General features: G+C 50.3%; 4 protein-coding genes across 9 annotated transcripts; 2 read left to right on the top strand and 2 right to left on the bottom strand.

Annotated features, from left to right (window-relative positions):
• Window positions 1-232: 232 nt before the first annotated feature.
• Window positions 233-6,977, top strand: LOC118930713 (G patch domain-containing protein 4). 3 transcript variants are annotated; one of them, XM_036922547.2, is made up of 8 exons: window positions 233-364; window positions 2,525-2,660; window positions 3,087-3,160; window positions 3,262-3,354; window positions 3,454-3,540; window positions 5,048-5,139; window positions 5,383-5,433; window positions 5,669-6,977. In XM_036922547.2, exons 2-8 carry the CDS (start codon window positions 2,582-2,584, stop codon window positions 6,504-6,506), a joined length of 1,314 nt encoding a protein of 437 aa, XP_036778442.2. In that variant the 5' UTR covers window positions 233-364; window positions 2,525-2,581; the 3' UTR covers window positions 6,507-6,977. The 3 variants fall into 3 exon arrangements, with proteins under 3 accessions (XP_036778442.2, XP_057351058.1, XP_057351059.1); XM_057495075.1 differs by having other exon boundaries at window positions 308-421; XM_057495076.1 differs by lacking the exon at window positions 233-364 and adding an exon at window positions 477-932.
• A 315-nt stretch (window positions 6,978-7,292) lies between these two features.
• Window positions 7,293-9,750, bottom strand: NAXE (NAD(P)HX epimerase). 3 transcript variants are annotated; one of them, XM_036922546.2, is made up of 6 exons: window positions 9,503-9,750; window positions 9,302-9,410; window positions 9,047-9,157; window positions 8,851-8,964; window positions 7,912-8,109; window positions 7,293-7,608 (listed from the first exon to the last, which is right to left on the bottom strand). In XM_036922546.2, exons 1-6 carry the CDS (start codon window positions 9,682-9,684, stop codon window positions 7,549-7,551), a joined length of 774 nt encoding a protein of 257 aa, XP_036778441.1. In that variant the 5' UTR covers window positions 9,685-9,750; the 3' UTR covers window positions 7,293-7,548. The 3 variants fall into 3 exon arrangements, with proteins under 3 accessions (XP_036778441.1, XP_057351060.1, XP_036778440.1); XM_057495077.1 differs by having other exon boundaries at window positions 7,962-8,109; window positions 9,302-9,406; window positions 9,503-9,747; XM_036922545.2 differs by having other exon boundaries at window positions 7,962-8,109; window positions 9,503-9,746.
• Window positions 9,751-14,288: 4,538 nt separating this feature from the next.
• On the bottom strand, window positions 14,289-19,704 carry TTC24 (tetratricopeptide repeat domain 24). Its single transcript, XM_036922898.2, has 9 exons — window positions 19,625-19,704; window positions 17,707-18,410; window positions 17,302-17,505; window positions 16,572-16,700; window positions 16,279-16,391; window positions 15,845-15,943; window positions 14,763-14,857; window positions 14,557-14,612; window positions 14,289-14,305 (listed from the first exon to the last, which is right to left on the bottom strand). The coding sequence occupies exons 2-9, from the start codon at window positions 18,404-18,406 to the stop codon at window positions 14,289-14,291; spliced, it is 1,413 nt and encodes a 470-aa protein (XP_036778793.2). The 5' UTR covers window positions 18,407-18,410; window positions 19,625-19,704.
• Window positions 19,705-23,033: 3,329 nt separating this feature from the next.
• Window positions 23,034-60,534, top strand: IQGAP3 (IQ motif containing GTPase activating protein 3). Of its 2 annotated transcripts, none has more exons than XM_036922542.2 (38): window positions 23,034-23,114; window positions 25,296-25,383; window positions 29,303-29,459; window positions 30,116-30,193; window positions 31,386-31,462; window positions 32,205-32,272; window positions 32,363-32,476; window positions 32,725-32,903; window positions 33,360-33,435; window positions 34,011-34,174; window positions 34,676-34,763; window positions 36,383-36,546; window positions 37,978-38,135; window positions 39,545-39,666; window positions 39,749-39,912; window positions 41,230-41,320; window positions 42,179-42,346; window positions 42,431-42,570; window positions 42,679-42,849; window positions 45,847-45,930; window positions 46,095-46,166; window positions 46,262-46,331; window positions 48,148-48,356; window positions 49,231-49,383; window positions 49,683-49,846; window positions 50,146-50,370; window positions 51,200-51,340; window positions 52,762-52,846; window positions 53,278-53,510; window positions 53,854-53,986; window positions 54,100-54,202; window positions 54,863-54,989; window positions 56,051-56,138; window positions 57,021-57,233; window positions 57,687-57,853; window positions 58,158-58,259; window positions 58,711-58,819; window positions 59,464-60,534. In XM_036922542.2, the coding sequence occupies exons 1-38, from the start codon at window positions 23,078-23,080 to the stop codon at window positions 59,575-59,577; spliced, it is 4,896 nt and encodes a 1,631-aa protein (XP_036778437.2). In that variant the 5' UTR covers window positions 23,034-23,077; the 3' UTR covers window positions 59,578-60,534. The 2 variants fall into 2 exon arrangements, with proteins under 2 accessions (XP_036778437.2, XP_036778439.2); XM_036922544.2 differs by having other exon boundaries at window positions 58,738-58,819.
• Window positions 60,535-68,084: the final 7,550 nt, after the last annotated feature.

Consider the following 68,084-nt stretch of genomic DNA (forward strand, 5'->3'; position numbering starts at 1 on the left):
CCTAGTTTTTCTTCCTCTTATTTGTGACCAGGACTAGCCCAGTGTCGTACCCAAAGCTGTTCTTGGCATCCTGAGAGGACAAGAGAGGGCTGAAGACCCTTGTACACTCCGGGAGAGAAAGGGAAAAGCAAGTACACCTCCGGAACTTCTGGAAATGGGCTCGCTCTGGGCGCGAGTTTCTGTGGCAACCATGTAGGCCAATGGAAACCTACGCAGTTTCTGCTGGGAGGACCAGGGTTTTAGTTTCGGCGGGCATCTCTATGGTTTAGACATCCTAGAAGGACCGAAACGACACTTCCGGGAAGATGGCGGCGCACCAGTCGGAACTGGCACATGTTTCCGCGAAGAGAACCTCACGGTGACGGTAAGAGGCTGCTGTGCCCTGAATGGTGGCAGCCAGATTCCGGGTTCAGCGGCAAACGTGAGAGCACGGGAGTAGTTTTACTCAAGTGAAGCTGCAGCGGGAGGGCTAGAATTTAGACAAGAGGCAGAGACCCAGGGAGAGGGTAGCCGGCTCTTTAGAACCGCTGTTAAGAGTGACCCTGGGCCACTTCTCCAGGAAACTCCGATTGGAGAGACGTTTCCACAAAGTGTGCGCTCAGCGTTCACAAAGACTGCAGCACTCAGCTTAGGACCTAGTTGCTTCTGTCCACGGTTGTCCATTGTTAACCCGTTAGAAGTCATGCCATTCCCAACCTATGTTGTTCAGTTCAACAAATAACGACTAAACGCATTCTCGATTCCTGGCGTCTCATTGAGTGCCTTGGGACTGGGGAATAAAGCCCGTTTCTGACTTACGGGACGTATAGTTTCTAATTACTAAGACAAGGGATAAGGAAGCAGAAAGCACAAAGAACTATAAGAGACTGAGGAATGTAGTGATTAAGAACCAGTTCTGAAATGTCTGCGATCCTGGATCCACTACTTGCCAGGTATTTGATTTGGGCAAACCTCTCAGTGCCATTTTTTCATTTGCACATTGCAGTAGTAACACCTTCTAATAGGGCTGTTGGGAAGATTACATGAGATAATCTGTGTGAAACAATTAGCAACAGGCTGGCATTGAGTAAATGCATGTAAGATATTATTATTGAAATTTGAGGGCTGATAAATCAAAGATAACTTCTGAGGCAGTTTTGAGGTGGCCTTAAAGGCCTCAGTATTTGAATTTTGCTGCTCCTTACAATGTCTAGAAGCAAGATAGGACCATTTTTTACTCAATGCTTTTCTGTTGGGATTCTCATGATATCAGTGAAGTTTTCAGGTAAGCATTCTTCACAGTAGAAATGTGAACAGAAATGTGAATTCACTGTTCTTCATATTAAACAGTCATTATTCTTAAGCCTAATATTAGGAGGGATGACTTAAATGATATGTCTAATTTTTTTTTTTTTAGGCATACTTACTATACCTTCTTGAACTCAAAAGTTTTCTCCTTCAAAGCTGTCACTTGGAAAGCTCCGGGATTACTCCAGTAGTGGCATTAGCTTTAAAAATAGTCTGCAGTGCAGCAATAGTAGTCTTAGTTTTGAATGTCTTGTGTGTTAAGCCATCTTAACCATTTCAGAGGCAAATTTGGTAATAGGTTGGGTGATGCCACTCTGGGGTCCAAAAGGAGGAGCATCTGAGTGACTATAAAGAACTGCAGCTAGCTGGTGAGATGGCAGAAGAGAGGTTGCTTTGGAGTCAGGCAGCCTGGGCTCATATTCCAGTTCTGTCTCTTAGCTGTGTAACGCCCGGCAAGAAACCCAGGCTTTGTTTTCCTCGTTTGTAAAATAAGGATAATACCTAACTGTCACAGAACTGCCCAGATTAAATGAGGCAATATATCAATATGTATAATCTACTTGGTATGCACTAAAAGCTCAGTAAGAGTGCCCTTCCTAAGCTGGAGTGTTCCAGAAGGGCTGCTGCAACAAGCTTGAAAGACAGTGGCAATGGGGGAGAGGTGTGTAGCCCCCATACCTAGAGGACAGCATAAATGCTGGGGAACGGGTATAGAATATAAGCTGTTAAGTACTATTATCTCATAACTCCCATTAACAAGCACTTCACCACTTTGTTTTTACATGGTAATAAGTTGTGGGGGACGTTATCACATAGTGGTAAAAAGTGAGGACTCTGCAGACAAGCTGCCAAGTTTGAGTTCTACACACATCAGATGTGTGACCTTGAACAAGTCACCTAGCCTCATAGGGCCTTAATTCCTCATTTATAAAACAGGGGTAGTAATATATTCCTGAATGTAAAGTTCAGGCAATCTTCTGGGAAGATTGGATGAAATAATCCATGTTAAGTTTTAGCACAGCCTGTCTTGTGGTGAGCCCCCCATAAGTTTAGGTATTATTAACATGAGTCCACCTTGACTTATTGACATGTCGATGTTGACCTCTCTGTGATCAGACAGGGAGACCCCCAAGGACTAGGCCTGCCTTCTGCATCTCCCCCTTGCTCAGGAAAGAATTATCATAAGGGCAGTCAGGATGGAGTTAATGTTCGGGCTCTTTTTCCCTTTCCCTTAAAGGGGTGATCGTGACCTTGTCTCTGGGGAGGACCAAAGGACAGTGACTCTTTTCTCACCATGAGCGTCACCCCGGAGGTCAAGAGTCGTGGGATGAAGTTTGCTGAGGAGCAGCTGCTAAAGCATGGATGGAGTCATGGTGATCCCCGTGGGGCCCCTTCCACACCCCCCTCAACAATCTGCCCCTATGTAGTCCATTCAGTTGGAGAAGGAAAAGCTAGTTTAAAGGGAAAGTTGCAGGAAGAAATTTTCTGACTTCCAGAAAAGGGAAGAATGCAAGAAATTTGACAATGGATAGTGAGAAAGAAGGGACTGGGAGGTTTGGGAGAGGGAGGAAAAGACATGACCTGTGTCCTAAATTACAAAGGAAAAGGTAGTTCAGGCCGAAAGGTAGGGAGACCCATGGAGAGGTCTAGGGAGAATGGAACTGGGAGGGCTTCTGAGAGGTACGGAATATGCCCAGTGCTACGTGTGTGCAGTGGCAAGGAGTGGCATTGTTGGGGGTGCCTTATGAGAGCCCGGGGCAAGCAGCAGAATAAGCCAAGTCACTTACTCTCCTTTGCAGGCAAAGGCCTGGGCCGGAAGGAGAACGGCATCACCCAGGCCCTCAGGGTGACGCTGAAGCAGGACACTCATGGGGTAAGACCGGTCAGGCTGAGAGAGTCGGTGTGGATGGGAGAGAGGCCCGTTGAGGACTGGGTGGGGCAGGTCCTCAGAGTTCATACGTCTTCCTCTGGCAGGTGGGCCATGACCCTGCCAAGGAGTTCACAAACCACTGGTGGAGTGAGCTCTTCAACAAGACTGCAGCCAACTTGGTGGTGGAAACTAGGCAGGTATGAGCCCTAACAGTGGGCACATGACACATGAGGGCCTGGGACATGTGGTTGTAGGGAAATGTGGCATATCACCCACTCACTGGTAATTCCTCACAGGATGGAGTACAGATAAGGCACCTTTCTAAGGAGACCATCCGTCATAAACATCCCAAGCCCAACTTGCTGTATCAGAAGTTTGTGAAGGTGAGAGAGTCCATTCTATTTTCCATCCCTGATCCCCCTTGGGGCCTAAGTAGTCGCCTTGTATGCCTTACCTATGCTCGGGACAGTCCTAATAACATAGTGGGATCCTGCGACCAACGACCCTTGCTGTTGCTCACTTAGACTGCCCAGACCCACAGCAAGAATTGAGGTCTTCAGGTTGCATGGATCCTTGCCATCTGCTGAGGGGCAGCATAGGTAGTGGGAGGTGGGGTGCCTTCAGGAGTTGCCAGAGCAGGGTGGGAGGGGATGTTCGAGTCCAAGGACCTAGAAGCCAGAGGAGACCTGACCGGTTATCTGACCCATCCTCTTTATTTTGCAGATGTGGCCAAAAGGTGGGGGGCGGGGGGAGTGGCTTGCTGAAGACAGCCCGTAGCTGGTTAGTGACGGCAGACAGTAGAGCTCAGGTCTGCAGACTCCTGCTTTCTAGCATACCAGCAGAAGGCACTACCCATCAGTGATCATTTATTAGGTGCTAAGTGCTTTGCATGCTATCTAGTAGCTCTTTCCCGTTCTCATCTCTGTGGCCATCTTCCGCCCTCATTCAGGCCATCATTTTCTAATTTCTCTCACAGCCTCCTAACCAGACTCGCTGCCTCTAATCTCACTCCCCACCCCAATCAGTTCATCCTCCACAAAGCATCCAGAATGTTCTGACTTTATTGTGTCACTGGCTCCTCCTTGACCCTGGATGATACAGTCCAGATTTATCACACTGGTTCATGTGGCCCTTCCTGCCCTGTCCCTGCCGCTTCTCTAGAATCGTCCCTTGCCAGTTCTCTCAGGATCTCTACACTTCAGCCAGATGGGTTTGGATTCTTTGGAAGACACATGTTCTTTCACCTTCACATATTTGCAGATGCTAGTCCCTCTGCCTGGGACATTCTGCTTCCCTTCTCCCTTTATCTGCTGATTACCTTTATCTCCCTTTACCTTCCAGAGCTCAGCTCCCCAGACCCTGAAGTCTGAGTTGGGTGCCCCTCCACTTATCTTATGCAACACTTCCATCATAACTGCCTGTGTTCTGCTGTACTCCTTTCTCTCCACTGTGTAGATTCCATCAGGCTGGATCCATCTCATTCTTTTTCCACTCTGTATCCCCAGCCCCTTGACCCACAGTAGGTTCTCAGTTAATCTGGTTAAGTAAGTATTGTGCACAGGGAAAGGTGGGGGTGACCACCAGGGGTCACTTGCCCTACTGTGAAAACCTGGTGACAGTCCTTCCCCCCTCTTGTTCTGCCTACTAGCCAGCTTGAGCCAGGGAGACCAGGATTGCCACTGTCACCCACACCCCTGCCTCCCAAACTGCAGCCTACCTCCTGCCCTAGTTAAAGTATGCAGTTTGGCACAACTTTGTGGGTCTGCAAGGAGCAATGTTGGGTCCTGGCAAATGTGTGCCTATGGCTGTGATTTCTGGGGGGGCTTCCAGAGGGAAGAGGTATGGCACTGGTGTTAAGTGGGCCCTGTCCACCCCTGTGTTCCCTTCTAGACGACCACACTGACTCCAGGTGGGGAGAAGCCAGACAAGGACGTGGAGAGCTACAGTGATGATGACAACCAGGGGCCCAGGCCTCCAAAGATGTGAGACTTCATTTAGCGCTGGGGTGTGTGGGAGTTGATGGCTTCAAATCTAAGAAAGGACTATGTCTAATTCTTGACTAGGTCTCTTTTGGGGTGGAACTGTGTTATACTAATCTTTGTATCCCCTGCACCTAGAAGTGCCAGGTCCTGAATAGGAACTTAGTGTTGATGGAATGTTTTACATGGGGAGACAGGCCTTCCCACCAGATCTCTTTGTGATTCCTCATCTCCCCCGCACTGCAGTCTGACCGATGAGATGCTGCTCCAAGCCTGTGAGGGGCGAACTGCACACAAGTGAGTGAGACAAATGCCTTGGGATCCCTTCTTTTCTCCCCATCACAGGCCCACCGTTGAGGATGGCCTGTGCCACTTCTGTACTCTTTCCATCTCATGCAAATGAGTCCTACCCTCTGCCCATGTCCGAAGCTGCCTGAAGATAGGCAGTTCCTCCCTGCCAATGTTCCCTACAGTCTCAAGGGTTAGGCCCATTCTCCGATACCTCGCTCTGACTTAGGCCCATCTATTTCAGGGCTGCCCGTCTGGGGATCACAATGAAGGCTAAGCTTGCTCGGTTGGAGGCCCAGGAGCAGGCCTTCCTGGCTCATCTCAAAGGCCAGGACCCTGGGACCCCTCAACTGCAGTCTGAGAGCAGGCCCCACCAAAAAAAGAAAAAGAAAAAGAAGAATAGGAAGCAGGAAGAGGAAGCAGCAGCAACTGAAAGGAATGCAGAAGAGACCCCAGAGCATACCAACCGGAGCACCAGGAAGAGGAAGAAAGGACGGCATCAGGAAGAAAAGGCTGCAGGTGAGAGAGAGGAAACAGCATCGGGGAGTGAGGCAGGAGAGGCCCCAGGAACAAGTGGGCTCGGGGAACCGAAGAGCAGAGAACAAATTGATCGGTTCTTCAGGAAAAGGACGCGGCAGCAGCATGAGGAGGCGGTGGCAGTGAGGACCTCAGGGAGAGGAGGAGCGGAGGCTGTAGGTGGGGTCAGGGCAGGGGAGGTAGAGAGCAGAGCATACACTGACCCACGCAACAGAAGCAGGAAGAGGCGGCAGCCTGAGGACGACATGAACATACAGGAGGAAGCAGGCGAGGAGGCTGTTGTAGACGGTGGGACCAGGGAAGCAGAGAGCAGAGCATGCAGTGACAGGAAAAGCAAGAGCAAGAGGAGACAGCAGCATCAAGAGGAAGAGGATGCCTTGGGTGCAAGGGATGAAGGAGATGAGGAGGTGGGCAGGACTAAGGAAGCAGAGCTCAGAGCACACACTGGCTTAAGCAGCAGAGGTAAGAAGAGGCAGCAGCAGCTAGGGGAAAGAGCTGGAGTTGGCACTGACCAGAGAGCCGAGAAGAGACGGAAGAGAGACTGAAGGTGTCAGGGTGGGGCTCGATCAGTTCCTTTTTAGGAGCTGAAGCCGGAGACCTGTGTCAGTGCAGGTCTTCTGCACCCTCTCAGGTGAGGAGTGCCTCCCAAGGAGGAAGCGGAGCTCTGAACCCTAGTCTCCTGAGAGGATAGCCGTAGCACCGTGCCTTAGCTGAGGGAACGGGTGCGGTGGTCTCCTTCACAGCTTCGGACCCAGAGACCACGAACTCCAGTGCCTGTAGGAGCCAGACAGCCACAGACAGAGTGCTGGGGACTGTGGGAACAGGAATGCAGAAACCCTTTGAAGAGGCATCCTTGCTGTAAGCTGAAAACGGATGCTTATGTGAAAGTACAGATTTCTAGGTATTGTGAAGGCTAAGGAAAACATACAAATTTAGATCTAAGGACTGAATTCCCACAGGTTGCCAGTCTGTAATACTATACCAAACGATTAAATAAATACCAACTTTGGCTCCTAGCCTAAATGTAAGTCCTGACTTGCACTCCATTTCCAGCCAGTAACTTCCTGAGTGTAAGTTTCCTTGGATGTTTTTGAAGAAATTCCTTCTGTGAGCCTCCTGTAGTCTTGCTACACTGTTAAGTGGAAGGAGCAAGCTAAGAGGACAACCCTGTGCATCCCGAATGGTTAAGAATCACGTGTGTGTAAAGGACAGTACACCTCACTGGGGAGCCTTTTTCAGCATCAGAGAGTCAATATTCATTGCCCCCCACAAATGCCACCATACTCTTGCCTGTTCTGTTCCCCCAGAGAGATGGCACTGTAACTCCAGGGTTGCTCCGGCTCCTGCCACCCATTAACCTTTATTGCTGAAAGAACTCTCAGTATTCCACAGTTCTGGGAGAGGCACTAAATCTTTGGTGGGAAGAAGGCCCACCCACGTTCCCTCACTGCAGGCGATAGACACACTCAGTGGCAGGGTAGGATGGCAGATTCAGCTGGTACTTCTTTTCCAGAGCAGGTGGCACGAAACGACCTCCCAGGTAGTGGTAGCGACCGGTAAACTGGGTTGCAGATTTTTTGGGTGCCGTCAGGGAGATGAGCAAGTCTGGCTGGATCCCTCCAGAGCTTCCCTTCTCCACATCCCATCCTGAAAAGTGGGCCATGTTCAGGAAGAACAGCACAGGCCAGGTGTCTGCTCCCCTACTACACTTTGCTCTCCCTCATCCTAAGGGAGTGAGAAGCCCCTGCACTCCCACCTGAGAACTCATCCTTGAAGCTCCACGTACCCCTGGGCTTTGGGCATTTGGAGCCAACCTGTACAGGGTCCTCCTGAACTCCTTGCTCCCTGGCCCTGTTGTGGGATCCACAAAGCTCTGTTCTCCCGCTGGAGACCTGACTTGCTTCAGACTTGGTCTGAGCCCTGAGTCAAGCGTCAGGACTCAGTACTTGCCTCAAGACACGGCAGGTTCCCCGTCCCCCTGCCCTCCTTGGTCCCAGCACCTGAGGGAATGTCGATACTGGCAATGGGCACAGTGAGTCCATTCAGGACACTCAGGATGCTGCGGAATGGCTCACGAACGTCACCCTTGAAGCTGAAGCCAAAGATGGCATCCACCACCAGCTCATACAGTTCATCGATCAGCATGGGCTGTGGTGGAGCAGGAAAAGGAAAGGGTGTCAGAGCCAGCAGCTGCACAAAGGGTCCTTAACGGGAGCGGGCAGTCCTCAGCACCCACAGACCATTCACAGAGGCACAAACATTTTATCTCATTGAGAGGCCCAGAGTTAAGTGCAGGTTGGTCACTGATTCAGGCGAAGCCAAGTCCAGACACGTTCTCTGTTCTGAGTGCCTGTCTGCCACTGGGGAGGCTACAGTGTGGGACAGCCTGAGACTGGGAGTCAGGAGGGCAGCCTCTGGTCTCGGCTCCACTGTGATCTGGTTCTGTGACTTTGGACAAACTGCTTGCCTTCTCTGCACCTCAGACTCTTTGTCTGTAAAATGTGTTAAGAAATTTCCAAATAAAACCAAGTTCTCAAGTTCCCCTCCCCTAAATCATCTACAGAAAGGGTTTAGGATGAGGCTGTCACTTCAGCCCCTGAAATGGTACAGAGAACGTGTTAACTGCATGCTAGGGTGGGAGGAACTGACTGCAGAGTAAAGGAGTGACCCGGGGATGGATGGCCTTGGCGACTCAGAGCCACTGCACGGAGGAGGGTCTTAACACTGCTTCTACCAAACAGCCCTGTTCAGGCACCTTCTCAGCCAGGCACCATGCCTACCCCCTAAGAACTTACCATCTAGGAAGGAAAATAAGCAAATGAGATCGGCCTGGAAACAGGGCAGGAGAGTAGAACACTGGCAGTATGGTACCGAGCGGGAGCCACCTACCTCTGGGGGCATTTCACCAAGGAAAGGGATGTCCATTTTCTGACACTGAGTCACCAGTGCAGTGAAGAGTGGTTTGTTAGGCCTTTTGGGATAATAGATGGTTGGTTGGTAGCCCTAAGGGAAAGGAAAGGGGTAATTCAAGCCTAGATCCTAGAAATCTCACCCTCTCGCCCACAGCCCTTCCCCACATACTTACAAAGAGTTTGAGGTGTCGTGCACAAACCAGGCCATCTCCTCCATTATTCCCGGGCCCACAAATGACCAGGACAGTAGGGGGGTTCCTGGACATGGACGTGGGAGGATATGCCTGGAGGCAGAGTCAGAGGGTGTTCAGAAGGTCTTTGGGCAGAAATGGCGCAGGTTTCGCCGCACTGTCCTTCCCACTCCATCGTGGATGGGCCAGCAGGCTTAAACATGACTCGTCCCCAAGGTCTGGAGGTGCGCCACTGACCTTGGCAATGGCTGTGGCACAGCTCAGCCCAGCCAGCTCCATGAGTTGGTCCACGCTGAACTGGTACTCGTTAAAGAGCTCCTCGTCCACGGCTTGGGCCTCCTCCTGGCTGAGGACACCCACAGCCTGAGCAGGCGCCCCCCGGGGAGAGAGCCGTCCAACCCCGTCCAGCGGCCCGTGCCCGCCCGGAGCCTCGCCTACCTCAGGTACTTCACCGCTGTGCACGCCATGACCTCTGGGTCCCCGCGGCCACCCGAGTTCAGCCGCTGCGGCCCCCACCAGGGGGGACCCGCGAGGCAGGCGCCGGCCGGGGCTCTGAGGCGGGGCAGGCGCGAGCCCGCAACCAGCAACCCGAGCCCCAGCAGCGCCCGCAGCCCGGACATGCAGCCCGCAGAGCGCGCGCCCCCGGCCCGGCTTGCTCCGGCGCATGCCCGGCGCTTCGCCCCGCCCCCAAGTGAGGCGGGGCCCGCACGCCCCTCCCGGAAGTGGTCGCTGGCGGGCTGCGTGCGTCCCGGCTGTCGCCGGGCCAGGGCGCTCCGGTGCGCCCCCGGGCTGGGGGTTCCGGCGGGGGTTCCGGCGGGGGTTCCGGCCCACCCGGCCCGGCCTCGCTGTGTGCTAGCTCCATCCCTGCCTGGGCCCCAGCCTTTTCCTCGGAGCATTTACGTATTGCCTCACATTTCCAGACAGGCCGTGGTGTTTTGCTCTCAATCGGCCTTTGAAAATAATTCTTCGTGTTTTTGTCACCCTTTCAAGAAGCTGTGTATAGCATAGCCGTTAGCCCGGGTTCCTGGCCCTACTACTTACTAGCTAAGCGAACTTGGGCACTCCTGGTTTAAATTTCCTCTCTATAAAATGGGGATAATGTTCTTATTTACAGTACTAGCTTTTTATGTAACTTAGGACCCCTCTGCCCAGTAGTATGTTTGCTTCCCCTACCTTTGTCACCAAGATAGCACGCTGTACTTCCTTAATCGTACATACTAACCTATCCACTTTTATCAAGATAATAGCTATGGAAATTGAAAATTACAATTCTTTAATAGGTTGAGTATGCCACGGTTAGAAACGCAGTTGAAAACAGTCTTCATGTCATGATGACATTTTAAGGAAAACCTAAAGAGGAAGATTAAATTTTTTACCTGAGAACTTGTAAGAATGCGAAGACACGATTGCATGATTAAGGAAGAAATTTTTGGAATACCAAGCCAGTTACCATTAAGGCATTAAGGTAAAGAGAATTATCCAAGTGGAATGACAGTCTTGTTTTTCTGCTAGTTTATTCTTTTCTGTATCACGAATTGCATTCCTGGTGAGTTCACTGAGAAAGTCAAGAACCCCACCTGTTTTTAACTATTCCTTTATTGTTCTCCTTTCTAATTATAAGAGGTTTGTCATCTCCTATGGAATGTTGGCTTCCAGTTGTGCTTGTTTTGGAAACTGAATTTATCAGGCTGCTTGTGGTGGAAGATTGTTTTCATTAGACTGTGTGGTCATAAATTGAGTTTATTCATCTAAATTTTAGTGTAGCGTGTACATAACAACTGGATAATCTTATTCAAGACCTCATAACTTTATTTTATAAAATCACCAATATATAAGTAGCTTCACTTTTATGTATCAGTCAAGACTGCATATGAGGTAGGCCTATTTGAGAAAATTAATTTGATGATTCTGAAGATTCATTTCTAAACACAATGTGAAGCATGCTTCTTTGACATAGATAATATTTTGAATACTTGTATGTACCAAGTGCTAAAATGAATCGTCTCATTTATCCTCACAGCAATCCTGTTATTATTCCCATTTTATGAGAAAAAGGAAGCTCAAAGATACTGAATGCCATACCCAATGATACTGCAATAGCTGTCAGTGGAGCTAGGGTCCAAGCAGCCTGACCTAGAGGCTACATTGTAAAGCATAATTCTATGCTGAATTGCCCTCCCCAAGTGCAGAAGTATGTAATTAAAGGGCTGTGTGCTGACTTCATTCTGATGCAATTGTAGCTGTAAAATAATGACACAAGCTATATCCCACCAGACACCACCAGAATTTATACAACAAGCAAATGACAGCTATCCCCAGGAAGGTGATGCCCAAGACCTAGTACACCTTGTTGCTGCCTTTCAGATTTTGAAGTGTTCTTTGGGAAGTGCCTTCAAAACCTCAGTTTAGAGAGGGCATGTGGATCAAGCACCTACTGAATTCTAGATGTTTTACATACATTATCTAAATCCTGTCAGTTGTAGGATGTACTTTTATCCTCATGTTACAGATGAGGAAATTGAGTAGCAAAGAGAAGTTGAGTAATTTCCCAATACAGCTATTAAATGGTAGAGCCAGTGATGGTTGATAGTGGGTTGGCCTGACTTGGTAGCAATACTCCCGTGTGGCAGACTTGTCCCTCAAAATCCATTTTCCTTTCTTCCTTCAGTAACAGAACCCGAGTTTTATCTGGCCAGATGGCTGCCCAGCTAAATGTTACATTTTCCAGTGTCCCTTGCAGCAGGTAGGCATGCACATGTGATGACCAGTGAGATATGAGAAATAGTATACTGCCAGGTCACACCCTTAAAAAATAAATGTTTCCCTCCACTCCTTTTCTTCTTACTGGCTGGAATGAAGGTGTTATGCTGGAGCTGGAGCTGCCATTTTGGACCATGAGAAGGAAATCATGTGTTGAGGGTTGTAGAGTATCCTGCCTGACTCCCCAAGCTCCATGGAGCCACTATGTCAGCCCTGGCTGCTTATATGAGAAAGGAATAAAGTTTTCTCTGTTTAAAGGCACTGTTATATTGGCCTTTGTTACAGCTGATTAACCTGCATCAAGACATCTTGAATACCTGACAAGATAATAAGGTTCATGTAGACAAGGAAGATTAACAGCAATGCCCCCAGCACCTGCTTCTGTGCTTGGCATGTAGCAGATCCTCTACAAATATTTTAATGAGTCTTCAAAATCTCACCGTGAAGTAGTTCTTAAAACAAAAAATACATTAATTTGCCATTTGTCAAAGTGTGGCCAGGGTCTTTTCTTTGATAGGGCCAGTAATCATTGTTCTCCATGTTTATTGCATAAATCTCAGTTATGTATAACATGCAATTTCCAGTTTGCTTCCTTAAGGTACAACAAATAACTAATGGTATGTTTGAAGTAATCTTGAGTACAAAACTCATCTAAATTATTATTTTCCCCCAATGTAATAATTTTCTTGCTTAATCTACTCAACAGTTTTTAAAGGGACTCACCTTAATCAGGTCTTCTAAGGATTCAACTTAATTTTCATTGAAACAGTGCTTGTTTTCACACTTTCAATTAATCAATTTACATAATATTTCATTAAATTGCAAATTACAATAACACATACAACCGGCATACACATCTGATATCAAGCAACCAACTCTTGGTAAGCAATGGCTTAACTGGGGGAGTGGAACCACATAGCATCTTAGAATTACAAACCTCACTGCCTAGGTTTGAATCCAGCTTCTCCATTTGGTAGATTTGGTAGGTGCTATATTTCTTGAAGGCAGTGGATGCATTGGGTGGTTAAGATGAATCTTCTGTAGCATTATATCCCCCTCGAGTCAGTAACTCCAAAGCCTCTTTTTCAAAAATTTTTATTGTTACTTTTTTAATTGACATACAGTTGATTTACATGATTTCCAAAGCCTCTCGACCAAGATGTCTTAGGCTTTAGAACTGGCAAGGGCCATAGCTGTCATGAGGTTTGGACCCAGACAGAAAAGGGGGAAATTCACCATCTGCTTTTCTCTTCTTTTTTTTTTTGCCGATTCAGTCCAAAAACCCTAAGGAGCAAACACAGTGCTTGTCCAGCAAAGCCCTTGTCCAGCTGGCTCAGGAGCACACTTCATGACCATCTCGTGTTCTGTGTCCACACAGCACTGGACAACTAGGGAGAGCCCTGGTCTCTAGAAACCCTCAGGTGTGTATGTTGAGCAGGTGCCACAGAGGCCAGGGCTGTGGCCAGCAGGGCAGGGTCACGTGACTGTGCAGAACCCAGACCCGGTGGGTCTCCTCTGAGGGTTCCTGCTGGGGGTTTCCCTGGGCTCTTTGGAGGACCTGAAGGAGGCAGGAAGGTGCCTGCCAGTGGGAGTGATGGAGAAAGAACAGAAGGTAGCCTGCTCCGGCTCCAGCCTCTGCTTCCCTGCCTGGCCCTTATACCTCTGCTGGTGGGTTCCAGGGTGGGAGGCAGGAGGCTTAAGCTGCATTTCCCCCCTTTCAGCAGGACGCTCCCTTTCTCTGAAGCCTACAGTCAGGCCAGGCAGCAGGCAGGGGCCACCCCGGGCCTCCAGAACTGGGTGAGGGTTGTTCACCGTGCTACAGGGCAAAGACAAAGAGGCTCAGAGCACTATATCCCCAAGCACCCAACCACGTCTTCCCCAATTTTAACAGATCATGTTCCATTAAAATCTTCCAAGCCACCTCCTCTCCAACTTCTTTTATCCATTCTACAGGTCTTCTCCCCTCTCCCGACGACCCACCTGTTGGCTTGGGGGCCATGGGGTACCAGAATACCAGGGTGCTCCATTCTGAGGGGCCCTTGGCCTCCAAGTGGGAGATGGGCCCTGGGTCCTGGACCTGGATGGAGAGGGACAGACACATTGCTGGCCTCTCTTCAACAAGAACCATCACAGTGGAAAAGAGAAAGCTTGGGAGGAGAACAAAGAGGGTGGGTGTCAAAGGATGCGTTAGTCACTGTACAGAGGGTGCACCAAGGACGATGCTCTGGATGGGGGTTGGTGCCTGGCAAACCTGGGCCATAGGAATGTTTCACTGGTGCCTGGAAGAAAACACACTTAAAAGAAGACATCAGTGAATTCAAGTCAAGTAGCAAGGAACTCTGCCCTCAGAGTTCAAGATCTTTGGGGAAGAGACTAGTGAACTGCAGGCTAGGGTAAGAAAAGTGCCCAGGCCCTGGCATGCAGTGGGCTTTCAATAAACCATGATGCTCCAAGGTGCCAAGTTCTAGGAGTCAGGGAGCCCTGGAAGCAGGGAAGAAGAGGGGATTCCAGACAGGGTTCAGGGGAGATGGGCCACGGCCTGGAGAGATGGGCAGAAATGGGGGGAGAGCTGGTCAGGGCTGGGAAACTGGAGGTTATGAGGGGGAAGGCCTCAGCTTTAGAGCTGGGTGGGGAACAACAGGTTTGGGGGACAGGGCAGTAAGGGGGTCAGGGAGAGTGCCCCCATCCTGGGGGAGGGGAGGCACAGCTGGGGGCGGCCTGCTCCCACTCACGCTCTAGTCTCGGTGCGTGGCCCTCCTCTAACTCTTCTTCCCACCCATGTGAAGATCTGTAGGGGCAGGAAAAGGGGCAGAGTGGTGCCCCAGCCAGGTCCCTCCTCCCTCAGGTGCCCCTGAGGCCCCACCCCGCTGCCTGCCCACCTCCCAACACCCTCCAGAGGCCACATGCACCAGGGGAGCTCTGCCTCCACCCCCCTCACCTGTGCTGCCCTTCCACTGTGCCCCTTCCCACCCTGGCTGGGGTCACTGTGCAGCAGGTCCCACCTGGAGCCTGGGGCCTCTCTGGAGCCGACCTCTGGGAACAAAGGGGAATAAAGGGAATCCGTTTGAGAAAAGCAGCCTTCCCAGCTATGGATGTGTGCAAGAGTGTGTGTGCCCTCCACACTCAGTGGCCCCAGAGAGAGAAGTGCTAGAGACAGACCAGGGCATGCCCCATGACTGAGAATAAATTCCAGGGTGAGGCCCTTTGTTCTGTTAAGACCCCTGCTAGTGCCTCTCAAGTTAGAACTTGGGCTCACAGACTAACAGACCTGCCCAGAGCCTGACCACCACCCCATCCTGCCTGGCACCTCCAGGGGAAAAGTTACAGCAAGTTGCCAGCCGACTTCGGAAGCAACCCGGGTGTTCTGACCCCCAATCCAGTCCTCTGCCTGTACCAGACTAATTTTATTTTGCTTGTAAATTATAAATACAGTATTCTAGTCTTTAAAATAAGAAGGGGAATAAAACCTATTCAATAAATGGAATAAATATTAAGATACATATTTCAGTTTCCGGGGTGGGAGGTTGCCTGAGGGCATCTCAAGGTGTGAGGGAGGAGGCAGTAGGACAGACATCGACCTGTTGAGAGAGGCTGGGAGGTGGGGGCCGGGGGAGCCAGAGGAGAGGCGACAGAGAAATGACCCCCCGTAGAATGGGAGAGGAGAGAGGAGCTGCCTTGGAGCACTGCCCCCACCGTGTGGCCATTTCGGGAATTGCAGCCACTGTTTCCTCCTGGGTGGGGCCCAGTATCCTTGATTGCATCCCTTGGCCTTCACCCACTGGCTAGTTACCACTCAGCCAAAGCCATGGCACAGCCCTAGTGGTAGAGACGTGCCACATCTTCTGCCCACTTCCCCAGGTGGCCTCAGGAAAGTGACATATGGCCCATATAGGGGCCCCCAGGGCAGATGACAGCAGCTGATTGATCTCAGGGCCCTTGGGGACCTAAGCTGTTTATGCCACCCCCTTCTCTGGGTAATCTCTGCCCACTCCCAGCATCTTGTCTCAGGTGTCATCTCACCAGAGTGTGAGTAGGGACCAGCCCACCGTGGGCCACATGGGTCCTCATGGCGTCCGCCAGCTTGGCCACCAAACGCTCCCGCACGGGATCTGGCTCCTTCTGGGGAGAGGGTGGGTAACGGGGTAAAGAGATAATGGGGTGATAGGTTTTTCAGTTGTCTGGAGATTGGGGGAGAAAGAAACAGCAAAAGGAGGGGGAGGGAGCTGTCTTCCTTTTCTTCTGCCCCATCCATATGCCTTTGCCAGGGCCCTGCCACCGCCTGTCTAGGATTGTGTACAGGGACAGCCTCTTCCTGATAGTGTCCTGGGACCTGGCACACAATGTGCCCGATGCATGAATGGTGGGGAGATGACAAGAGTGAAGGCAGGAGTGTCACCGGAGAAGGCTTCCAGGAGGGATAGCAGTAGGTTAGATTCTGAGCTGCAGGGTCTCACCTGACACCGGGCCAGAGCTTCCTTATAGTACCTCAGGGCCCGATCATGCTGCCCCAGTCTGGCTGCAGCAGCCCCCAGCCCCTCACAGGCCTGCCACTGCCCCTTCACGTCACCTGGGGAAGACAGCCTGAGAGGTCCTCCCTTGCTCCCTACCCCACTGACTCCCCCCTCCACGGGTATTCCCCACCCACGGGTCCACCCATCTGCCTCCCTCCCAGCCCCAAGGACCCTCAGCCTCTGCCCCGCCCCCCAACCACTACCACCAAGCCACTTGCTAACGCCCCTGCCCTCACCAGTGTCCTGTGCAGCCTGCAGAGCATGCAGGTAGTTGTCTCTGGCAGCTTCGTGGTCCCCCAGCTGGCTCAGTGCAAATGCCAGGCTGCCGAAGCTCCGGCCCTGCTCCCAACGCTGCCCCACAGAGCCTGATGGCAGAACAGGCCCCATCCTAAGAGGGGAACTTGGCTGCTGGGGCATTAGGACTCTCCCCACCAACAACCAAGGGAGGGTCCCCAGGAGTCCTGGTCTCAGCCCCAGCACACAGCTCCTGCACCAGAGTCCTGACTCTCAAAACCAGCGTCTCCTCAGTCCTGAGTTTTGTCCTGGATACCTACCCCTGGCCAGTGTGAGCCCTGCAACAACCCTGTGAGGCAGGCAAACCAGGTAATCATAGCTCCATTTTTATACCTGTGGAAACTGAAGCTTGGAAAGCAAAAACGACTGGCCAAGTGTCACACAGTCATTGGGTCAGGGGCACTGGGCTCCACTTGGGCCTCCTCTCCCAGCCAGTGCTCTTCCCCCTGCCCATTGCTGCCTTCCCAGCCCCAGGCCTCAGCCTCTGTGTCCACAGCCCCCATCCTGTCTGGCCATCCCTTCTCCTGCATCCCCAGCCCTCACCCCCCATTTCTGGGCTTCCAGGTCTCATAACATCCTGAAGATCCAGCTACTCTTTGACCTTGGGGCACCAGCTGGAACCCCCTCTTACTCTCTTGGTACCAATCCCATTCCCCAGCACCTGGCACCTACCATGCAGGTTGGCAGCCCTCTGGTGAAAGTCCCGGGCTTCCTGGTAGTTGCCAAGGGCATTGTGGGTCATCCCAAGGTTTCTTAGCACCGTGGCCTCCTCTCCGGGCCCCTGGCACAGGGGCAGGGCCTGCAGGAAGGCCTCTGCTGCCAGCGGGAACAGCTGGAGCTTCGAGTAGCCTAGGCCAAGGTCGTTATAGAGTTGCCCTAGAGGGCATGGCCAGGGTCACTGGTAGCCAGGTCAGATGCAACCAAAGGTGTATGGGTGCAGCCCCTGCCCACTCTCCCTGGGTCCCCTCAGCCCCTTCCCCAGCCCTCAGAAATGCCTCTGCTTCCAGCCCACTTCTCGGAGTATCACCAGGTCTGAATCACCCCCGATCTCATGCCTTCTCTGCCCAAAGGCCTCACCCAGCAGTCCCTTCTCAGTGCTCCTCTCAGCAAGCCTCCAGCTCTCCTCCAGCACCTGTACCACTTCACGCACCCCGTGCTGCCTGCTCTTTAGCATGCACCCTGCCGCAGCCCCCAAGGCCAGGGCTGCAGCTCGGGGCTGCCCTGCTTGGCCGTAGGCCAGGCTTGCTTCCTGCAGGCAGCAAGCTGCTAGCTCAGGCTGTCCCAGAGCCTGGTAACAGGCTCCCATTTTTGCCTGGGCTTGACCCTGGTCACCTAGTGGCTGGTAGGGGCCCAGAGCCCTGTGGTACCAGGCCAAAGCTTGAGGCAGATCACCCAGGGCGTGGTAGGCCAAAGCCACATTGAAACACTGGTCACCGTGACACTTGCCCGGTGCCTTCTCTTCAGGTTGGGCTCGCAGGAGCAGTTCAAGACCTGTGGCTGGGTCCCCAGTCTCCACATAGGCAGCCCCCAGATTGAAGGCACAGGCCTGGAGCACAGAGGTGTCCCTGCTTTGTGGGATCTCGGAGGCCAGGAGGAAGGCCCTCTGGAAGTTGGTCAAGGCCTCGTGGCTCTGGCCAGCCAGCAGGGCCCCGTGGCCTGCCCTGGTGAGGGCTTGGATGCTGGCCTCTTGCTGTGGCCACCGTCTCTTCTTCTTTTTCTTCTTAGAGCTTAAGGGCTCAGGCTCCTGGGGGATATCCTCAGGGGTGGGGGAAGACATGGTGCTGGCAGTGGGGAGCAGAGGGGTCAGTATGTCACCAGTGGCTTCCTCAAAAGCTGGACCCCTCTAGGGAAATTCAGCTTTACCCGTGCCCAGGGTTTTAAAGATTTCTCTCTGCCATCTCACTTTGCTTCATCTAGCCCACTGGGCACCATACCAACTCTCACTCTGGTGTCCCACCTGATTCTTAGTCCTCCTTCAAGACTTAGCTTAAGCAACGACTTCCTTCAGAAAGCCTCCTCCCCTCAACCAACTGGGTCCTTCTCCTTCCCAGAGCACCTTATGCCTGTCTTTTAAGGCATTTTATACTGGATTAGAGTTGTTGACTTTCTTGTCTATCTCCCCTGCTAGATTTGGAGCAACTCGAAGGGTCTGGCACATAGTAAATTCTCAATAAATGTTCACTGAATGAGATGAAAAAGTTCCAGAGATGGATGGTGGCGATGGTTGCAACAACGTGAGCATACCTAATGCCACTGGACTGTACACTTAAAAATGGTTAAAATCTTAAGCACAACCTGTAAGAGTGTGCTATATATTTTTTACTCTAATAAAAAAATATTTGTTGAATGAATAAATGAACAGAGTACACAGTGGCCCTCTCCCCCGTCATCTCCTCCACGCTGTGCCTCCTCATATACCCATCCACTCATAATCTAAGCACCCCCTGCTGTCTAATCTCAAGATGTAGTTCAAGTCAGTTCAACAAATACCGAGATCTGCTTCTATGTCCAGGACCCATACGAGGCCCTGGGAGCTCAAAGCTGCACAGCCTATTGAATTGGCAAGGAGCCAACCTCCAGGAGAGGATTCTGTCTTTTCATTTACTGCCCATTCCCTGTCTCGTTGGCCAGCTGTCTGCTGGCTAGTTCTGATCCCCCAAGATCCTGCTCTGGTAACCAGGGTCCTCTTAAATCCAAATGCATTTCTTTTACCAGCATGTGTTTCCCTGTTTGTATCTGTCCCCTTTTCACTGAACTCTCATTCCAGGAGGCAGGAATAGGAGTGGAGAAGACTTGTCAGGCACTGAGCTCTCAGCCCCTCCCATTTTCTTCCATCTTTCTTCTTTTTTAGAAGAGGCAGGCAGAGGTGATTCTTTTTAAAGAAATTCTCTCTGCTCCTAAGAACACCCAAGAAGCCCACCCTCAAGGCCTCACCCCTGGGGCATTCCTAGGCATCCACACCAGGTCTTGGGGCCCTAGCCACAGGATGCCTTACCTACTTTGATCTTCTCTGCAGCAGGCTTCCTGGAATGTTCTCTCTGGCTTGGTTTACTTCCCCTAGCTCTTAGCTCAGAGCCTCCGGGGTTACTAGACAACCAGGTACTGCCCTCCACTTCTAGGGAGTTCTTTGATTGACAGCTCAGGTGCCCTATCTTAGTACTGAACACTGATGGTGCTTGGGCACAGATACCTGGATGCCACAGCCTTTCCTGCCCCAGTGCTCTTTACCCCTGCAGACAGATATCTCAAGTCCCTCACTTCAAGCAATGAATCAAAGCATCACGGATGGGCATGTTACTAGTCAAAAACTCAAAGATCATCTGTCCCTACCCACTTTTCACAGAGGTGGGTACCAGGCTCAGAGAGCAGGGGTGACTTTGCCTGAGGTTGCAGAACAGTCACATAGCTGGGATTAGACCTCAGGTTTTCTGAGTCTGGGCTACCTAGCCTAGGATCCTTTCCACTACCTTTTGAGTGCAAGCTAGAATGAGGCTTGGGCTGTCCTGGAAGTGAACCCTTTCACACACGAACACACACACACACTCTTACACATTGTGCTTCGGAGTGGTAGTTTCGTATTTGGGAATGGGGCGAAAGGTTGATGGTCAGGAAAGGCCTGGAGATCAGAAGAGCCTCCCTGTCCCTGGACTCTCTCTAGCTCCAGTGATCTGCAACCTCCAAGTTCTGCTTGATGAGAGGGCAGCCGGCCCCACAACAATGGTCACCTACTGCCCTAACTCACCAAAGGTAGCCTGCATCAGAAAGCAAATGTCCTCATTTACCTGGAGGAAAGGCCTCTTTTAAGCAGAGAGGCCTTTTCCAGAAACAAAATTATTAAGGGAGTAGCTTGGTTCACCTGCATTTGCTGGCAGCCTTTGCTGAGTGCCTGCTCTATGCAGGCCTGGTTCTGTGTGCCTCGGACGGTGCCCATGCCTGAAGCAGGCTCTTCCAGCTGCAGGCAGCTTCTGCCCAGGGGCTGGCCCTTCAGGATGCTACCACAGCTTGGCCAGGGCCAAATACGCAGCTCAGGCTGTTTTTCCTGCAGCAGGCTTCCCTTAAGGGAAGAGGATGATTTGTGGAGGGGACAGGGACTGAAATGGCTCTCATCAAGGTTCCAATCACCTCTCACTGTCAAGTGATGATTTCGGGATCATTTTCTTGGTTTGATTCCCACTGTATTCAATATATCCTCAGAACTCTCTCCTCACTTAGCTTCCATGATCCACTGTGTCCTGGCTTTCTTTCTCCTGCTCTGACAATTCCTTCTCCATCACCTTTGCTAGGCCCTCTGTCTATCTTTCAAATGCTAGTGTTCCCCAACACGCTGTCCTTAGGTCTTTTCTTTACATACCCTTCCATGAACATTTCATCCACTCCTCTGATTTTAAAACTACTGATAAGCAAGTCATTTCTAAGTGTACCTAGCTTGTCCAAGCAAATTCCTATTTCCTCAAGTCTATGTTCCCATTCTATATGCCCAGTGTTAGTTGGCTAGAAATCTGAGAGATATTCATGACTCACCCTCTCCTCCAGCTCTCAGTCCTACCAGTTCTACTTCTGAAAACTCTCTCCAGTGTACCCTCTCTTGTGCAGTCTGATGGCCATGGCCTTGGAAGTGGCATATGGTATATACTAGTTAAGAACTCAAGTCCAATTTGGAGTTGGACTATCTGAGTTTGAATCTTAGCCCTACCAGTTTTTAGCTGTGTGATATTTCTTAGCCTCAGTTTCCTTATTGTGAAGATTAAATAAGATGGTCCTTATAAGATGATGCTAAATATAGGACCAGCATATAATACTAAGTGAATGTTATTGTTCTGTTTTGTCCATAACTCTGGTATGCAAGAAATACATCTCTACTTAGCCCCTGTTTCAAGCCTCTGTTGCACGAGGATGGTGAAAACAATGTGGAAGTCAGTTTGGTTTGCCCCTTCCCTTTTCCTAAGGTGAAGTCCAAATTGGGGGGAGGTATGGGATACAAAGACTTGAGAGGGAATGCCTATTTGGTTGGCTCTTGACCATATATTTACTATCCACTGACATCCCCTTTCTTCTCATCTATCAGGCCCAGGGGCCCTGGTCCCAAGCACAGGACTGGGTAACTCATCCAGGTGTTTCCTTTCTGACTAGCTTGGGGAATTTCTGAACAACTGTCTAAGGGCATATCTGCTGGTTCTTTATACAACTGTTCCTTCTCAAGATCCTGTGCTCCTAACATCCTTCCCAGGAAAGCAGGGAGTAGGACCTCTATCACCAGGAGCCACCAACATCTAGATTCTCTACCTCCCCCCTAGTGGAGGGCAAAGGGAACCCTTCTGGTCTCAGGAAACACCCTCTCTCTTCAAACCCCACTTCTCCCAGTTTTGTCTCAGCCCTGAGTCGCCTCTGTTCCTCTGAAGCTTTGGATATTTTCTGTTTTCTAGCCCTTCAAATTTCTCCCCTGAGGCTATGAGCCGAGGCTGCCTAGCTGCTTGAATGGGATATGGGGGCAAGGGCAAAAGGAGAAATACCAGATGAGGGAAGCCTATTAGGTAATATACCAAAAGTTATTTTTCCAGTAAAGTTGTCATTATAATTATTTTTATTAATTCAGACCCATATTATCTCTCACCTGTGCTACTGAAAAAAAACCTCTCTGTTGGTCCCTAGCCTCAACTCCCCAAGCCCCTGGGGCAAAAGGAAGCTTTCTAAAATATAAACCTGGCTCTACCCCGCATCTAAAGTGTTCTTTGGCTCATGACTGCTCCCAGACCACATCCCAGCACCTAAGCATGGTGCCAAACGCCCTGCAGGATCTGGCCCTGTCCTCTTTAGGATCTCTCCCAAGCTGAACTTTGTTCTCATATGAAACTGAACAGACCTTAGTTCCTGAACTCACCTCCTTGCTCTTGCACATGCAGTTTCCACTGACTGAAATTCCTGTCTCCTTCACTCTGATGAATTCTTGTTCACTTTTCAACTCAGATCACCTGTCACCTCCACTAGGCGGTCTTCCCGTCCTTCATTGCTCTTAACTTAATTACAGCAATTACTTCCTTCCTCCGTGTATCACTGACCTCAAATTTGTTTGACTTTGTCTATCACTCACTCCAGAACAGCAAACTTCCTTAGAGCATTAACTGTTCTAATTTATCTCAGCATATGCACCACCTCAAGTTAACCGGACCATAGAATACTATAAAAGGTGGCGCGGGGTTAATGGAGACACTAGGGGTAAATTAAAACGGCGAAAGCAGGGGCAAGGCCTACTTGAAATGAGGCGGTTTAGCAATGAAGGTGCCCTAGAGGAATAGCAAAATAGCCGCCGGAAGTTGGAGGCGCCCCTCCGCAGCCTAGAACTACAAGTCCCAGGAGTCCCTGCTCCGCATACCAGAAGTGCCTTGTCGGACTCGGCGACAGTGAGGGGCGGTGGCCCAGCGGCGGGAGATTCAAACCTGGAAGGAGGAACATGGAGGGCAGAGGAGCGGGCCCGGGCCGGGCGGTGTGTGAGTGCCAGAAGGGGCCGTGGAGGGTCCAGAGTGGTGCCACTGGGTCAGGGGCTTGGCAGCCCGGGGGAGGGTGGGCGAGGGGTGGGCGCGGGCTTGCCAGGCAAGGGACTGCGGGGCGGTGCTCGGTGCAGGTGGAGCACTCAGCGCCGATTCCTGCGAGCTGGAGTGGAACCGTGAGCAGAGAAACGCCCCGACCTTCTGCTGCGCTTCAAAGCTTACAAAGAGTTTCCTCCCTTATTCCAAATTCTGGCGCTCTGGCTCCGGGAGAATGTGGGTGGTCTGGACGGCCCCTTAAAATCCCGCGGTTACCGATAGCAACAATACTTGTAGGCGGGCAGGACGCCTAGAGACTGGGGGATCCTTGGCTTTTTGGTGCCACTTTGAAATAATGCCTCGCAGTCTTCAGAGTGTCGAAATTATCCGGGAAGAATGTTTAAAATGCACATTCCTGAGCCCTATCCCAGAGCTTTCAGCGCCAGTAGATATGGATTGGGGCCCATAATCTGCATTTCTAACAAGTACGACTGGGCTTCTTCCCTCACTTGTGATGCGGGTCCACGGACCACAGTTACAAAAACACTGCTTTAGAAAGAGACTGGGGTCGGAAGGATGGGACGGCAGAAAGGTTTCCACCTGACCTGAATGGAAGGCAAAATTCCTTCTTCCACCCCCTATCCCTTCCTCTCCATTAGGATCCAAAAACCATTGTCCACTTCCACTGATCCGTTGAAGGAAAGCTAGTTCCAGACCTGAGAAGGTCAGGAAAACGGATTTTTTTTTAGACTCCCGTGTGTATATGTACAAAGTCCCTCCCATCTCTCACAGTCCTCAATTCATACCTCTGAGGTGATGTCATTCACTTTACCGGTTTATTTTCCATGCTTAGCAACTAACACTTGTTCCTTGTACACCCACCCCCTTGGAGGAACTGATGGATTTCCTGCGATTGGCTAGTGCTTTCAAATCTGACTGTGGAAGGGTGTGTGTGTGTGTTTTAACTTAACTGCCAATTCAAATAAACCCTGCCTCTCCTCCAAATTATAATGCAGGATATGCAACATGAGGAAATAAAGAGTGGGATTGACATTCAGTTCTGAGTCAAAGGCAGATTGACTAAGCTCTGTCTCTTTTCAAGCCCTCTGAATTAATTTTCTTGGTGTATGTGTGTAACTTTCTGTCATCCTGTGTGATTTTTTTCCCTTAGAGACTAGAGAGATGGGGGAGAGGAGAAGGGAGAAGGATAAAGGGGGGCTGTGGCTAAGGCAGAATATGGGTGCCATCTGAGTTAAGGATTCCCTATTCTTGAGTTTGGTCATCAGAGTATTGTCTTCATTTTATTTAGCTTGGAGATTATTTTTCTCCTCAGTTGACCTATGTCAAAAAGACAGTAAAGATACCTTTGTGATCTTTTAAAATGCTGTGTCTTTCCATTTAATCCCAAGTGAGTGACCTTTTTCATGTTGTTACCTTAGTTGAACTGCCTTTCCCCCTTTTCTGCCTACCCATTCTTTAAGATTCTACTCATAGGTAGAATCCTTTGCTTTCCTCTGCTGCTTCTATAGACTACCCATGGCTGTAATCACACCTATCACATTAGGTTGGAGATTTTTACTCACATGTTTTTCTCTTCTAGTAATAATCTCTGTATTTCTTGAAAGTAGGGGGTCCACTAGCCTGACATATATATAGGAGGTATTGAATAAATGAATGACTGTTGAATGATGAGTCCTAGTTGGTTCTGCTAAGCCTCTGGGAGAATACCTGAGGAGGATGACCCAAGTCCAGTTCTTGGAGAACTCAGAGTCTAATTAGGGATAAAATTAGGAGCTAAGTTCCCAGCCAAGGAGGGATCTGGACATCTCTGCTAGAAGGCACTGAGGGAAGCTGTGAAATAGATGTGGGAAGGAGGTCAGGAAGCCAGCTGCCAAGAGAGGAGAAGGAGCCCCTCCTATACAGGAGGAATCCTCTGGTAAAGGGTGGAGAGGCCATCCTTTAACATGGTACTCACGGGTTCACTTTAGTGGATAGGAGAAGATTGGAACCCAGGGTGTTCTGGGAAGGGGAGGCCAGATGTGTGGAGATACCAGCTCTCTGAGCAGAGTTGCCTAAGAAAGTCAGGTAAAAAAGAAGCTTCAGTGCTATGTTACTTCATTGACTGTACCCCCTTTCATCCCTCAGATGAACGCCTCACAGCGGAGGAAATGGATGAGCAGAGGCGCCAGAACGTCGCTTACCAGTACCTGTGCCGGCTGGAGGAAGCCAAGCGGTGAGTTGAGGGGCTGCCTCTTTGTGGTCCCCTTTCCCACCCTGCCCTCCCAGGCACCTGCCCCCAAAGCAAATTCAAAAGGACAAGAGTCCATTCCATGGGAAAAGGAGAGTTGAAATAGCTTCTTTTTTTAAAGAAGACTTGATTTTTTTAGAGCAGTTTTAGGTTCACAGCAAAATTAAGAGGAAGATACAGAGATTTCCCATATACCCGCCCCCCAACATGCATAGCTTTGCCCATTGTCAACATCCCCCACACATCATCACCCAAAGTCCATAGTCTACCTGAGAGTTCACTCTTGGTGTTCCACATTCATGGGTTTGGGCAAATGTATAATAACAGGCACCCATCATTATTGAATTATAAATGTAGACAAAATGGTGTTAACATTAACAATGAGAGTAAATGCAAGTAGAATACAGGGCCCATTAAGGAAATAGGGTCTATGCACTCCTCTTCCAGGAAACTGACTATTCTTAAAAGAACCTTAAACTTTGTATTCTGTCAAACCATAAACATCCTGGACAAATATCTGCTGCTTGCAACAAAGTGGACTTTTCACCTAGTGAATTACCTTAGCAACTAATTAGGTATAGATAAAAGTAGGTTATGGTATCTTTAGCCTATTATAATTCTTTCAAAACAACTCATGTAAGCCCTTTCAAGTTCCCCTTGTTGCCTTTAAAAACCCTAAAGAGTGCTTACATTTGGGTTTCCTCACACACCTGTGTTTGGGATTGCAATCCCTGAGATGCCAAATAAACATAACTGTTTTATAGCTTTGCCTGTTTTGGTCAGCAGTATCATAGTTTCACTGCCCTAAAAATCCTGTGCTCTGCCTATTCATCTCTCCCACCCTTACCCCCAGCAACTGCTCATCTTTTTACTGTCTACACAGTTTTGTCTTTTCTAAAATGTCATATACTTGGAATCATACACTATATAGACTTTTCAGATGGGTTTCTTTCACTTAGTAATATGCTATTTGAGGTTCCTCTGTATCTTCTCATGGCTTGATAGCCCATTTCTTTTCCGTGCTGAATAATATTCCATTGTATGGATGTACCATAGTTTATTCATTCACCTACTGAAGGACATCTTGGTTGCTTCCAAGTTTTAGCAATTCTGAATAAAGCTGCTATAAACATCCATGTGCAGGTATTTGTGTAGACTTAAGTTTTTAACTCCTTTAGGTGAATTACAAGGAGTGTGATTGCTGGATCCTATGGTAAGAACGTGCTTAAGTTTTGTAAGAAACCACCAGTCTCCTAAAGTGGCTATGCCATTGTGTATTTCCACTGGCAAAGGATGAGAATTCTGTTGCTTCACATCCTTGTCAGCATTTGATGTTGTCAGTGTTCCAGATTTTGGGCATTGTAATAAGTATGTAGTAGTATTTCATTGTTATTTTAAGTTACATTTCCCTGATGACATGTGATGTGTAGCATCTTTTCAAATGCTTATTTCCCATCAGTATATCTTCTTCAGTGAAGTGTCTGTTAATGGCAGTGTTTGGCCCATTTTTAAATCTGGTTACTGTTTTTCTAGTTGTTGAGTTTTAAGAGTTCTAATCCTTTATTAGATGTGTCTTTTGCAAATATTTTCTCCCAGTCTGTATCTTGTCTTCTCATTCTCTTGACATTGTCTTTTGTAGAACAGAAGTTTTTAATGAAGTCCACTTTATCAATTATTTCTTTCAAGGATTGTGCCTTTGATGTTGTATCTAAAAAGTCATTGCCATATCCAAGGTCATATAGCTGTTGTCTTCTAGGAGTTTTATATTTTGGTATTTTATACTTAGGTTAATGATCCATTCTGAGTTGATTTTTGTGAAGGGTGTAAGGTCTATGGATTGATTGTTTTAGGTCTAAATATCTAGTTGTTCTAGCACCATCTGTTGAAGAGGCTATCTTTGCTCCATTGTATTGCCATTGCTTCTTTGTCAGAGATCGATTGACTATATTTATGTGGGTCTGTTTCTGGACTCTATTCTGTTCCATTGATCTGTCAATTCTTTCACCAGTGCCACAATGTCTTGATTACTGCAGCTGTCAGATAGTATTAGTCCTTCAATTTTGTTCTTTTCCTTCAATATTGTGTTGGTTCTTCTGGGTCTTTTGCCTCTTCATGTAAACTTTATAATCAATATGTCAATATCTTCAAAATAACTTGCTGGGGATTTTGTTCAGGATCGCATTGACTATAGATCAAGTTGGAAAGAAGTAACAGGTTAATAAGATTGAGTCTTCCTATCCATGAATATGGAATATCTCTCCATTTGTTTAGTTTTTCTTTGATTTCTTTCAGAGTTTTGCAGGTTTCCTCATATAGATCTTATAGTTCTTTTTTTATACCTAAGTATTTCTTTTTCAGGGGGAGGGGAGTCTGCTAATATAAATGGTATTGCATTTTTAATTCCAAATTCCCCTTACTCATTGCTGGTATAGAAGAAAGTGATTGATTTTTGTACATTAACCTTGTATCCTGCAATCTTGTTATAACTGTTTATTAGTTCCAGGATTTTTTTTGTTGTGTTCTTTCAGATTTTCTACATAGATGATCACAGCATCTGCCAACAAAACATCACATCCTCATATCTCCCTACATACTTTAATACATATCTCTTAAGAAGAATGGACATTTGCTTACATAACTGTAGTGCCATTATAATACCCAACTAAATGATCCATTAATCCTTGGAAAACCAACCCAGGCCATTTTCATATTTTCCTGATTGTCTGAAAAAAATAATCAATTTTTATAGTTGGCTTATTCAAATAAGGACCTAAAAAAGTTCACATATTACATTTGGTTATTATGTCTCTTAAGTTTTCTTTAAGCTAGAACAGCCCACCTCCCCTTTTCAGTTCTTCATGTGATTGACTTGTTGAAAAAACTGGGTCATTTCCCCTGTAGAACATCCTACATTCTGGATTTATCTGTTTGCTTCCTTGTGTCATCCAACTTCTTTCTCTGTACTCCATGTTTCCTATAAATGGACATTGACTCTAAAGGCAGGATAAAAGCTTAATTCTTTCTTTTTGATCAATAATATATTTTTAATGTTCTCCAAAAAGGGAAGGAAGAGATAGACAGGAAATCAAGTGTCTATGTCAGGGAAGGCATGAAGTGAAGTGTAACTGGTTCTCTCTTTGAAAACAGACTTTCTTATAGTCTCTAATATGTGGACAGGTTTGGAGATCCCATATGAGGAACCCTCATTATCTCCTTCATACAACCATCAGCAATAATAATACTTTACATTTATCTTCAGTGTTTTCACATTGATCAGCTCATTTAATCTTGGCATCTGCCCACTGAAGCAGGAAGGAGAGCAGGGTATTATTTTCATTTTGCAGACTATGCACCTGAGACTTGGAGAGGTGAAGTAGGGGAGATGGTGTGGAAAACAGGTTTTTTGACTCCAAGGGCTCTGGCCCTTCTGCCCCTTTGTGCTGCTCCCCTCCCATCAACCCTGGGGGTTCCCCACCACCCTCATCATCATCAAAGCTGGTTTGTGAGCTGTGTAAGTCATTCAGGCAGACATGACCTTTCTGTGCCTGGGTTCTCAGAGAACATGCAGAATGAGAGAAGTGAGCAGATTCAATTTGGTTCAACGGTCCAATGCATAATCAGACTGAGTAGGAGGTTATATCATGTAACAGGTGTCAGCTGGCTTGAGCTTCACTGAAGATGGGCAGGTTCAGGTTCTGTCAGGGAAGATTTTTCTGGGGTGGGTGGGGGCTGAGGTTTGACCAGTGCAGGTGTTTGGGGCAGCTTGGGACAGGATAGAAACAGCCTGGTACTGGGCAGGAACGGGAATTGGGAGAGAGGGAGGAAGGTCCTGTGGTTAGAATGAACTGCCGTGGCCTGCTGGAGCAGGTGAGAAGGTGCTCTCGTGCTGCTCTCGTGCTCCCAGCTGGATGGAGGCCTGCCTGAAGGAGGAGCTTCCTTCCCCGGTGGAGCTAGAGGAGAGCCTTAGGAACGGAGTGCTGCTGGCCAAGCTGGGCCACTGTTTCGCACCCTCCGTGGTTCCCTTGAAGAAGATCTATGATGTGGAGCAGCTGCGGTATCAGGTGAGGAATACAGGTCTCTACTTTCTACCTTGTTCTTCTCAAATTTACCTTTGTCCTCAAAGCTGTGAGAGTAGGGTGACTGTACTTATTCACCTGGACTCTTCTGAGGGTGAAAGGGGACACTACTAATCACTGCACTGGGACAACCGCTTTCAATTGGTGACTGTCAGCCAGGCGGTGGGTACTATCCTTAGTAGGAGGGGACACTTGCTAGGTGGGCCGTGAGATGCCCCTGAGATGAGACTTCTCAGCAGCCTCTTCTCCCCTCAGTCTACACTCAGGCTGTGCGCTTTGGCACCTTGAAGGTGCTTCCTGGGCATGCTGCCCCTTCCCTGTGCTCTAGCCAGCCCGACCCTCTGCTCCTTCCCATCCCAGCTCCAGGAAGCTTTTCTAGGAAGCCTTTTCTTTTCCCCTTTTCTAGGAAGCCTTACTAGATTGTTAATCCCACCCCTGTGCCATCCTTCCCAAATGACCTGCTGGGTCATCCATTGCTGGTGGTCTCTCTCTGTGTGTCTCTGTCCTGGGGGATCGGAGACCCAGAGGGCAGGATCCCCCAGCTCCCCCTGCACTTTGCATCTCCAGGCTGTGGTCTGGGCTCTGCCTACAGGGAACCCTGAGAACTGTGAACTAGATTCTTTTCTTCCCTTCCCTTTCAGGCAACTGGGCTGCATTTCCGTCACACAGACAACATCAACTTTTGGCTGTCTGCAATAGCCCACGTCGGCCTGCCTTCGGTAACACTGGGCTCAAGATCCGGGCTCATCTCTACTCTTTGTCAGTCCCCCCAGCCTCACCCCCGCCACACACGCGCTTTACCTTCCTGGGACCCATTAGCTCTCACTGCGTGTGTCTTCTAAACTAACTTAATCTAAGGACTTAAGTTCTCTGGAGCTGTGTGTCTTTGAACCATGTTACTTGGTCTCTGCTGCCACTCACCTGTGGGTAAGAGAAGTAAAGGGAGGCGAAGGCTCAAGTCGCATTGTTCCCATTAGTCATTGCGGCCCTGTGCAGTGCAGGAGATGGACCTCATATTCTTCCATCAGATTTCATAGCACGCAGCAAAGGCCTACCAAGTCTATTCCTGGGTGGTGGATGTGGAGTGTGGGCCCAAGACCCCAGCTGAACACATGCTGCGTGTCCTCTTACTTTTTGAATCTCAGTTTGCTTCTCATCTGCACAATGGGGATAGTGATCCTGTCCTGTCTACCTGATACGGTTGTCAGGAGGATTACAGGATCTGTGTGAATTCCCTTTGTGAACAAGGAAATGGCAGTAAAGAAAGATGCTTTGTGGGGAGGAAGGAGCAGTAGAGGCCATGTGTCCTCAGTGAGGCTGAAACACTTTTGAGTCTCTGGATTTGGTCCTTTCTTATGAATCTAAAGTAACCAAGATGTATTGAGATTAGACCTCATTATAGTCATCAGGTGGCATGGGAAGCCAGGCTGGGGCAGCTCAGTTCTTAGAGGAGCCCCACTGGTCAGAGGCCTCTGGCTTCGAGCCAGGGATGCCCTCGCCCTTTGGGATCCTTGGCAGTGTGTGCCTCATTGGGCCCTGTGGGAACATGGCCAGATCTCAAACATGCCACCTTTCTGGCGAGAGTCCATAGTAGGGGCCACAAGCTCCCTTGTCTCCAGGACGACTAGGGGACCCATTTCCCCGGGAGGATATGGCCTGCATCCTATAGCCTTGATAGCCTTGTCTGGTGTCTGGTTAATCTGAGGCTGTGTGTGGCTCAGTATGCGTCCCCAGTGCCTTTCTCACGCTGAGTGCATTGGGGAAAGTGGTTGGGGAAACTGACCTAAGACCTCCAGGCAGCAAGGGTGCACACCCCAGGTCAGATAGGATGCCCCCTTCCTCAGCCCCCTCTGCATATCTGGTATTGCGTAAAGGTCTCCAATGGCAGTAACCAGCTGGTTTCCTCCCCAGACCTTCTTCCCAGAGACCACCGACATCTATGATAAGAAGAACATGCCCCGGGTGGTCTACTGCATCCACGCACTCAGGTGAGTGACCCCAAACTTTTGTCATCCAGGTTCCTCTTAGTGGATGCCAACAACCGACCAAGAGATGCTGCAGCAGGAATGTTGGGAGGTAGACCAGAGGGAACTCTCCTCAGGAGAAAGATTTCAGATTCGTGTAGTTGTGTTAGATATATGCATATTTATGGGCACATGTATGTGTGACCTTTGTGGGTGAAGGAAAAGGGCAGGCAGGGAAGGGTCTTCAGCTTGAGACTGAGGGGCAAAGGAATCAGCAGGGCCCGTCAAGTGTCACATCCAAGTCACTCCGTGTGAACGGTGAAGGCTGTTTGGTTATACTCCTGACCAGCTATCAGCAGCCAGGTGGCTAAATCATAGAAAGTGATTGACTGGTTTCTGTGCCCACCATGTCATCTCTTCCTGACTTCATTTCTCAGGTCCTTTCAAGCCTCTGCGCCTCAGCTCAGTGGGTCTCTGCTTGCTATGTCCTTCCCGCCCTCTTTCTCCATCCAGTGACCTGCTATCACAATGTGCCTTCTCTGTGAAGCCTTCCCGATCCCTCCAGGCTTCCCTTAGCATCTTATTTATCTTCTATAGCACTTGCCTTGGGCCAGCTTCCAATGACTTTGCTCTCTATGGATTGGGGGTGACTCGAGGGCAGGTGCTGAGTGTTCTTCATTTCCAAGTCCCCATAATATCTCCTGCAAACCCATTATGAGTAGTGTGTCAAAATGAATAGGTCCCAATGCCTTCCATTCTTTCCCAGTCTCTTCCTCTTCCGGCTGGGATTGGCCCCTCAGATACATGATCTGTATGGGAAAGTGAAATTCACAGGTAAGTTCAGCTCCTTCCCTAACCACCACAGTTTTGGCAGGGATTTGGGGGTTCTGGACCTGATAAAGAGCACCTGTGGTTTCATTGCAGCTGAGGAACTCAGTAATATGGCCTCTGAACTGGCCAAATATGGCCTCCAGCTGCCTGCCTTCAGCAAGATTGGGGGCATCTTGGCCAATGAGCTCTCCGTAGACGAGGCTGCAGGTAGGAAATGAGCCCTGCCCTGCTAGGGGTAGGCTCAGGGAGAATGGGAGGACTCTTAGCCTCCGTGCCTTGGCTGGATTCTGGATACCTCCCATCCATGGGCAGGGCCATCTGGCTACCTGGTTTGGTTTGCCTGGCCCTGTGGGTGGGAAAAGGGGATGGTGTCAGAGTGGCCTGCAGCTGGTTGTGCTGCCACTGGTCTGGGGTTTGTTCTGGCCTCCTGACCTTGTTTCCCTATCCCTTCGCAGTCCATGCAGCTGTTCTTGCCATCAATGAGGCAGTGGACCGAGGGGTGGTCGAGGACACACTGGCTGCCCTGCAGAATCCCAGTGCTCTGCTGGGGAATCTTCGAGAGCCTCTGGCAGCCATCTATCAGGAGCTGCTGGCCCAGGCCAAAATGGAGAAGGCTGCCAATGCCAGGAACTGCGTAAGGAGGGGCTTGGAGTGCAGGAGGTGAAAAGCTGGGTGGCCTGGAAAATCTCGAGTCAAACCAGGATTCGTATCTAGCCTGTCTCTAGGTTCCAAAGTTGCTTGGAGAGACTGTCATTTGTCAGTTATTTTAGAGAAATAGGGGAAGAACTAATGAAAGTCCAGAAGAGAAGATAGGAGAGAGGTTCTGGGGGGATGGATCTTCAGGGAGGGCTGAGAGAGACTCAAATGTGGAACTGGATGAGGTTGGACTGGAGATTCCAAAGGGTGGTTTGATTTAACTGCGTCAGTGCCAGGGGGTTGGATCCCATGATTTCCCCAGATTGCTTCTGACCAGACTGACCTTTGGCCTTGGGAAGACTCCCAGAAAAAGAAATGGGTACAAACAGGGAGGGAAGAATAGGAGAAGATGGAATCGGCTTCCCAGATGCCCCTCTCAGTGTGGTTTTTTCAGGATGATGAGGGCCAGGATATCTATGACTGCTACCTGACTCAGGCTGAAATCCAGGGCAACATCAACAGTGTCAACGGTAAGAGAGAAGCCAGGAGAGGTCTCGGTGGTACTCTCAGGGTAAGCTCCTGCCTTGGGAAGTTTGGGGATGGCTGTCAGTCCAGAAGACTCTTTGGCCTCTCTTGGGCCAACCCTTGTCTCAATGGAAGATCAAAATCAAGGCAGTGTGTGCTCTGCTTTATAATGATCAAAGTCTAGAAACATGGTCCCTGTCAAGGGAGCTCCTGTTTGAATGGAGACCCATGGAGAGGACAGAGGCCATTGGTGCTAGAGTAGTTGAACTGGGGTCCTTTAAGAAGGGGGTATGGGGAATGGAAGGGGGAATGGGGAGATCAGGGCAGAAGGGGCTGCTCGAAGGCTCCGGATGGGTATCTGCCTACTTGGTCAGGATATCCTCAGGGCCTGGGATGGTCAGACACGAAGGCTATATAGATTGAGCTGAAGAATTTGGGCTGGACCAAATGGGCCTCAGGAACCCAGGGGGCAGAGATGGGGATAATTCTGGGCAAGAGGAGGGCAAATTCCTAGGGCTGGGCTGGGGACAGTAAGGGGCAGCTCTCACACTGCGCATTCTGGGGTCTTGGTTGTTTTCAGTCCATGGAGCTCTAGAAGTTGTTGATAATGCCCTGGAAAGACAGAACCCTCAGGCCTTGCTTGAGGCCCTCCAGGACCCTGCCCTGGCTGTGCGAGGAGTGAGGAGAGACTTTGCTGACTGGTACTTGGAACAGCTGAGCTCGGACAGAGAACTGAAAGCACAGGTCAGGCTCTGTCTAGTGCCTCTGGCTGACTATAGGGTGGGTGGGCCTCCTACTAAGGCATTACCTTGGTCATCTCTTTGTATTCACTGATGCTGACTACATGTTTAGATGCTTAAATCGCCTCAAGGCTCATGGGCTTCAGGGATCAGCCTCTGCCCTCTGAGAATCTCTCAGACTGGCCGGGGCCACCCAGGGGCGGCCCAAGAGACATAATATGCTCTATCACTGAACTGGGGCCTCAGCTTTGTGATCTTATTTTCTGTGCTGTTGACTCTCTCCCTGAATCTTTTTATGTTTGTGTTGCCCGTGTTGTTTTAGATGCTTGCTGGGTCAGAAAGAGCCAGAGGTTAGAGATGGGTTAATAGGATGGAGGGAGGGCAGGTTAGTCTACCTGAAGAGGAGCGCTGGGGTCAAGGGTGGGTGAAGCAGTGGGCCTGGGAACTCAAGCATGTTCATTGCTCCAGTTGGACTCTCTTGTACTGCAACTCATCCCCTTTCCAGGAGTTGGGCCTCGTGGAGCTTCTGGAAAAGGAGGAGGTCCAAGCTGGTGTGGCTGCAGCCAACATCAGAGGTGATCAGGAACAAGCCAGTAAGTCATCTCCAGGCTGAGGCCTGGCCTGGGTGTATCACTGACTCTTGGAAGAGAATCTAATACCTTTGCTGCCTTTGGTGTTGGGCAATGCAAATCTACCTGATTTTCCAGCCTGGCAAGAGACTTCTCCCCTCACATAGTGTGCCCTGTTCCTGCTTGCCTGGAGGGACACAGATAAGCTCATGAAGGCCTTAGAGATAATGACAGTCAGGCTGGACTCCCGGGGCAGGCAGTTTCCTTCTAGGCACTTCTGCTGTATTTTGACAGTTTCAACCTGCATGAGTTCCTTTAGCTTCTGAAGTGTAGTGATTTCCCACATGAGAGAAACTCATGATCAACTCAGTTTCCCTTAAAAACACTCTGTCCATTATAATATTTTACTAAAGAATGTGAGTTAGCGGTGTTCTTCCTGGGGAATCACTGTGTTGAGCAAGAGTGAAGAGGAGTACCAAGGCCCCTTGAGGTAGCCTGTGGATACCGGACCTGTTAGACCACTGCTTGACTCTGTCTTGACTTGCTGCCAGGCTTCAAGGTTGCTCAGTAACCCCTCACTTTTGTCTAACAGCTTTCGGTGCCAGCTTGCAGAGCCCCCAGACCACTCCTGGCTAACTGCTTGCCTTATCGCCCGGTTCATTCCTGCAGCCAGAGTAATGTCTCAAGCAAAGATCTGATCTGATCATTTTTGTTGAACATCTTCAAACCTTCACTGGTTCTTCCCCTATTTACTCTAGACTTTAGTCCCATCTCCTCCGCGCGGCAGATATTCCCCTTCTGAGTTCTCCCCCATCCCGTCTCTTCAACTCCCCACAGCCCGGCTGAGCCTGACAACCTGCTCTTCCTTGATTGGCCCCAGGCTTCCCTGCTGCCAGGCCTCTGGCCCTCTGGACACATTGTCCCACATTTTCACCTGTGGAAAGCAGGTGACGACATCCCCCAGCACTGCCTCCAGTGCTTCCCCTTCTGTGTTGTCTCCCTCTGCTCTCCCTAAGATCCCTCCTCTGCTGCATTTGGAGGAGGGGTAGGACCTCTGCCGTAAGCATGACAGCAGTGCGCCATAGGTATCAGTGTATCCTTACTTGTCGCCAGTAGATTGTGTGCTCCTTGATGCCAGTGCCCATATCTGCTTGGCATTTTATAAGGCCTGGCATTCGAAAACTAAAACTACATAGATGTGCCACGGGCCCATTTCAGGAGCTTACTCCCGCCCTTTGTGGCCTAACTGGCTCGCTGTTGGAGCTGGTTCCTCATGCCGCCGTGCTATCATCCAGGTTAGTTCCTGGAGCCCCTTCACTGACCTCATCTTAGTCACACTCCGTCGCCTCCTGTCAGTCTTGAGCTCGCCACCTTAGGAATTCACTTCCACCACAACAGCCGCTCCGTTACCTGCTGAGCTGCTCAACATCTAGGTCTGACACACTGCTTCTTCCAGAGCCTCTTCGTAAAGTGGCCCAGCCCCTTTTCCTCCTGAAATGCATTGTGAACCTAGCAGGACAGTTTTCAAGAGCAGTCACAAAGCCATTCCTTCTCAGAGATCCCCGGCAGGGGCCAGTTAGCCAGGAGAGGGTGAATGGCCCTGAATGCTCTGCCTGGGCAGCCTCTCTTCCTCCTCCCTGCAGTGCTGCGGGCTGTGCAGAGAATCAACAGAGCCATCCAGAGCGGAGTGGCGGCGGACACAGTGAAGGAGCTCATGCGTCCTGAAGCCCAGCTGCCTCCAGTGCACCCCTTTGCCTCAGCTGTGTACCAGCAGGAGCTGGAAGTGCTCCAGCGGCAGCAGCAGGGGGTGAGCCCCAGAAATGAAAGTCTATCTCTGGTTCCCCAGCAGCGAGAGGGATCTGAGCAGTCGGTCTGGGGGCACCCTTACATGCTGGCAAGAGATTCAGGGAAGGAGAGGGCTCCATCCTTGCCATCCTGAGCATGTTGTAATAGCTAATACCCTTGAGCAAATGCTGCTGTACCCACTAATTTAATCCCTAAAAGAACCCTATAAGCCGAGGAGTAGTTTTTCCATTTTAGAGATGAGGAAACAGGTGCAGATGGTAAGTAACTTGCCCAGCACAGCTCTTACTGGCAGTGCTGGGAGTGAGTGCAAACACGAATGTCCTTGAAGCCTGAGCTTTTAGTCACCTGCTGCCCCACCTCACTCCAGGCCATACAGCTTCTCTGGCAGTGAGGAGACAGGGCCCCCTGTTGGAACTTCCCAGTCTGTTGGAAGAGTTCAGAATACATCTGAGGGTCCAGACAGAGACACAGGGAGGGCAGAGTAGATGATGACAGTGGAAGACGACTTCAGACTAGAGAAATGGAGGGAACAGAGCTGCGGGGAGGTCTGGGAAGGCTTCCTGGGAGAGAGGAGACTCGAGAGAATCATACCCCATACCCATAGCAGGGACCACCCTTAAGAAGGGTACAGTTTCAACACTGGGGACTAGTACAAGGAAACATCAGCTAAGTAGTAAGAGGGAAAGCACAGTGAGAAGGCTGCAGACTCTGACTGCCCAAGCTAAACTCCAGCTCTGCTGCTTCCCAGCTATGTGACCTTGGGCAAGTTATTTACCTTCTCTACCCCTCTGTTCATATAAAAAATGGGAACAGTAATTGTATTTTCCCCATAGGATTGTTGTAAGGATTACACAAGTTAACATATGTGCTTAGAAATGAGCCTGGCATATATGTTTGAGCTATTATTATTCTCTGCAATATTCTGTGTGTAGAGGACAGGATGGGTGCTCCAGGCAGAGGGAACAGCATAAGCACATGTTTGAAAAGGAGAAGACTGGGCGGGAAAGTGGGGCCAGGGCCTCTTGGGTACGTGGTACAGCATGGAGGAGCCCACTTTGTCTTCTTTGTGTGCCCAGGGACCAGGAAGGAGATGGCAGAGCTCACTGGTTAGGTGTGGGCCCTGGAATCAGGCAGTGAGGTTAACTCAGATTACTTGACTTTGGGCTCATCTGTGAAATGGGGATGTTCATGGTACCTACCTCATTGGCTTGTTATGACAATTAAATGATAAAGTGTGTGAAGTACTTATACATTGCCCAGACTAAGCCTTCTCAACTACTAAGTATGATGAATGATTTAGTGAATGAATTAGGCCATTGGGGTTTTGGGACAGAGACTCTAGGATATAGGAGAGTCTTGGGGGGCAGCATGGCAGGTAGGCCCCCAGGCCCTTCACCGGGCCATGTGGGATGTGGTCCTCCCCCTGTTGTAGGAGCTCAGCCAGGAGGAGCTCTTTGTGGCTGTGGAGATGCTCTCTGCTGTGGTCCTGATCAACCAGGCCCTGGAGGCCAGGGATGCCAGCAGCTTCTGGAACAGTCTGGTGAACCCTGCCACGGGCCTGGCCGAGGTGAAAGGAGAGAATGCTCAGCGGTAAGAACGGTTTAGCCCCATGTTGGGAGTGAGCAGATGGAGGGAATGGACCCAAGGCTCGGAGTTCTTCTGCTTGGAGCTCAGCCTTCTGCATGGTGCCCTGTCCTTGGGCCCGGGCCCACCCTCCGGGTCTGTTTGCAGTTCCTTGGCCTGTTCCTCCTAGGATTGGTGGGTTCAGTCATTCCCCTTTCCTCCATTTATTCTTTCTTTCATAGCAGAGGTGTGAGTACCCAGTCGCATGCCAGATATTGGGACTCGGAAACAACAGTGAACAAAACATTCCTGCTCTCTTCAAACTTACACATTAGTAGAGGGAGACAGACAAAAATTAAGCACATCAAATGATTAGAAAAGATGAAGAGCTATGGCAAAAGTAAAACAGGGCAAAGGATATAAAGGGTGGGGACATGGTAGGATGGCTGGTTTGTTTTATAATGTATGGTTAGGATGGTCTCTGGTAAGGGGGTCATTTGAGAGAGACCCGAAGGGCATGAGTGATTGTCGAGGCTGTTGGGCACAGGCCCTAGAAAGAAGTGGGCTTGGTGTGCTCAAAGAACCCCGGGAAGCGGTGTGGCCGAATGGAGGGAGGAAGGGAGAAGAGTGGGAGGTGAGGCGGCAGCGGCCACACCATGGAGGCCTCTGGCTTTTACCCCGAGTGAGGAAGGAGCCACGGGAGGTTTTGAGCAAGGAGGGAGACGATCTGACCTACTTTTAACAGGATGACTTTGGCTGCTGGGCTCTGACTCGTCTCAGGGTTAGAGAGGGAGAAACAGGAGACCTGTCCGATGTCCACTGGAGTAGTCCAGCGAGGTGGCGTGAAGGCTTGGCCTAGCGCCGTAGCAGTGGAGGTGGTGGGGAGGAGTCAGATTTATGTGCATTCTGAAAGCTGACAGGATTCGGTTACACTGTGGACATAGGGTGTGAGGGAGTGAAGTCGGGTATGACCCCAAGATTTTTGTCCTGAGAGGCTGGAGTGAATATTTACCGAAACGGGGAAGACTGTGGGAGGTGCAGGTTGAATGGGGGGAGTCAGGAGTTCAGGTGTAAGCTGTGGGGTCTGACGTGTTTATCAGGGATTCATGTGGCGATACCGAGGTGGCAGTTGGTATTGTGAGGTGTGCTTTTGGGAGTCATTAGAATATGGTGTCTCAGGCCATGCGATGAGATCACCTAGGATGTGAGTGTAAATTAGAGAAGCGGTCTGAAGACAGGCTTGGGGTACTCCAATGTTAGAGGTCAGGGAGGACCGCGCAGAGGAGGCTGAGAAAGAACAACCTGTGAGGTCGGAAGAGAACCAAGAGAATGTGATGTCCTGGAGGCCAAGTGAGTGTAGCGGTTCAGGATGTCCCTTGACTTCTGGCTGACAATGCACATGCTGCTCACGTCATTCTCTCTCACCCTGCTGCCAGTTACTTCGATGCTCTGGTGAAGTTGCGACAGGTACGTGGAGTGAATGGGGCCGCCTTGAGCTGGAACGACCTGCAGGCCACCGTGAGCCAGGTCAACGACCAGGTCCGGGAAGAGACCGATCGTGAGTGGAGTCCAGGGCTGGGGGAAGATGGCCCGCTGCGGGCAGTCTGGGCTCTCTGCCCACCTAGATCTCTCTTTCCCAGAGGTCCTTGCAGTCAGTCTTATCAACGAGGCTCTGGAGCAGGGTAACCCTGAGAAGACCCTGTCCGCCCTTCTGCTTCCCTCGGCTGGCCTGGACGACATCAGCCTTCCTGTTGCCCCTCGATACCATCTCCTCCTTGTGGCAGCCAAAAGACAGAAGGCCCAGGTGACGTTTGGGCTGGTTGGGTTGGTCACCAGAGCAGGAGGAACGTCCCGCTTGGACGGAGCTGCGCCTAGTCTGCACCCTGCGAGAGCCCTGGTCTGATGGACGCAGGCCCTTCTGGGGGCAGATGGCAGGGGGTTCTGATCTGACCAGGGCACTGGGCAGAGCTCTAGCTGCCAGCATGAAGAGAATAGTGGGGGCCTTGTGCATGGGAAGAGCATAGGCCTGGGGACGAGAGAACTCGAGCTGAATTTCCTGCTCTAACACTTAGTGACCACGTGGTCTCCAGCAAATCCCTGATGTCTCTTAGCTCTACTTATTCATCCATAAAATACCACATGCCCTGGTTCTTACCTACCTCCTGGAATGGGGGTAAAAATCACATGAGTTGAAGAATGTGGCAGGGTTTTGAAGCTCTAATGCCCAGAGCATGTGGCATATGGGAAGTGCTGAGGGCTAGGCCTCCTGAGCCAGACTATTGGAGTTTGCATCCTGGCAGGCAGACCCTGCCCATATTCCTTACCCTTTCTGTGCCAGTTTACTCCAAACGTGTGATAATGAACTTACCTCAGAGTTACAGGGTTTAAATGAGATAATATCGCAGTAGTATTAGCTAATGCTGATTGAGTTCCCACTCTGTGCCAAGCATTGTTTTATGTGCTTTACAAGCATTGCTTCAGTGCTTTAGAGCACTGCCTAGAACATAGTACTCAATAAAATGTTAGTTTAGAAAGTCCACTCTATTGGTGAGGAAGGTTGGGAGGGAGTAGTCTTGGGTACGGGTTGGATGAGGCAAGAGAGGCAACAAGCCTGACATTGTGGCAGACTTGACCTGTGATCACATGTAGTCTTCCCACTACCTTACATGGTAGAGGAATATAGATCAGGTGGGACGGTGAAGGTCAGGATCAGGATCTGCCTGAGGGATGTGGGTTGAGGCTTAAGGAACTGGGGAGTAGGTGCACGTAGATGGAGTCTTGGGCGTGAGCTCTCCCTGGACATGGCTGAGCACAAGGGCAAGGGAGCAGGCTGCTGAGAGGATGGAGGATGCAGAGCATTTAAGAGGTTCAGGGGTGCTGTGCTTGAGCAGAGCTGATGCTCAGGCCAGCCTGAAAGTGGGATAGGACTGAGCCCTCCGAGCTGGGAGGTAGTCCCAGAGAGCCACAGGCTGTGCCCCTGCAGAGCAGGAGGTGGGGAGTGGACATTGCTGTCCCTTGGCTCGCGATGTCTGCCTGCAGTGTGGTTCCCCCCGCAGCTGGGCCTGGGGACATGGGGAGGCCAGCCTGGGCTCTCATCTTTTCCTGTCTCTCAACTCATCAGGTAACAGGGGATCCTGGCGCAGTGCTGTGGCTGGAAGAGATCCGCCAGGAAGTGGGTAGAGCCAACGAGGACACCAGCACAGCTCAGAGAAGTAAATGCCTGGGGTGGGAGTGGGATGTAGATGCAGGAGCGGAGGTGAGAGGGCTGGGGCAGGAAAGGAGGCGTGGGCTCCGCAGAAGTCCAGGTAATCAGGTCACCTCCCATCCCCTCTCTTTCAACCTTGGTGGGAAGGCGGGCCAGAATCCAAACAGGAGGGCTGCTGCTTGAATGGTAAGATGGATTTCTTAGCAGTCAGCTGGGCAGGAAATTCTCAGGGGTTGACAGCCCGTAATCCACCCACCTCCTCCCTCTGCCTTCCTGTGGCACTTACCCGCAACGGCAGCATGTGCAGCCAGGTGGTGGCCAAAAATCCATCCCATCTGCTGCTGGTAGCTTGAATTTGGGTTCTAACAGTACTGGCTAAGGAATGTTTAGTGTTGGAGGTGGAGAAGAGTGCTTGGCTTTGAGGAAAAGCAGGCCGGATCTCTTCAGATAGAGCCTGGTGCTCTGGCCGGAGTGCTTACAGTGTTAGTTCTCAGTTCTGGAGTCCCCCTGGCCGCCATCTGAGTGACTGGAAGGCAGGTGCCACACTTCTTGGACTTTATTCTCCTGCTAAAAAACTGTCCTGGGGTGGGGTCTCTGCCCAGCTGCTGCCTTTGAGCTTCTGTAGGAGCTGACTCCTTGCATCAAGCCCCAGCCCATCTGCCTGTTGCCTCCCGGGGCCTTCCTAGACTGCAGCCGTGGGCTGCTGCTTTTCATCTGCATCCATTCTAGGATGGTCCCTGTCCCCTCCGTCAGGCAGGGTGCCTTTGTGTTCTCCACTGAGTCCCTTCCTCCCCAGTGGACAGGACAGGTCCTGTGGGAGGGACTGAGGGAAGGACTGACCAGCCCCTCCTGCTGTGCTTCTCAGTGGCTCTTGGCATGGCCGCCATCAATCAGGCCATCAAGGAGGGCAAGGCGGCCCAGACGGTGCGGGTGCTACGAAACCCCTCCGTGGCCCTCCGAGGGGTGGTTCCCGACTGTGCCAACAGCTACCAGCGACTCCTGGAAGGTGCCATGGCAAAGAAGCAGCATCCAGGTAATGGCCCTACGCTCACCCTCTGCCTGCCCCAGCCACCTCTTGCCACCCCTGAGCCTTCTCTGCTCACTTGGCTCTGCTTAGGGGATGCAGCTTTCTGGGTTCAACATGACATGAAGGATGGCACCTCCTACTACTTCCACCTGCAGACCTTCCAGGGAACCTGGGAGCGACCCCCTGGCTGCCGCCTCAATACCTCCCACCTGACTCGGGAAGAGATCCAGGTTGGCAGTGACGTTGTGAGGGAGAGGATCGTGGATGGGGGATTCCCTGCAGAGAGGGTGCCCCTGTCCCGACCAGGGTACCACAGGCTCTCCCTCCTGCCTCCACAGTCAGCCATCACCAAGGTCACCGCTGCCCATGACCGCCAGCAGCTCTGGAAGGCCAACATTGGCTTCGTTATCCAGCTCCAGGCCCGTCTCCGAGGCTTCCTGGTTCGGCAGAAGTTTGCCGAGCGTTCCCACTTTCTGAGAGCCTGGCTTCCAGCAATCATCAGGATCCAGGTGGCAGCCTCTGGCTTTCTAAGTCTTCAAGACCTGGGATTTTCTGAGCTTCAGGGTTTCCTTCCTACTTCCTTTTTGCTGAGTGGAGTTGGATGGTGTGATGGCCTTTGAATAATAGTGGTTAAGAGCATGGATTCTAGAGCCTAGACTACCTGGGTTTGAATCCCAGCTCTACCACTTATTAGCTGGGCGACCTTAACAAGTAAGTTATTCTCTGACAGTTTCCCCATCTGGAAAATAGGAGTTTGAAAAGTGTAGCACCCACCATATAAGGTTGTTAGGAGAATTAAGCAAGGCAGTATCTAAAGTACACCTAAGCAGTGGCTGGTGGATAGGCAAGAACGTGGACGAGTGCTGGTTACTATTCTCATCATCACCGTCCAGAGGGTATGAGAGCTGCTTTTAGCCTCCACATGGGGAGACTGGAACCAGATTCGGTAAGACACCAGGGTGCAGACTCCCAGAGGACTTCCTGACTAGAATAGGAGTCGTCGAGAGGTGGTAGTGCCTAAACAGAAAAGGGGTGGCCCATCTCTTAGGGAAAGAAAACCTAACTTTTCTCTACAGCCAGCCCTTTCCATCTTAATTTTTCCAACCTCTGGATGGTCCACTGTAGCCTCTGAGATGGACCCACAAATAATTGGGACACACAGCCAGCTGGGAAGATAAGCTTCCGGCCCAGGCACTTTACAAGCCAGGAATGACGGGTGCTGAGCAAACAGGCCTTCCCAGGTAGATGTGACCTGGAGGGTCTCATGGAGATGTCGGCATTGTAAAGACACTTTATTTAATAAACATCTCTGAATGCCCAGTATCTGCAAAGGATGCCACTTGGTGCTGGGCAGGGGTGGGAGATGGGCGTGAGACACAGATGAGTGATCACGTCTCTCCCCTCACGGGAATGGGAATATAGTTGATGTTAGATGTAGGGGACACAAAGGCAACACCAGAGAACCCCGAGAGAGAGAGATGCACAGGCTGAGACTGTGATCTAGGACATGTGGGGTGGTAACTGAGAACTTAGGCTTCGGTGTCAGGCTGAAGTTTGCCTCCTAGTCCTAGCACTCTAGGATCCTACGACCTTGTGCACCTTACTTAAGCCCTCTCCAACATTCATTTTCCCCCTTCATAATAATGGTACTCCTCGTATGCTGATTGTGAGGACTAAGTAGGAAATCACAAGTAGCTGTTAGTGTGGTAGGCACTCCATTGGTATAGCATCATCAGATGTTAAACTTCAGGGAACTGGTCCCAGAAGTAAATGCAGAACTGTAGCAATTAGCATTTAGTGATCTGATCATAGGAATTCTTCCCTTCTGTGCCCACACTGGAATTTCACACCAACTCTAAAGCAGAAAAGTCCAGTGGGAGAGGGGATGAGAGAGGGCAGACTTGCTACTAACACTGGAGCTGTGCGGGCTCTGGTCTGGGTCCTGGGAGACAGGGGAAGAGAGGGGTGGCCCAGAGCTTCAGGCCACTTGTCTTCCAGATACAGGGAAGTGAGAGTGAGAAATGAGGCCGCTAGGATGTACTGGGACTAATCTCTCCTAAAAGCTCTGACCCTGACCATGACCAGAGTCCTGAATTCTGACCATTCAGATGAGAGGCATCCTCTATAAGGACGTATCACATGTGGTGGGTAGGGGGAAGAGCAGAGAGGGGACCCCTCTGCCTTTCACCACAGCAACTGTCCAGAAGGCAAGCCAGGTAGTACCTGGAGTAGGAGAGGCATGGATGGAGCTCCCTGGCTTCCCAACTTGCAGATGGACAGCTGGTATCATGGGCCAAGCTGCCTCATTTATATCCTTTCCCAGCACAGTGATGGCTGAAGCCTTAGGGGAAAGCCTGGCTGGGGGAGCTGGGAGGGTAGCTGGCTGCAAGGGGATGCTCTTAATGCACCAAACACCAACAATGTCAGTGGTAGGGAATCATCCAAGGCCGGAACCTGGGCCGCAAAAGACAGGAAGAATTTCAGCAGGTAGAGATAGAGCTGAAGGGAGGGGGGCGTAATCAAAGGTTCAGGGGCAGAAAATCATAAGGCATGTTTAGAAGAAAGGGAAATGTCTGATGTGGCTAGAATAATTAAGAAAGTAGGGAACCAGTAGAAAATCAGATAGGAGTGTGGGATCAGATGGTTGAGGACTTCTGGAAACTTTGGGGCTGAGAGAGACATAATCCAAGTGGTGCTTTAGGAAAAGTATGTCACACAAGCTTTGTATAAAAGGGAAGAGGCCCCTAAGCAGGAGACCAAAACGGAAAGGAGCCATGAGATTTGAGTTTTAGAGACCAAAGGGGTTGTGATTTATGGAGGAGATGGACCATTTGCAGCAAATCACCCAGGGGAGAGGCCATCAGACTGACAGCCGAATTACTGGAGATCTTGGAGGGAAGGTTTCCTTAGAGCTGGTGTTGGGAGCTGGGTGGTACAGTTGCAAAGAGAAGTGTAAGTTATGAGAGCATTAGTGCCTTGCTGCCCAGATGGCCACTGGCCCAGCTCTGTGCCTGTACACATTTTCCACCCAGGCGGCATGCGCCTCTCCAGACGGCATGGAGGGAGGATGGATGTGTGATAGTGTGTGGGTGGCCTCTAGATAGCTACCCGAGTGCCTGCTTTAGTGAGGTTGGTGAGCAGCTATGTGCTTTATTAATATACTTAAAGCTTGTATCTTATTGTTGCATTTCTGTGAGGAGGTGTTGGTTAGCATAGGTGTGCGTGTTTGTATAGTACACGTGTGTGTGTGTGTGTGTACGCGCGCGCACATATGTGTGTGCCGGGAGCAGGCATTGTGGCAGAGGGTATGGTTGGCTATGTACAATGTTTGGTCTCCCCTGTGAAGCTGGAAGTTCTTTGCGAACAAGGCCAGTTTCCCCTCGCCCGTCTACTTGCCCGCCTCCCAACCCCTTTGCCCTGGAGAGCCCAGGGCAAGGCTTCTCCTGCAGCCTCTCAGGCCCCCAGGGACCAGGCGGGGTCACTTCTTTCTTTCTCCTGATGCACAGGCTCTGTGGAGGGGTTACACACAGCGCAAGATTTACCTGAAACGGTTGCAGTATTTAAAAGCAAACCTGGATGCCATAATCAAGGTAGCTACCATGATTTGAGTGGATTTCTGTCTTTCTTGAAGGACCCTCTGAGAAAATATTTTAGTCTTCTCACTTCCTCATGACCTCTGGAGATGGCTAAGTGGGTCTGAGCCTGAGGGTGGGCTCCTGAGCCTGGAGCTCTAAGGCAGTGTGTCTTCTCTCAGATTCAGGCTTGGGCCCGGATGTGGGCAGCTCGGAGGCGATACCGGAGGCGTCTGGGCTACTTCCAGAAGAACGTGAGTGTCATCCTGCTCTCCCTGTCCCCATAACCAGCCTTTACCCATGATGCCAGGGCAGCCCACGACCCTTTTCCCTTCTGTGTTCATGGCAGGTTAAGTCCATTGTGAAGATCCAGGCGTTTTTCCGAGCTAGGAAAGCCCGGGATGACTACAGGATGTTGGGTAAGCTGGCTGGTCTCCCCTCTGTGGAATATTCCCAGTATTGGGGTGTGCATCTGATTAAAGAGGTCTGTCTAGGCTGCTCTTGGCTTCTGTCCTTAAGTCCAGAAGCCCAACTTGGAAGTACCCCTCCTTTTTGTGGAGTGGACTAGTGGTCCGTTTCCAAGTTCACCTCCAGCCCTGGGTTCCTGAAGAGGTAGTGCCCTTTCCTTTCTGGGCCTGTGGCCACAGGCTTCTCTTTGGCCGTGGGCACTTGGCCCATCTGCTTTTGGGTAGCCAGCTGCCTTCCCTCCTTATCTTTCCCCAGCCTGGCCCAGTCTACTTTCTGTCTTTCTGTTATGCTAATACCACGGCTCTGGCCATCTTTATCTTCTTTTCCTTCTCTTTAAAGTTTTTCTGGAATAATTTGTTTGTCCCAGCTCTGTCTCCCAATTTTATTAGCCCATTCTCCACTCAGCGCACCACCTCTGACCAGCTGTGTGGCCCTAGGCAGTTACTTCTCTTCCTTTTTGCCTCAGTTTTCACATGTATAAAGTGGACATGATAGCCCTATCTGTGGGGTTGTTAATTAAATGAGTTAATGTGTTGTATTCATCTACTTCAAGAAGCCATCAATATTGTCTTCCATTCTCCGATTCTTCACTCCTCAAAAATCCATCCTCCATGCAGCAGCCTGTCCGTGTGATCTCATCCCCCTCCTGCCAGTCCCCTGTCCACAGCTTCCAGGGCTCTCCGTGACCCAGCCTCTCTGCGCACCTCTGGCCTCACAGCCTGCGGGCCTGGCCCTCACCACCGGGGCCTTCTGCACTGTACCCAGAATTCCCCAGACAGCTGTATTCTCTCCCTCTCACCTCCTTTTCATAGACATCAGCTTGGGCCTCACCTCCTCTGGGAAGCCTTTCTTCACTTCCCGGGGGGCTTGGCTGGCCCACTTCTATTTCCCCTGAGGTCCCTGTGCTCATTCTTCTCAAAGCACTGACCAAACTGTCTTGAACTGTGGTTTATTTGTCTAATTCCCTTACTGGACTGCCTGTAAGGACAGGGCCTAGTTTTATTCATCTTCCAAATATGACTCCTTCCTTTATTATTCGCTGGGTAACCTAGGGCAAGTTACTTACCCTCTCTGTGCTTTCATCAGTAAGTTATAGTGTACTTACTCGCAGGGTTGTTTAAAATATGTAAAGCACTTAGAACAGTTTCTGTACTACAGTAAACATTATGTTTTAGTTGTTGTTTTGTTATTATTCCTTGGCGCTTAGCTCAGAGGCCTCTCTGCTTATATACCCATTCTAAAAGAGAGTCAAGGGGAATCACCATCTAGCTCAGACCTCCTTATATTATAAAACCCACTGAACATTCATTCCTTCTACCCTTGCCTCCTACTCCCTCCGCTGCAGGAGGTTGCATGAGGGGCAGGCAGGGCTGATAGGTGAACATGAACTTGGGATGAAGGATGAGAGCAAGAGCAAGGAGTAAATCAGAATGGGGGCCCTGGAGGCTCATCAGAGAGGGCTAGCTAGAGCTCTGTCGTTGGGGTGCGAGGTCACTGGGGTAGACCCAGGTCGGGGAGAACCCAGAGGCAAGGGAAGGACACCTCGTACCTGGTTGTAAGACAAGGAGCTCAGGGACAGGAGTGGCTGGGAGGCTGCCCACTGCCCTCCAACTACATGCAGAACCAGTTAGAAAAAGACTGGAGGCTGGGGACCTGCTGGCCTCAAGCAGAATAGGGGCTGAGGGTGGGATACCCGGGGTAGGGGACTGGTGAGGAAGCCTCTGGTGAGGGCGTGTCTAATCCTGACGCCTCTTCCCTTCCTGCCAGTCCATGCTCCCCACCCCCCTCTCAGCGTGGTGCGCAGATTTGCCCACCTCTTGAACCAGAGCCAGCAGGACTTCTTGGCTGAGGCAGAGCTGCTGAGGCTCCAGGAAGACGTGGTCAGGAAGATCCGGTCCAATCAGCAGCTGGAGCAGGACCTCAACCTCATGGACATCAAGATCGGCCAGCTGGTAAAGAACCGGATCACCCTGCAGGTGCGGGGCCCGCCGGCCCACCCTCTCCCCCAAGTCTAGTTGCTTCTGGAGAGTTGATACTAACCATTCTCTGCTGCTAATCAAATATTTTTTTAAATGTCTGGATTTTATCACCTGACTCGGGTCCTTATTCCAGTGGCCCTCTGTCCTAGAAATCTGTTGTGGGGAGGGAACGGGCTATGGTAGAAAGAGCACTAGACATGGAATTGAAATGCCTGGCTCTGTTGATTCCTGGGGATGAGACTGTGGGCTGGCCATGTAACCTGTGAGTCTGTCTCCTCATTAGTAAAGTGGGAATAATGAGAGTGTGCACCTTACCAGGCCAAATATAGACATAGATATGAAAGCTGCTTACACTGTAAAGTATCATACACATAGGCAGTGATGGGGTGGGGCAAGCAGGGCTGATAGGAAGGTGAACTTGGGATGAAGGATGAGAGCAAGAGCGAGGAGTAAATCAGAATGGGGGCCCTGGGGGTTCATCAGAGAGGGCTAGCTAGAGCTGTCATTGGGGTGCGAGGTCACTGGGATAGACCCAGGTCGGGGAGAACCCAGCTGATACAGTGCTATCTCCACCTCACGTTAGTACAATAGTCTAATAAGAAATCATTGCAAAGCTAATAGACCAGATGTCTCAGCCTGGCATCCCAGTTCCTTTGGGGACTCGCCCTGTGAGAGCAGGGGTGCAGGTGGAGTCTCAGGGCGGTGGGAGGGACCCTCCTTACCCTAGAAATGGTTATCTCCCTGGGCTCCTGTCTTGCATACCTCGAACAGCAGAAAGCCCTGGATCTTCAAGGCACTGATTCTAGACCGTATGTCCTGTACTCTCTGCTGCCCTGGGCTGGTTGTACCACCCACTCCCTCACCACTGCAGGAGGTGGTTTCCCACTGCAAGAAGCTGACCAAGAAGAACAAGGAACAGCTGTCAGACATGATGGTTCTGGACAAGCAGAAGGGATTAAAGTCGCTGAGCAAAGAGAAAAGGCAAAAACTAGAAGCTTACCAACACCTCTTCTACCTGCTCCAGGTGAGCCGAGGACTTTGGAAGGAGATGATGCCACCATCCCTGAGGGTCTGAGACTTTCCTGTCTGTGCCTTTGCCTCCATGTAAGATGTCCTTTCCCATAATCCTAATTCCTTGACTCTGGAGAAAGAGACTGCATCCTCCTGTTTGTCTAGGATGTTTCTAGAATGTTTTTAGGACCCCTGAGAAAGTGTGACAGTGCTTTCTCCATTCCAGGTTCCCATCAGGAAAGCCTCTCTGTATGTGATCACTAACTCTCAAGGTGAATTATCAGCCATTCCTGTATCCCCCGTTGCTTGCAGACTCAGCCCATCTACCTGGCCAAGCTGATCTTTCAGATGCCACAGAACAAAACCACCAAATTCATGGAGTCAGTGATCTTCAGTCTATACAGCTATGCTTCCAACCGCCGCGAGGCCTATCTTCTGCTGCAGCTATTTAAGACAGCACTCCAGGAGGAAATCAAGTAGGTTTTCCAGATGCCTCTGTTGGCTGCTTCACAAGGAGACACATTTGTTGAGGGTTAAGGATAGAAATGGAATCTGAAGACCTCTATTCTCTGCCTCATGTGGAGCGACTATAAGAATCTCCTAGGATAGCACGGTGGGAGGACATGGGCCGACATGTTAGCACAAAGGATACCAAACATTCCTTAGGAGGAGGGACACCAGAGCAAGCTTTGAAGAGCCAAAATCTCAAAAAGGGAAAGCAGCTATGTCCTACACAAAGGCAGAAGGCCAGGTTCAATGACCTCTTGAACCACAGGTCAAAGGTGGAGCAGCCCCAGGACATGGTGACAGGCAACCCGACGGTTGTAAGGCTGGTGGTGAGATTCTACCGTAACGGGCGGGGACAGAGCGCCCTGCAGGAGATTCTGGGCAAGGTTATCCAGGATGTGCTGGAGGACAAGTTGCTCAGCGTCCACACAGATCCCGTCCACCTCTATAAGAGCTGGATCAACCAGACGGAGGCTCAGACAGGACAGCGCAGGTGAGCAGATGGGCAGAGGGAGAGCTCTCTTTGATCAGCTTGGTTGTGGGCCTCACTGGGACAGCTTGGAGGTGCTGTGAAAATGGCATATAAATGAGCATGCTGATTTATGCAAATATGACACCAGTCCTGTGGGATGAAATAAGGTAGCCTTTTAGGACCCCCTCTGGTAATTAACATGGAACTGATGTAAATGACACCAGACATGGTGTGCTTAACGTAGAATGAGCATGGATGAATATGCAAATGTGTGTAATTACTATGTCAGTGCTTGCAAAGGATATGTCAGATTTGCTAGGAGTTGGGATATGGACTCCTTATTGGTAGGGGTATAGATGAATATTCAGATTTACAAATGAATAGGTAAATAGATGGTGGGAGAAATAGGTTCTAGGGAAATGGAACTGCTGAGGAGAGTGGGCAGTGCTGGTGGCTTCTCTGGGTGGCACACAGGCCTGAGGTCAGGAGACTGCAAGGCCCTGGCCCAGTCTTCCCTGTCAGCCCCACTGCCAGGGTCTAGACACTGGGCAGCCCTGCTCTCCTCCTGTTCCCCTTAGGAGTCTTTCTACAGACTCCAAGTTCTCCATCCCCTCTTACACTCTCCCACCCCTGTGGGTACTCCGACTCCTCCATCTTTACCTTCTCCCCATGTCACTCCAGTCCTGAATCCTTTCTCTTATTTTGGCCTTAACCCTTAAGCATGCTGGGCTAGCCTTAGCATGTGTGTATGAGATCCTGTTACTAGATGATGTGTTTAAAGGGTAGGGCTTCATGGAGGAGAGGCCATGCAGTGGGCTCTGGCTGATACCTTGTGTCTCTCTTCCAACAGCCACCTCCCCTACGATGTCACCCCAGAGCAGGCCTTGAGCCATCCTGAGGTCCAGAGACGACTGGACATCTCCCTCCGCAGCCTCCTCTCCATGACTGATAAGTTCCTTGTAGCCATCATTTCATCTGTGGACCAAATTCCGTACGTGCAATAGCCCCACCCACCAGCCTAGGCATGGGGTCTCAAGAGGGCCACAGTGGGAGAGCAGAGGAGCCCTGAAGGGAGGGGAGCAGGAAGGGAAACAGCGGGGGGTGCTCAGAAGGCTTCCAGGAGATGGGTAGAGAATGCTCAAAGCCTCTGCTGAAGACCTGAGTTGCAATATGGTATGCAGGTCTGTGTGTGGCCAGTCAGGACATCCCTGGAGCCAGAGAAGGGAACTGCAAGTGATTATGGGGACATAGTATAATCTGAGAGCAAATGGGGGAAAAAAATAGGACTCCTCAGTCCACAAAGTCAAAATTAAAAAATACTTCAAACCAGTAAAGCACTTCATAGTTCTCTCCTTTCTGAGCATTTAACCAATAGGTGTTTTTTGAAAAGCAAATGATAGAAAATATTGACAAGGTGGGCCTCATCTAGGTCATCATTCAGATAGCTCCCTTTCAGCGGCTCGGGGCCGCACGGGCCCGGGTGGGGGTGCTGGAGAGGGGACCCCACACGGAGCTCATGACCCTGTTGCCGAACCTGGAGAACAATGAAAGGTTTACAGTTAGGATTCAGCAAAGGTTGTCTTCGGGCTAATAAAGGAAAACACACAATGAGCTGTAAACTTCTGTCTCAGGTACCCCAGGAGGAGGAAATAACCTTTAAATGAATTTAATTAAATCTGTAGGTGGCACGTCCATAACAGGAATAATAATAAGTCTAGCGTGTTTAAATGGCACTCCACCATTACGCATTACTTGCATGGACATAATTTCACCTACTCCTCACAAATGCCTGTGACATAGAGAGGCCCAGGGATCGTTCCTGTTTTCCAGACCAGGGAGTAGGTTTACAAGGGCAGGGAAGGGGCCTAAGCGGACGTCTCTGGTCAGCGGTGGAGTCAGGACCGGAGCTTCTACTCCAGTTCAGCGTTCTCGGGCCCTGCCTCTAGCCCGGACCAGGTGCCTCACAGGCATTCTGTGATGACAGACAAGACTGGCCGCCTCAGAGCTTCCCGGGCTGTCCTGGGACGGGGTTCTGGCTGTGAGGGTCACACACCCAAGGTACAGGCTAATGGTGCCTCTGTGGGGGAAGGTGGATGGCTATTGAGATCCAGGGTATTTTCTCAGGGGAGGCTTGAGAAGACCAAAGAAGAGACTCTTGGGTCAGCCTGGAGGCTGCATGAGAGCTTAGTGGACAGCAGGGCCCTGGTCCCATGTACTGACACAGGGCAGGAGGAAGACACAGGCCCGGAACGTGGAGGAAGGCAGCATGGAGCGGGCTGGGGATAGTGGAGGGCCGCTTCTTGAGCTCCGTTCTGGTGCGGCTGAGCCTGCAGACCGAGGGAGGCAGGCGCTCAGCCTGGAACTCGGGTGGAGATGGGCAGCACCGTAGTGCACGGAATGCTTTGTTCTCAGGTACGGGATGCGGTACGTGGCCAAGGTTCTGAAGACAACTCTGGCCGAGAAGTTCCCCAGTGCCACAGAGAATGAGGTCTATAAGGCAAGTGTTGTCTCCCCTCCCCGGCTTCCTGAGCTCTCCTTTGCCCTGCTGGTGCCCGTGAACCCTCAGACTGAGACAAAAAGACAGAAAATCCTATGCTATAAAAATCCGGGAAGGAAATTATTCTCCACCCTGTAAAATGACACTGGCTCACCAGCAGGGCTTCATGGGGCAGGTGGAAAGGCAACTGGGACATGAGCTAACGGAAGTGGACAACACTGGACTTGTCAGGAAATCTGGGTTCTACTCCCAGCTCTTGTTCAGGTTTGCCTTGTGACCTTTGTTGCCAGCCTGCTCTGGGTCTTTTCTCTTCCATAAAATGAACAGAGTTGGCCCAGGTGGTCCCTTCCAGCCAAGTGAGTTGGGAGAGTGGGGCTGGAGCTGTCCAGACGGACCTCGGGGCGCTTTTGGACAGTTTCTCCTGCCCTCAGGTGGTGGGGAACCTCCTGTACTACCGCTTCCTGAACCCAGCTGTCGTGGCCCCCGATGCCTTCGACATTGTGGCCATGGCAGCAGGTGGCGCCCTGGCCGCCCCGCAGCGCCACGCGCTGGGGGCTGTGGCTCAGCTCCTGCAGCATGCTGCGGCTGGCAAGACTTTCTCAGGGGAGAGCCGACATCTGCGCGTGTTGAATGACTATCTGCAAGAGACGCACCTCAAGTTCAGGTCTCGGGTCCCGGCATCTTATTTTTCCCTGTCCTCTTTTCTCTTCTTTCATGTCCAGCTTCCTCTGTCTAGACTCCATGAGAAAAAGACACCTAGAGGTGAAGCACGTAGTTAGTGGGCTGCAGGAGAGATGGTTGGAGGGACTGCTGAGCGGAGAGAAGGGAGGACTGTTGAGCACAGCTGGCTTGGGGAGACATGAGAGAGAGGCCGGGCAGGACAAAGGTGCCAGAGCCGAGACTGGAGAGTCACAGTTGGCCTGAGTAGTCACGGGGGGGGGTCTGTGGGTCACAGTGGGGGGTGCTGGCCCACCCCACTCCCTCATGTGCCCTACCTCTGGAGATAGGAGGTTCATCTGCCGAGCCTGCCAGGTGCCGGAGCCAGAAGACCGCTTTGCGGTGGACGAGTACTCGGACATGGTGGCTGTGGCCAAACCTGTGGTGTACATCACTGTGGAGGAGTTGGTCAACACGCACAGGGTGAGGGGCTGCACCCTGGGGGGTGCTGGGAAGTCCGTGATGCAGTGCTGGGCTGGCCCTCAGAGGAGCGCCCAGCTCGGACCCTGCATCCCCTTTCTTTCTCCATCCTGCAGCTGTTGCTGGAGCACCAGGACTGTATCACCCCTGATCACCACGACCCTTTGTGTGAGCTCCTGGAGGGCCTCGGGGAGCTGCCCACCGTCCCTGACCTCATTGGTACGTGCCACCCGCGGCAGCTGGGGCCAGCCAGGGGGCCTGAGGGAGGGAGGGACAGGCCGGTGAGCGTGCCCTCTCTCAGGTTTCTGTTCAGCCTGGGATGTGGGTCAGAGAGCCAGCTATATGCTTGACCTCTTCTCTTCCTCTGGTCCTGAGATGGCCACATGGCCACAGACTGATATGGAAAGAGGGGGCAGACAGTAGAGGGACCCTGTACCATCATGTAAATTGCCAATTAAACCATATGAGATAGATATGGAGGGATGTGGGCATGACTGGGGTCTCAAAAGACTCTCTGGCAGGAGGGATTTCAGGAGCTATGAAATGGGAGGAAGCCGTAAGGGGAGAAAAGGCAGGGTGAAGGTGGTAACAGGGGAGAGCCAGGAGCTGCAGGCGTGGGGAAGCCCAGGCCCCGTTCTTGGGGCACCCAGGCTGAGGGTGTTGGAGAGGCACATCTCCAGTAACACAAGGGTAAGCTCTGCGGGCAACAACCCTTCCTTTGGGGCTCAGGCTCGAGGGGACTGGGTGCCACGGGGCAGCACAGAAAGCTTTCTGGAAGAGGGGCCCATGAAGCCGCGCATTGGCCCCCTTTCTGGAAGAGGGACCCCCCGCCTGTGCGTGCGCTCGCAGACACTGGCTCTCATCCTTACCTGACCTCAGGGCAGAACCTCGCTGCAGATGGTGACGTGGATCTGAGCAAGCTGGAAGTGTCCCTGACGCTCACCAACAAGTTTGAAGGGCTAGAGGCGGACGCTGATGACGCCAATGTCCAGAGCCTGCTTCTGAGGTGAGTGAGGGCTGCCTCAGCCCCCTGTCAGCCTGAGCCCCCACTCAGGCTGGGAAAGTGGCCCCCCTCTGGAGCGGCCTTCCCACTTTCTCCCTGGGCTCTTATCTTTGAAAATGTTCTCCCTGAAGCCCAACTGCCATTCCTGTTGCTGCGGTCTCAGCATTTCCTCTGGGCAAGCTCAGCTTTGTGTTGTAGTTGAAGGCAAAGGAATTTTTAGGATATTGGCAGCAACGGATGTTTGCGTGTCATGCTGTTTACCAAATGCTTTTCAAATGCTATCATTTAACCTTAGAAACAAACTGTGAGGTGTGTGACGGTTTTCCTGCTTTATGGCTGAGGAGAGAAACTGAGACAAAGCGGCTTGCCTAAAGTTGCACAGCCAGTCCGTGGTGAGGCTTATGGCCTATTCCCTGTTCTTGGAGCATGATGGTCAGGAGGTGGACGTGGAGCTTTTGGCCCCCATTTCTGCAGTAGTGAGGGAGGACCCTCAGCAGGGCCGGGCTGGTCATCTGGACGGAGGAGGAGCAAAGTCGCCACCCCGGCCCCCCTGCCAAGAAGGCAGCTCCCTCTGCTCATCCGCCCTCGCAGCTAGCAAGCGAGCTGGTGTTCAGCTTTGTCCTGCCAGCAGAGGCCGTATCTCAGGGCTAGGGCTGAACACACAGCCAGAGCCACCGAAAGGAAGAGGGAGGTGGGCATCAGGTGCCTGGAGAGCTCAGGAGAAGGGCCGCCTGGGCTAGGAAAGGTTTCACGGAGGAGGAAGGACTTTCAGCCCGTGGACTCACAGATAATCTGTGGGAGGGCACAGAGGCACGGAAGGGCACAGTGTGTGCAGAACTATGGCAGTCTGTATCCCAGGCCCACAGCCCACCTCTGGGTCTCCCTCCTGGGTTCCTTTCTCTGCACAGGCCATCTCTCCCTCCTTGTTCTCTGTCCTTCCCTCCCAAGTGTCCCTGGCAGCCATGATGAGAGGCATTGTCTGCTTATTCTCAGCTCTCTGGTCAGCCCCATGTCCAGACCTCTCCCTGGGCCCTCCCCTCCCCTCCATCACTCCTCTCCTGCAGCACCAAGCACATGCTGGCTGACATCATGCAGTTCCACCCTGGGGACTCAGTCAAGGAGATCCTGTCCCTCTCAGCGTCCAGAGAGCAGGTGGGTGGCCAGGCTAGCTCACAACGACCTGCCTCCTTCTTCGTCCACCTCACCCCACCAGCCCTGCTGGTTCCTTCCTCTGGGCCGTACCTGCAGTCTGCCCCAGGCAGATACCTGTGCTCACCAGTAATGAGAACTCAGGAGGACCAAGGCCTCTGCCCTTGACCCCCGGCCCCAGGGCCCACAGGCTGAGGATGGCAGCCCTAGCTGTGGGGAGCCTCAGACTGCAGAGTCCTGGGACTCCACCTCTCTGCCTATTGCCCACTGAAGCACGAGTGAGCTCTGCAGGGACACCAGCCCCTGATGTCAGCACTGGGCGTTGTGGTGGGGGTCGGGGGGCCAGGTTGCTGAGACGTGGTCTGGAAAGGCTCCCTGAAGAGCACGGAAGGACTGGCGTGCAGCCGCGGAGCTGGCTGCCTGAAGGCCTGCAGGCAGGAGGAAGTGGCAGAGGGGTGGGGGTGAGGGGCTGGGGTAAGCTGGATTAGCTGAAGTGAAGACTAAGTCAGAGACTTCCCAGAGAAAAGGTGGGGACAGCTAGTAGAGGCATGTCCCAAAACACAGGACAGGAGGGAAATGCCCCCAAATACTCTGGAGTGACCACAAAGCCCTGTTGTTATGAAGTCTAGCTCCAGAATCCTCTGTGCTGTAGTTCTGTTTGTGTCTCCCTTGGGCCACTTCCCCCCGTGGTGACCCATGAGGCCCCTCGGTGTCTGTGATGATACACTCTGGTGTTCACCAGCCGCCCCACTCCCCTGGGGGGACTCTCCTGGTGATACTTGGAATGCCCAGGCTTCCCCTGGGGGCTGGTGCCCCTGGGGGCTGCCCTGGCTTGGGGCAGAGTGGGAGAGCCTGGTAAGTCCCTCCAGCGTCTCTGTCCCCCAGGAAGCAGCCCATGAGCGGATGATGGGCCGACGCCAGGCCTGTGAGGCTCAAACGCCAGGGCCACTGCGACGACACCGCTCACTGACAGCTCACTCGCTCCTGCCACTGGCAGAGAAGCAGCAGCGTGTCCTGCGGAACTTGCGCCGCCTCGAGGGCCTGGGGCTGGTCAGTGCCAGTGATGGCTACCAGGGGCTGGTGGATGAACTGGCCAAGGTAACAGCCCAGGCCTGGGATCCTTGTGCACGTGCGTGTGTACGTGCATACCAATGCACAGTGTTGATACCTCAAGGGCAGACCTCTCCCTGGGAAGTGCCCACCCAGACTGTCACCAGCCAGGGAAGACCAAGAGACCTCTAAAGGGTCCTCTTTGAAGGAGAGTTCTTAAAATTAGTCAGGAAAGGGGGTGTTCTTGCATCTCTCTTTTACTGAAATACAAGGAGTCTTAAAAGAGTTACTCCTCGCTGGGAGAGAGACCCAGAGAAATCCTTTGAGGGTTTGGGATAGAATCCTTGAGATTGCCCTCCTCCTAAAAAAAGCCTTGAAATCTTCCTCTTCCTACTTTGCCTGAAGGTCCTCACAGTGAGTTGCTCTAGGCCCTAGTTAGGCCCTGAGGCTCTCCTGTCGGGAAGGACGAACTCACCCCTCCCTCGGTTCCCCAAACCCCAGGATATCCGCCACCAGCGCAGGCACCGGCAGCGGCGGAAGGTGGAGCTGGTGAAGCTCCAGGCCACGCTCCAGGGCCTGGGCTCCAAGACCACCTTCTATGAGGAGCAGTGTGACTACTACAGCCAGTACATCCAGGCCTGCCTGGACCACCTGGCCCCCAGCTCCAGGTAGGTGCCCCCTTCCAGCACTCCGAGGGTTTCCTGTGACCCCTCCCCCAGCCTGTGTGGACCTTGCCCCATTGTCTACCAGCTTTGAAAAGGACATGTCACCCAGCACAGTGGGGTCCCTTCCAAACCGTGCTTTGAGTCTCACTTGCGAAGTCTTACACTCAAGGGCAGCCCCACTCTTGTCTCCATCAGTGAGAAGTCTTCCTCGGGCTCTGATTTCCTTCCTGCCGGCCGCAGAGAGAGCTAGTGTCTTTGCCGTGGAAGGGCTTGTTGGGTGAATTCCCTGGGACCTTTTTTTAACCAGGAGTTCTGGAAAAGGGAAGAAGCAGCCATCTCTTCATTACACTGCTGCTCAGCTCCTGGAGAAGGGCGTCTTGCTGGAGATCGAAGATCTTCCCACTTCTCAGTATGTGTCTCTGGAAAGCAGAATGTCAGACCCTCCTGGTGCCCCAACCTGGGGGTGGACCTCCCGGCCATGCACCCAGTGGGAGGGAAGAAGGAACATGGTCCTCGCCTTGAAGGAGCTGTTAGATTGATGGCGAAGACAGGACACCTCCAGACAGAAAGTTAAGGGAGTGGATGTGGTCTGGCACAGTTCTAGACCCACCAAGGTAGAGGATGCAGGAAAGCTTCCTGGAGGAGAGAGCTGCTCCTCTGGGCCAGGCAGGTGTAAGAGAGATGCTGTGGTGAGCCAGCGTGAATTGGGGAAAGACAGAGCTGTGGCCCCGGGGGTGACAGAGAGGATGTCTGGGCTCTAGGTGACACACCACTGCCTGAGTGAGCAGCCTGGGTGGGAGAGTGGGGCTGGGCCCTGGAAAGAGGCCATGGGTCCCCGTTTTGAATCCCGTTCCTGATAGCTTCAGAAATGTGATCTTCGACATCAGCCCTGGAAATGAAGCGGGAAAGTTTGAAGTAAATGCCAAGTTCCTGGGTGTGGACATGGAGCGATTTCAGCTTCACTATCAGGTGAGGGGACCCTCAGGACACCTGCCAGGCTTTAGGTGCTGGCCTGATGACAGTAGGCTGGCCTCATTCGCCTAGGCCTCTGAGGACGCCAGCTCTGTTCCCTACCCGGTCAGCATTGTCTCCTCTGAGGAGAAGGGTGGGGGTCTGTGCAGCCCAAGCCCCTCTGTCCCCATGCCCCAACTCAGCACCCCAGTTATAAGCATAAGGAGAGTGGAGTGGGCTGGTGATGCCATAAGTGGGATTAATATTTGAAGCCCTATCACATGTCAGGAACTTCACACGTTACCTCATTTAATCCCCTCCACAGCTCTGAAGCATTATCCCTGTTTTACAGGCTCTGTGGCCAAAAGGTTAAGAAGCTGGCCTAAGTCATAGGTCAGTGCTCAGGGAAACAGAGATTTTAAATCCAAAACTTGAAAACTGACTTCAAGCCCCAGCTCCGCTTGCACTGACGTTTGGTCCGGTTGTCCCTCCCTCTTGGCCTTGGTTTCCTCATCTGGGAGATGGGATTTCAGTGCCGCACTTCAGCGGCCAGTGCCAGTGGGTGCCCGAGTGAGGCTCCGAGGTGTCAGTGCTGTGTAGGCTGGCTGGGCCCCAGTGAGGCACCCTCAGACCCTCCTCGCCGCCCCTTCCCTCCCTCCTAGGACCTCCTGCAGCTCCAGTACGAGGGTGTGGCTGTTATGAAACTCTTCAACAAGGCCAAGGTCAATGTCAACCTTCTCATCTTTCTCCTCAACAAGAAATTCTTACGGAAGTGACAGGAAGTGGGTGCTGCCCAAGCCCTTCTTATCTCGCTGGATGCTTATCTTAACACTAACGCACTACTCCACTTTGCTGCAGACACCCAGAGCTCAGGACTGGGCAAGGCTCACGGAGTCTCACACCTTCCCCCACTGGGAGGAGTTTGTCTACCTGGCCGCTGACAGGGTCTCTAATTGGCTAAAGTCAGCTTTGCCCAGAGTCTGGCTGTGTGGCTTTTCAGTCCCAGAACCCCATGGTTTTCCAGTCGGGTGGTAGGTGTGAACTGCCCTTGGCCTGGGAAGGCTGATGCTGCCCTCCAGTGGCCACTCCAGTACTACAAGCCCTGCCCAGGTGCCCAGATGTCCCTGTCTGCAGACTCCCTATCCCAGCTCCCACCTCGTCAGCAGTGGGTGTTCCTGCCCTGCTGAAACCCAGGCCACTCTGCTGCTGGGACACCTCTCACCCTCACACCCAGGACAGGGGGCAGGCAGCACACGCTAATGCCACGTGGCATCGTGGTGGTAAAGCCAAATGACCCTCCGTGCGCCTCCAATCTCATTCCTTGGTTTATGGTCTGCTTTGTATTTATTCTCGCTCCCACCCCTACGCTCTGGATCCCTGTGCAGTCTCAGTCATGGTTTTAATTCTTTCATATTTTTGAGCGCAGAGAAAGAGTTCCCATTTCCCCTATTCAAACTAATAGTCATATCAATCTCACACCTTGTATTTAAAGTCACGTTGAATCAGAGGCAATAAGATTCCCACTCCTATTTATGAGCTCATTTTTTCAGCTTCATACGGTACAAAAAGCAGTCCTTCCCTTCCCTTCCGCCCTCGGGACTCTTCGTGCCTCACTGCTGACTTCAGTTTCAATAGATCTACATCTTTGCCCCTCTCTCTCTTGTCCCCACATTACAGCTTCCTGTCCCCGCTGCCCGTCTGATTTCAATTTTAATAAAAACTGTTACCCCACATCTGTTGTTAACCCCTTATTTCATTTCGTGCAGGCCTCCAAGGTCTGGGACAGATCCTCCCTGAGAGCTGGGCTCTCCTGCCCGCCTCTGGTGTGGGCCACTCTGCCTGCCTGAGATCGTAAAAGCTTAATGAGATGTGGCAGTTATTCCTCTCCTCTCTCCGCCAGGGGACAGAGAGGAGGAAGGAATGATTAGGTTTCGAAGCTGTTTTTATCAGCCACTCTGAAGACTACAGCCCAGAGGAGGAGAAAAGAGTCCAGTTACCCTGCCCATCTGCACACATTTCCTAGAGGTTCTTTTCTTGAGCTTTGGGTGACGACAGCAAAGGTGCTTGAGCTGCAACTCCTTAGATTGTAGGTTCTGCGCTTGGACCCAGATCCGCTCTCTCCTCTTCGCTGCCTTCAGGAAGCAGGGAGGGAAGTCTGTGGACGAGGGGACAGTACCTGCCCTGCCTTCTGAACTCCACACGGCCCCATTGGGCACCCCCAAGTTGGCCTGGCGCAGTCTGCCTCCGTACACTCCAGTCCTGTCACTCAGGACCTGTCTTGATGTCACATTCAATCTCAGTCACATCCTCCCCTCCCCCTCCCTCAGCATGTCACAGCAAAGACTTCAAGTACCTCTTGCTCTGGGTGACAGTGACACATACCAGTAGATCGAAGTTTCTACACATGATCAGACCCATTAAAAATCTCACACTCACCAAATGGCTCCAACACTGTCCCACTGCGAACAGTCACACAATCTCAGCTACAGACACCACAGAGAAATGTCACAACAGCTGCTATTGTCGAGAGCCTGTCATGGGCTGGGATATGACATAAACCTACTCCTCGCGGCTCCAGAAAAGTAAGCAGTCACCATTTCTGTTTATAAGATAATGAAGCAGAGGCTCCCAGGGCTACACAGCTGGTAAGGTGCAGAATAGGGCTTTAAACTCAGGGCCACTCAGAGTTTATATTCCCCCACCTTTTTCTCTTCTCTGAGGGAAACATTTCTACTTCCTCCAACCCACCCTAGCAAGGCACTCTTACAAGCCACCCCACCCCTCCACCACACCGATGGTCCCTGCCGGCTGCACTTCATCACGTCTTCTCCTGACCTTTGATGCCCATCCTGAGGAACTGGCCCTTAGCTCCTATGGGTGGACATGTACACCAGCACAACCTCTTTGGAGGACGATTTGGCAACATTAAAAATCTAAGTGCAGGGTGCCAGGACAATTCAGTGGAGAAAGAGCAGTCTTTTCACCAAATACTGTTGGGACAGCTGGAAATCTATATGTAAAAGAATGAAGCTGGACTCCTACCTCATGCCATATACAGTGATTAAAATGGATCATAGACCTAATGCACGAGCTAAAACTATAAAACTCAAAAAACTGAAAATGTAAATTCTCATGAGTTTGGATTAGGCTTAGTCCTTGCCTAGGATACCAAAAGCATAAGTGACAGAAGAAAAAATAGGTTAACTGGTCTTCATCAGAATTAAAAACTTGCACTTCAAAGGACACCATCAAGGAAATGTAAAGACAACCCACAGGATGAGAGAAGATATTTGCAAATCATCTAGCTGATACGGGACATTTTTAGAATGTATAAAGAACTCTTAAAATTCAAAAATGAAAAGACAACCCAATTAAATGGGCAAATGAAATTTGAATAGCCATTTCTCCAAGAAGATACTCAAATGGCTAATAAAGCGCATGAAAAGATGCCCAACACCATTAGTCATTAGCAAAATGCAAATCCAAATTGTAATGAGATACCACTCGACCTGCACTAGAAAGACTAAAGTAAGATAGACAGAGTGTTGGTGAGAATGTGGAGAAAGTATTGCTAGAGAGGCTGTGAAATGGAGCCACTTTGGAAAACAATTTGGCAGTTCCTCAAAATGCTAAATAGTTACCATATGAGCCAGCAATTCCACTCCTAGGTATTTACCCAAGAAAATTGGAAGCATATGTCCACACAAAAGTCTGTACACAAATGTTCATAGCATTATTCATAACAGCCAAAAAGCAGAAATAATACAAATGTCCATCCAGAATGAATGGATAAACAAAAGGTGGTATATCGATACAATGGAAATTTTTAAAAGTAATATTTTACTATAGTTTGAGAAAACTGCCCTAGAGAATATACTTTAATGTGACATAGTAGTTAGCACTGAATCAAACAGAAACTGTGTTGAATAGCTGAGATTATACTGTGTAAGCAATCTTAGATTCTGCAGTATTCATTTAGCCATGCAAAACATTTTTCCATGTCTTTAAAGTTTCCTCCAAAATATTATTAGTGTCTATAATATAGCCCATATATTTAATGTATTTAACATTCCTACAATATTGCACTGTTGTTTTCCATTTTCACTATTACAAATCTGTAACGGATATCTTTGTGAAAGATCTTTATTTACATTTCTGTTATCTCAGAATAGAATGCTAGAAGAGATTATTAGATCAAATAGCATGCATGGACTTTAAAAATTTTTTTCCCAATGATAAGACATTGTAGAAAATTAGAAAATATTTAAAAAGCAAAAAAAAAAAAGTAAAAATTCATGATACCATCACAAAATAACCACTTATTTTTATGTATTTTCTTTCAATCGTATTTGTAATTAGCATCGCTATGCATCTTATTTTATAAATTTTTTCCATTACTTTGCAAACATTTCCCCATATTAAGTGGGATATACCATAATTTATTTAATGCATCCACTATAAAATAACAATTTAAATCATTTAAGTTTTGATAAATAAAAGAAGGCCATTGCAAATCCTTTGTGGTGGTCGTCTGTGGGTGTTCTCTCTGCTCTTCTTCCTTTAGAGACCTGATCCTCCCTCCCTCCGCCTGACTGGTGGGGTTAATGGTTAGCAGAGTCTGCCTCCCGCTGACCAGGACCTTGGTCTAAGGACTCCAGAGCAGACGTCTGCTCAGACTCAGACTCCCTTCCCCTCTGCCGTGGGAATTTGAGTTCCAAGGGCGGCACCCGGGGAAAGGAAGCCAGTTGGAGCTGAGTCACCAGCTGGCAGCACCCTGGAGAGACAGCCACCACTTTCTGGCACTGGTCTCCCCAAAAGGGCCACCATATCATCTTTCCCAGGTCAAGTCACGTCATTCCTTACAACCCTGAGGGCTACTCAGCACCTCCCAACAAATCCCTGCTTCCTGAAGGTCCTCAGCACTATGTTTTAGTTGTTTGCAAAGATTCCTTCCTGATTAATCTTTGTACCTAAATCTTTGTGCCCATGTTTATTTCCTTGGACTGTATTTCTAGAAGGGAAGTTGCACAAAGGTGAGAGAGCATGGGTACACCCTACCAGGGCCAGCAGTCCAGGGTCCAGAAAGAAGCCCAGCCTGATTTTGTTGCACATCAACGCAAACCTGCCCTTGGGGCTTGCGAAACCTCAGTTGCCTTTCCACGGGTGTAGCATAAGAGGGCCTCTTTCCCCTCAAGAAACACGCATATTTAAAAAAATGCGGATTGCCAGATGCAATATGGTACCTGGACTGGATCTTGGGATAGAAAAAAGGACATTTATGAGAAAACTGGTGAAACTGAATACAGTCTGGAGTTAATATGTTAATATGGGCTTCTTAGTTTTGCCAAAAGTACTATGGTAACGTAACATGTTAACCTTAGAGAAACTGGGTGAGAGGTAGGCAGGAACTCTGTGTGCTGTTGCCGCAACTGTTCTGTACATTTAAACTATTCCAGAATTAAAAGTTTATTTAAAACTGTATTGCATCCATTTACAGTCCCACTAAGAGATCATAGAAGTGTAACTTACCACAGCCTTGCCAGCAGCAAGTATTTTTAAAAATTCAGTCCTTGTATAAATATTTATTAAGTGCCCTCTATGTGCCAGACACTATCCTAGGTACTTGGCATTCATCATTGAATAAAACAGACATTGATCAGGGCCCTCACGGAGCTGACACTGTGGCAGGAAGACACATACTTCAGTGTTTTAGAAGTAATAAGTGCTTTGGAAAAAGGAAGGAATAGAATAAGAGACTACATGAGTGGAGGACAGGAACGAGGGGTGGGCTGCAGTTTTAAATCGGGTGATCAGGAGAGACTTCGTTAGGAGACATCTCGGTGATGACTTGAAGGCGTGAAGAGGCAATCCACGTGGATATCTGGAGAAAAGGCTTGAGAGGTAAGGTGGAAGGACAGATCATGTATGGTTCGGTGGGTGCCATACAAGATGTGGCGGGGACCACTGAACACGCACCAAAACCCCCACTTACTCTGCTACATTTCCCAGCCCATTACAGGTAGATGGGACCACATGACTAGTTTGGGCCAGTGAACTGGGAGTGGATGTGTAGCGTGTCACTTCCAGGTTCAGGCACTAAGGATCCCTTATGTGACTCTCTGGTCTGTTTTTCCCTGGCATAGTATCTGTGTTTCAAATGTTGCAGCTACAGGCTGGTAGAGCCTCCATCAGCCTGGTTTCCCAAGCGACTATGTGGAGCAGAGCCTCCCCTACTAACCTGTGTGTGACATGTGTCATGCACTGAGTCACCAGCTGGCAGCACCCTGGAGAGACAGCCACTGTCTGGCATTGAGACTCCTGTTAATGTTAAGCTACTGAAATGTAGGGGGTGGTTTATCGCTACGGCACAACTTAGCCCATCTGGCCTGATACAGAAGGACTTGGCTTTTACTCTATAGCAACTGAGTCCATGGTTAATTTGAAAGATGTAAGCATTGTTGTTTAGTTTTAATTTCTTTGATAAATTAGTGATATAGCAGATTACATTTTCTAAGTTGGCCATAACAAAACCTCCCATCCCCCATGCTCTGATCATGGCAGTGGCACCCCTCCCATTGAGAGGTGGCATCTATGTTCTCTCCCCTTGAATCTGGGCAGGACTATCACCCCAGTGAATGTGAGGTCAGGTGACTTCAGAAGCTAGGTCAGAAAAATGATATGGTCTCCATCTGGTCCTGTTGGGACAGTTGATCTTGGGAAGCCTACTGCCACACTGCGAGGAAGCCGAGATCACATGGAGAAACCAAGCGTAGGGGCCCTAGTTGATGTTCCCCACTGAGGTACTAGATGACAACGAGACATGTGACAAAGGCTTTGAGAGGTCTCCAGCCCCTGTCGGTCTGCAACCCCGAGAAACCCCGAGAGAGAACCACCTAGCCGAGTTCAGTCAAGCCCAGAGCTATAATAATAGTAATGCTGTGTTAAGCTGCTAAAAGATGTAAGGTGGTTTATAACATGGTAATAGATAACTGGAAAAGTACAGCTGAACGTTTTCAATACTTTTATCTAATATATGGAAGTCTTTCTAGACCAAGATGCCACCTTCTTCTAAGGGAGCCTGCCTTTTCTCTTTCTAGATAAAAAGTGCAAAACAGGATTAAGTCGACAGGTGAAACTACCAGCCATGTCCCTCAAAGCTGACCCAGATCTATTAACAAGATGTTGTGGATATAGTTATTCAATGAACACACAGTAAGTATTCAAATATTTGTTAAATGAATGAATAATGCTTTTCACACCAGCAGGGCCGGGTTGGGGGAGATGTTGGTCAAAGGGTACAAATTTTCAGGTATAAGATGAATAAGTCCTGGGGAGCTAATGTACAGCATAGTGACTGGATTATATACTTGAAAGTTGCTGAGATCCTACACTCACACACACGCACAAATGATCATTATGTGAAGTGGTGGAGGTGTTAACTAACCCTATTGTGGTGATCATTTCATAAGATACATGTATCATTGTGCACCTTAAAGTTACACAGTTATATGTCAATTACATTTCAATAAAGCTGAAAAAAATAATGCCATCTGCCTTTCTGCATCTTATTTAAAATATAATCAACCTAACGAAATGCTTTCCTAGAATTCAGATGCATTATGCAACATTCCCCAGAAAAAAAAAGAAAATCTAGTAAAACCTTCTATTATAAAAAGCTTGCAGCAACCTAATACCTATCCTCCTTAAAGTTTCCCAAAAAATAGAAGAGGAGGGAATACTTCCAAATTCATTCTATGAGGCCAGCATCACTCTAATACCAAAACCAGGCAAAGACACCACAAAAAAATAAAATTACAGACCAATATCCCTGATGAACACAGATGTAAAAATCCTCAACAAAATATTAGCAAACCGAATTCAAAAATAGATAAAAGAGATCATCCATCATGATCAAGTAGGATTTATTCCAGGGATGCAAGGGTGGTACAATATTTGAAAATCCATCAACATCATCCACCACATCAACAAAAAGAAGGACATAAACCACATGATCATCTCCATAGATGCTGAAAAAGCATTCGACAAAATTCAACATCCATTCATGATAAAAACTCTCAACGAAAAGGGTATAGAAGGCAAGTACCTCAACATAATGAAGGCCATATATGACAAACCCACAGACAATATCATACTTAAAAGCGAAAAGATCTAAGATTGGGAACAAGACAGGGATGCCCACTCTCCCCACTGTTACTCAACATAGTTCTGGAGGTCCTAGCCACGGCAATTAGACAAAACAAAGAAATACAAGGAATCCAGATTGGTAAAGAAGTTAAACTGTCCCTGTTTGCAGATGACATGATATTGTACATAAAAAACCCTAAAGAATCCACTCCAAAACTATTACATCTAATATCTGAATTCAGCAAAGTTGCAGGATACAAAATTAATACACAGAAATGTGTTGCATTCCTATACACTAATGATGAACTATCAGAAAGAGAAATCAGGAAAACAATTCCATTCACAATTGCATCAAAAAGAATAAAATACCTAGGAATAAACCTAACCAAGGAAGTAAAAGACCTATACTTGAAAACTACAAGACACTTTTGAGAGAAATTAAAGAAGATAACAATAAATGGAAACACATCTCGTGCTCATGGATAGGAAGAATTAATATTGTCAAAATGGCCATCCTGCCTAAAGCAATCTATAGATTCAATGCAATCCCTATCAAAATACCAACAGCATTCTTCATTGAACTAGAGCAAATAGTTCTAAAATTCATATGGAACCACAAAAGACCCCAAATAGCCAAAGCAATCCTGAGAAGGAAGAATAAAGCAGGGGGGATTACATTCCCTGACTTCAAGCTCTACTACAAAGCCACAGTAATCAAGACAATTTGGTACTGGCACAAGAACAGACCCATAGACTAATGGAACAGACTAGAGAGCCCAGATATAAACCCAAGCATATATGGTCAATTCATATACGATAAAGGAGCCATGGGTTTTCAGTGGGGGAAATGACAGCCTCTTCAACAGCTGGTGTTGGCAAAACAGGACAGTTACATGCAAGAGAATGAAACTGGATCATTGTCTAACCCTCAAGTATACAAAAGTAAACTCAAAATGGATCAAAGACCTGAATGTAAGTCATGAAACCATAAAACTCTTAGAAGAAAACATAGGCAAACATCTCTTGAATATAAACATGAGCTACTTTTTCCTGAACACATCTCCTTGGGCAAGGGAAACAAAAGCAAAAATGAACAAATGGGACTATATCAAGCTAAAAAGCTTCTGTACCAAAGGAC

Source organism: Manis pentadactyla, chromosome 19, assembly GCF_030020395.1.
Source record: "Manis pentadactyla isolate mManPen7 chromosome 19, mManPen7.hap1, whole genome shotgun sequence".
Lineage (NCBI taxonomy): Eukaryota > Metazoa > Chordata > Mammalia > Pholidota > Manidae > Manis > Manis pentadactyla.

Excerpts from the sequence above, each read along its gene's own strand:
- LOC118930713 (XM_036922547.2), top strand. The coding sequence starts at position 2,582 with ATGAGCGTCACCCCGGAGGTCAAGAGTCGTGGGATGAAGTTTGCTGAG. Across the intron at positions 3,355-3,453 it reads TGGTGGTGGAAACTAGGCAG|GATGGAGTACAGATAAGGCA; the intron begins GTATGAGCCCTA and ends AATTCCTCACAG. Across the intron at positions 5,140-5,382 it reads GGGCCCAGGCCTCCAAAGAT|TCTGACCGATGAGATGCTGC; the intron begins GTGAGACTTCAT and ends CCCGCACTGCAG.
- NAXE (XM_057495077.1), bottom strand. The coding sequence starts at position 9,730 with ATGCGCCGGAGCAAGCCGGGCCGGGGGCGCGCGCTCTGCGGGCTGCAT. Across the intron at positions 9,407-9,502 it reads ACAGCGGTGAAGTACCTGAG|GAGGAGGCCCAAGCCGTGGA; the intron begins GTAGGCGAGGCT and ends GTCCTCAGCCAG. Across the intron at positions 7,609-7,961 it reads CAGTATCGACATTCCCTCAG|GATGGGATGTGGAGAAGGGA; the intron begins GTGCTGGGACCA and ends CCCACTTTTCAG.
- TTC24 (XM_036922898.2), bottom strand. The coding sequence starts at position 18,406 with ATGTCTTCCCCCACCCCTGAGGATATCCCCCAGGAGCCTGAGCCCTTA. Across the intron at positions 16,392-16,571 it reads GCAGGCTGCACAGGACACTG|GTGACGTGAAGGGGCAGTGG; the intron begins GTGAGGGCAGGG and ends TGTCTTCCCCAG. Across the intron at positions 14,858-15,844 it reads TGGTCCCTACTCACACTCTG|AGGTCGGCTCCAGAGAGGCC; the intron begins GTGAGATGACAC and ends CTTTGTTCCCAG.
- IQGAP3 (XM_036922542.2), top strand. The coding sequence starts at position 23,078 with ATGGAGGGCAGAGGAGCGGGCCCGGGCCGGGCGGTGT. Across the intron at positions 33,436-34,010 it reads CAACATCAACAGTGTCAACG|TCCATGGAGCTCTAGAAGTT; the intron begins GTAAGAGAGAAG and ends GGTTGTTTTCAG. Across the intron at positions 52,847-53,277 it reads CAGAGAATGAGGTCTATAAG|GTGGTGGGGAACCTCCTGTA; the intron begins GCAAGTGTTGTC and ends TCCTGCCCTCAG.